The 70,666-nt window shown below is 44.6% G+C and overlaps 4 protein-coding genes across 6 annotated transcripts; 2 read left to right on the top strand and 2 right to left on the bottom strand.

The window, feature by feature from the left end:
- Window positions 1-737: 737 nt before the first annotated feature.
- LOC118783940 (skin secretory protein xP2-like) lies at window positions 738-15,059 on the top strand. 3 transcript variants are annotated; one of them, XM_036537873.1, is made up of 5 exons: window positions 738-836; window positions 1,098-1,205; window positions 7,354-8,688; window positions 12,832-12,938; window positions 13,271-15,059. In XM_036537873.1, the coding sequence occupies exons 2-4, from the start codon at window positions 1,112-1,114 to the stop codon at window positions 12,894-12,896; spliced, it is 1,494 nt and encodes a 497-aa protein (XP_036393766.1). In that variant the 5' UTR covers window positions 738-836; window positions 1,098-1,111; the 3' UTR covers window positions 12,897-12,938; window positions 13,271-15,059. The 3 variants fall into 3 exon arrangements, with proteins under 3 accessions (XP_036393766.1, XP_036393765.1, XP_036393767.1); XM_036537872.1 differs by lacking the exon at window positions 738-836 and having other exon boundaries at window positions 847-1,205; XM_036537874.1 differs by lacking the exon at window positions 738-836 and having other exon boundaries at window positions 847-1,205; window positions 12,832-12,924.
- Window positions 15,060-16,616: 1,557 nt separating this feature from the next.
- Window positions 16,617-24,128, bottom strand: LOC118784843 (2-iminobutanoate/2-iminopropanoate deaminase-like). The gene is made up of 6 exons (XM_036539289.1): window positions 23,893-24,128; window positions 21,098-21,203; window positions 20,268-20,322; window positions 19,488-19,556; window positions 17,890-17,945; window positions 16,617-17,446 (listed from the first exon to the last, which is right to left on the bottom strand). The coding sequence occupies exons 1-6, from the start codon at window positions 23,955-23,957 to the stop codon at window positions 17,384-17,386; spliced, it is 414 nt and encodes a 137-aa protein (XP_036395182.1). The 5' UTR covers window positions 23,958-24,128; the 3' UTR covers window positions 16,617-17,383.
- Window positions 24,129-24,620: 492 nt separating this feature from the next.
- Window positions 24,621-40,354, top strand: pop1 (POP1 homolog, ribonuclease P/MRP subunit). The gene is made up of 17 exons (XM_036539583.1): window positions 24,621-24,702; window positions 27,007-27,117; window positions 27,323-27,478; window positions 27,906-28,081; window positions 28,521-28,781; window positions 29,242-29,329; window positions 29,712-29,890; window positions 30,386-30,657; window positions 31,054-31,147; window positions 31,253-31,361; window positions 31,902-32,021; window positions 34,014-34,141; window positions 37,012-37,203; window positions 37,844-37,998; window positions 38,294-38,551; window positions 39,434-39,830; window positions 39,987-40,354. The coding sequence occupies exons 2-17, from the start codon at window positions 27,009-27,011 to the stop codon at window positions 40,251-40,253; spliced, it is 2,961 nt and encodes a 986-aa protein (XP_036395476.1). The 5' UTR covers window positions 24,621-24,702; window positions 27,007-27,008; the 3' UTR covers window positions 40,254-40,354.
- A 3,001-nt stretch (window positions 40,355-43,355) lies between these two features.
- Window positions 43,356-68,004, bottom strand: LOC118784759 (NIPA-like protein 2). The gene is made up of 11 exons (XM_036539165.1): window positions 67,541-68,004; window positions 56,079-56,147; window positions 55,398-55,566; window positions 51,697-51,756; window positions 51,085-51,206; window positions 49,292-49,388; window positions 48,448-48,583; window positions 48,133-48,221; window positions 45,853-45,916; window positions 45,580-45,674; window positions 43,356-43,901 (listed from the first exon to the last, which is right to left on the bottom strand). The coding sequence occupies exons 1-11, from the start codon at window positions 67,628-67,630 to the stop codon at window positions 43,786-43,788; spliced, it is 1,107 nt and encodes a 368-aa protein (XP_036395058.1). The 5' UTR covers window positions 67,631-68,004; the 3' UTR covers window positions 43,356-43,785.
- Window positions 68,005-70,666: the final 2,662 nt, after the last annotated feature.

Below are 70,666 nucleotides of genomic sequence, written 5' to 3' on the forward strand. Positions count from 1 at the left end.
GGCATCAGACAGCTCGGTCTAACTGCCGGGCTCCAGAGTCTCCTGTCTATGTCACCCTTGGCTCACTTCTGCTATTAAAAATGACAGGCTTTGTGCACAAACAATGAGAGGCATTTGCGCTCTGAGAAAACAAGCGACTGGCTTTTTCACACTCTAGTTACAGTCACGTCTGTTTAATGTCTGTCTGCCGCAAAATTCCTGTTACACATTCACAGAGCAGCGCTCAATAAAAAGACCGCACGTATCCTACGAGTGAAATAAATGGACTGACAGGACCTGGATCTCTTTCACGTTGAGGGTGGAACTACATATGCCTGAATCATGTCACTCATTGAAAAGAATTTATATATGAATCATAAATGATAAATATATAAGGCGTATTATTTGTCAATGCAATCAAGAGTGGGATGAAATGCGTTGTGAAATGAAGAAATGTTAAATTAAAACGATGGCCTCACAAGGCCTGTTCTCGCAGTGCTCATATTCAGTTGTATGACAGGGATACAGGACTTTGAATATCATCAAAACAGTCAAAATCATTCGTTTATCCATCTTGTCTCTCGAGTAAAACCACCATTTTTAACACGATTGATGTTGATTCAATCAGTTTTTGCAACACCAACAATTTACCGGAATGGATCAGGTTTCAAGTTGGATACATTTGCATTGGTTGTTCATTGCAGTACTGAATTTAAAACCCGCTATGTTTTTGCTCTCCTAATTGGGCTGTGCGCGTCTTTCCACCAGGCGGACTCTCCCGCAAGGTAGTCTACTACTAACTTGCAGGAATTGTCCACGCATGCTCTCAGCTGTCCTCCCAGAGGCGCCTGAATAATGTAAGTGCAAGTTCGGGAGAGAACCTCACTTTCCCTGTTCGTATGGTAACTGATCACAACAAATCGTGGTCCGGATGGTGAGGGCGCGGGGCATGCATAAATAAACAGTTGAAGGGGGATTATGATGTTCAGCTAGTCATAGAAACCGAGGAGAGTCGCGTGTTTTCATAAAGCTGAAGTTGTCAGTGTTTTGTTTTCAGAGCAACAGGCATTTGTTTTTGTGGGTTTTTGTAAAAATCTAGGTCCCAATCTTTGTTCTAGCTTTCAAAGTCAGGATGGGGTGTTCTTCATCTAGTACGCAGACAGTAGCGCAAGAAGGCAACAGACCAGGCACCAAACCCGAGGAAAGCAATGGAGAGGGCACATTTGGTAAGTCTGCCTATCACCCCTCTTGGGGGGCGAATGACACGTCCACAAAGTTTTGGCAAGTTTTCTTTGCTGGAAAGAATCCTTTCTTGACCGCGCACGAATTCTTAAAATCGTTCAGAATTCAGCATTTTTACGATAAAAGTGTATTTGATCATTTAGACTTGTATACGTTATGTTAAGTGTTTTTTTTGTCATGACTTTCCTTTGTGCCTGTCGCTTAATATATCTAAATGTCCCAGTGAAATTGTTCCGCTGAAACTTACCTGGAATTTCGCACATTTTTACGTTTTCTTCCTTCGCTAGATAATGATTCTGTTTTTTTTTTTTTTTTTTTTGTCAGATCAACGGTACGACATGCAGTGGTTAAATTCGCCCTGAATAGGTTCAATCAAAAGTTCGAATTGGTTAGCATCAGTGATTGCAGATAAAATCGTACCACAAAGGTTTGAACAGGGAAATATAACAAATTACATACTGTATTTATCGCTAATATGCATAGTCTTTTGTGTTCACGGAATCTTATGTAACTACCCAACTAATTGTGCAAATGGAATTGGGAAGTGTGTTGAATTTATGTATTGTGTTTTTTAGTGCTTTGGTGACTAGAAGGCATGTCTACTTTGCTGTGTGAAATACAGATTTAGAAACGCATGAATTTGGAATATTGATTTCAGAACACATGAAATTCATCTGTTGCCCAAATCTAAGGCATTTCGCCGTCTTCGTTATGGTAAATAGAGTCGACATTGATGGGGAGCCGAGAGTTACGTAACAGAGGGCAATGGACAGGAACAAACATTTCCTTCAGTGTTGGTTTGTAGACCATCATGGAATATGAATTTGATAAACATGAACGTTAGAATGGGTTTAATTTAGCTAGAAGGAATGCAACAAAATGAAAAAGGCATATCAAAAGATTTTCTTGCACCAAATCAAATGCATAAAATGCATATAAATTCTACTTAGGTTCTTAGTAAAGAATTAGAAATGATGCTTCAAAGGCTTCTACTATCACACGAGAATTTCCTGGCAAATAATCCATTTTTAATAGAGTCGTAGATCTGTGAAATTGCCATTCTTCCCACCCTCAAGTGGCTTTGGCTGTTTAAGGAGAACCTTGTGAGCAGTTATGCCTTAATTTGTTGAATCAGCATGTCTGCAAAGCGCAACAAATTGCCTCATCATGCTCATTATACCTTTGACTCATCTCAGAAATGGGGTTTGAAAATGTCAGAACAGTTGGTTGTTTTTCTTTCCTTTAACCCATTCGGTCAGTGTCCCCACCCACAGGAAATGCATTTACTGAGTTACGGGTGTCGTGTGTCATGAGGTGTCCAAAGTGAGACTTGCAGTTGGGGGATATGTCTCTCCATTTCCAACAAAGGCATTCTTGGCTGTCCCCTCCCCTTGCTCCCTGCTGCTTTGTGCTATTTTGAAAAATCTGTTTTTTTGAAAGAGATCATGGACTTAGGCCAATAAGTACATCTGTACCCCCGGGGCAGGGCCTCGACCAACCTGCTTGCCTTGGAGGAAGCTCACTCAGCACCTGTCTTTCTGGCTTCTCATGCTACACGCCTGATACACAAAAACAGTGTAAACCTTTTAGCTTAACCCATCGGTGGGTGAAAAATTAGCTTGTGCGTCTCTTCGTGCCCTGGGGAGGGGAAACTGCAGGAGAGGTAGAGTGTTTTCAGTTTCGTGGAGAAATGTTCAAAAACAGCCTGTTGGGCCTCTTGTTTTCCTTAATTTCGTGCGATGCAGAAACTGAGGAGTTTCACAAAGTGACATTTATTAAAAAAAGCTGTGGAGTGAACCAGACTTTTAGAACTGATGATGAGCTAGTATTTCAGTTAGAACTTTTAACAGTAAACGAGCATTGCTATACCAGGGTATCTGAAATATAAGGCCTCTCCCAGGTATTCAAACTGTTTATTGGGGTACTTCAACACACAAAGGGCTGAATTTTCATGCCACTGTCTAGCCTTTTTTGTGCTATAGATATGGTATATGGTAATGGTAAGGTTGAGTTACAATATGAAACGATACAGCATTCACATCTTTTCACAGAAGGCTCAGATAGGCTATGTCCTGGTAGCCATCTCACTCTGGAGGTGTTTTTGTATGAACAATGTATTGTTGGATATTAAAGAGACAGAAGAGCATTTATCTGGGAGAGGCTGCTCAGATCAGCCCCTTCTGTATTCTGCCATTCCATTGATATTCCAACAGAATGGAGCGCAGAATCGGGGTGTGCGTTTGACAGGGCCGTTTGTTTGGCCTTTGCATGTGGGTCTGTGTTCTAGGCCTGTACCCAGCATGAGGAATGACACAGGCGATATTGTCCATTCACTGGCCCCATCGCATGTCCCCATTGCACCATGCGCAGCTGAGGGCATTATGTAATTGCGTATGCGCAGAGCATGCATTGACTCTACTCTTTAGTTCAAAAAGCGCTACAGGTCTTCTGTAGGTTTGCACACCTTTGTTGGGATTTGGGATCAAGTAAACTGCAGTTAGGGTGTAGGGTGCCAGCTGACAGCATCTGTGCCTTTACTGCATGGGCTCTCCTATGTCTGCACCTGTTGCAGTCCCCAAAATGGCAGCAGTGTTTTCTCCTGTTGGGTCCTGACCTGGCTGCAGTGGAGGTCCAGAATTGCATGCGGTTGGGGTTTTCAGAGTGGCCGCACTGCCCTGTGCTGCCTGACCCTCTTCTAGTGAGCGCAGGAATGGCTCTCGGCCCGCACCCGGTCACCTGCGCCCCTCTTGCTGGTGCCAGCGCGTTACGTACCGTGTGCCACAGTGACAAGCTTGATTGTGTCCTGTCGCCAGCTGTTATTGTGGCGCGGAGAGATAGTGATGTACTGTCCCCTCGGCCCCCGCATTAGTCAGCGAGCTGTCACTACAGATTGTCAGGGATCCAGGGTGACAGCGACGCCCCTGCCCTCCCCCGTGCACCCCCCATTTCGGGACTGTTTTGACTGCCATCGCTGTGTTCTTTGGCTGCCGTCGGTGTTGACACACGAAGCACCCAGCCGAGCGTGGAGAGACAGGGCCCTGCTGGGGCTGGAGCCTGAGGCATTCCCTGTGAACAGCACCTCAGCCAGGGACGGCCGAGTCCACCCTGGGGAGACGTGGGGGATGGTGCGCACAGGGAGTGGAAGCACAACTTATGCAGTGTTACTGTGTGGCTGTGGATCAGCTGATTCCCCTAGACTCCAGAGTAGAGCTTTTGGTGGGGTGGCATCATTCAAGGAGCCGCCGTAGCCGTGGTGATGGGTGGGTTCTGGAGGAATTGTGGGGGAGGAGGCTTCATGTTAGGGGAGGGGTGAAATGAAAGACCAGGCCCATCTTGGGCTAATATTATGCACTGCCCCTACGCACTACCCCTACCTACGCACTACCCAGCTTCTGCAAGAAGCAGACAGTCTCATTATCCTGCTCTGACAAAGCCACGTGAGAGCATGTAATTTGACCCAGGTACGCCTCAGTGAAAACCCCCCAAGCCATACCATGGTTTGCACAGTGGCCCAGCCATTTCCTTCCTCTGTACAGTCTGTTACATAAGCACCACGGCATTGCTTGTACATCGCATTTAGAAAGGCCAGATTTGTTTTTCCATGGCTGTGATGCCTTCAGTATGCCATGGCCTGTTTTGAGATAAATCCAACCCCGGTTCCTACTTTCTTGCGGTTTTTGTGTGTCTGTGCTTGTCAGTTCTTTTCTCTTATTCCCCCCAGTCACCGCGCGGCTGAACGTGTTTTTGTGCTGGCCCATCACATTCCTTTCCAGTCTCTGCCCCTGGGGGCCTTGAAGTGGGCCTGCCGCTCAAATCGAACAAGGAAGCTGGCGCGTCGACTGGAGGCTGGCATTTAATTTGATCGTTTAGCATATGTCGTGCATGAAAATATCACTGCTGCATTGTCCATTTAGAAGAGGAGCCTCGTGGAAGTGAATGAAATGAGATTATCTTGGGAACATGGGGATCTCTGCCTAACTTGATGCCCTCTTTCTCAATTTCCATGGGGTTTTTTCCAGTGTGTTCTTTTAAATTTGTACTTCAGGTGTGTGTGCGTGAGACTCCCTCCATGCTTCATATTCATACCCGCGGCTCACCTTAAACGGTGCATTAATTCACAAAGAAGAAGGAACCTGATCTGAGAAAGTTGTCAAACTTGCAGGAATCCAGGCCGTGGGTTTCTTAGCCTCACGTGTACTGGGAGTGTGTGCATTCTCCCCCGGTCTAAGACAAACATGCAGTTTGCAATAAATCACATTTTCAGCCAGTAAAAGGGGCCTTTCAAGTCCTGTGCATTTCTCTGTGTTTTTGCTGAGTGCCCCCATCAGATCCACCCTCACAGCATTGCTGAAGCCAGCTTTTCAGGGCTCCACTCTGTTTACTTACACTTTTTTATCCATTCAGTACAAATAAATTTGCTCTGATATGCTCTCTCTCATTGAATGTTGGCACTGCTGCGTGCCTATTAATGATTTCAAACCACTGTCACGTCAGGCTGAAGTGCATCCTGTCACTTGACTTAACCTGAACAATGGATCCCTTATCAAAGTGGGTAACTGAACCTCCTTAATCTTAAATCTTAAATCCCCCTTGTTTTTTCCTCCTCTCCTTATTATCAATAGGAGTTATTTACAGTACCATTGTTCCGCTGCACGCTGGTGTTCTCCCAGACTGAAGCTCTGGGTGCATGCAGAGGAGGCTGCGTATGAAGCCCAGCTCGGTATTCCGTTTACGTCTCTGTTTCCGAAGAGAGCTGATAGGAACTCAGAGAATGTCCTCCCTGTCGGACTCATAAAAAAGAGGAAGCTCTCCGGCTATGAAATGTGAAATTGAGGAATACCGGTTATACATTTCAAAGAACTTTCACTCAAATCCCAGGAAACCGGTTGGTGGGGGAAAAAAAAACAATCTGGACCTGACTCTCTTTTTTCTTCTCGTTTTATTTTGCCCTGCAGAAAGGAACAGGGTAGAGCACAGAAGCTTCCGTGCATTTACATTTTCCCAACAGTATTTACATTTTAAATACAATTACATTTCTACTGTGTTAAAAAGATATACAAGATACACAGTAGAATCCTCACTGGAGAATAACAACATGACTTTGATTGCTGAAAAAAAAACAGGTAACACTGGTTATGCCAGGTGAGTGGCAGTCTTCTCCATTTGGAAAATTGAAAAATACTTTAAGATAATAACTTCATTTAAAAAGGCTTTTCAGCTTGGAAAATAAGAGTGTTACAAAGTCACAGCATGAAGCGTTTTAATTCTCCATTAACCATTGGATTAGAAGGGGGCCTGTTCCTCAGACCAAACTAACCCTCCAAAGCAAACCAGTCAACCAGAGTACCTTCCGTAACTATAATAGTGGAAATCTGTACTTATGTTTTTTTGTTTGATTAGCAGACTTTCTTATCAAAGGCTACACTTGCAGTTGTGGGCAATTATCACAGCTAAATATTAACTTCAAAAGGGTTCTCAATCTTGACAATTAGGCCCTCTTGTCTTCATCCATCACCCAGGCATGCCTTAGGTAATTCCAAGTTACCATTTGCTTGCAAAGGTGTCACTTTTGTTTTGTGTTGCTATGGCAAATAAATCCATTTACAACCTGGTCATATCACATTGAATGTTAACTTGTGCATTAAAAACAAAAGGCCGTGAACACTAAAATACATAGAAACCAGGTGAGTTGGTCAAGAAGCCAAACTTGAGATGAAGCTTTTCAGTTAGGACTGTTTGCTCAGTTTTGTAAGCTGGGGGCTGCAAGGCCATGAGATTCCACTTTCCACAGCACTGTGTTTGCCCTCACTTGCAGTGCAAGCAGGTGGGCTAGGTCCCCTTCACAGTCGCCCTCAGTCACCCTAGTTCACTCCAGTCTATGTCAGTTCAAGTATTAGGATGGAATATTGGAAATGAACTCCTGGACTGTAGTTGAATTGCTGTGAAACTGCCCCCCAACTTCACAAGTATTTTCCTCAATGTGATGCAGTGTTCCTATCACTTGTTTGGACAGTAAATGTTAAAGTGCAGCAGTAGGATTTCTGTTCAGCCTTCAGGACTGGGGGAGTGGGCTGTGTGCATGCATTACTGTAAGAGCCAGTGTAAACTCTTCTCTTCCTGTGATGTTGACAGTGGGACGTAATGAAAATGGCGTCATCGCCGAGGACTGTGAGACCATTGCGGACCAGATGCAGCTACCTGTTCAGAGTCCGCTACCTGATGATTTACCGCGAGCCGCCGTGGAGGTAGAGGAACCTGTGGCGGCTGCAGTCGTGGAGAGTTCTGCAGCTGCTGAGGAGGTCCAGGCTGTCAGCGATGCCCCAGCAGAGAGTGCCTTGCCTGAGGCTCCTGCAGAGACACAGGCACCTGAGCCAGCCCCTGAACCAGAATCAGCTCCTGAACCAGCCCCTGAACCAGTGTCAGCCTCTGAACCGACCCCTGAGCCAGCCCCTGAACCTGAGCCAGCCCCTGAACCAGTGTCAGCCCCCGAACCTGAGCCAGCCCCCAAACCAGTGCTAGCCCCTGAACCAGCCCCTGAACCTGAGCTAGCCCCTGAACCAGTGTCAGCCCCTGAACTAGCGCCTGAACCAGTGTCGGCCCCTGAACCAGCGCCTGAACCAGTTTCAGCCCCTGAACCTGAGCCAGCTCCTGCACCAGTGTCAGCTCCTGAACCTGAGCCTGCACTTGTAGCAGTGGAAGAGGCCTCTGTTTCTGTGGAACAGACCCCTACACCCGAGCCAGCCCCCACTGTAGTTGCAGAGGCGCCTGCACCTGAACCAGCCCCCACTGTAGTGGAGGCCCCCGCTGCAGCTGAGCCGGCCCCCGCTGCAGCTGAACCGGCCCCTGCTGCAGCTGAACCGGCCCCTGCTGCAACTGAACCGGCCCCTGCTGCAGCTGAACCAGCCCCCACTGTAGTGGAGGCAGCCCCTGCAGCAGCTGAGCCAGCCCCCATTGCAGCTGAACAAACCCCCTCTGCAGCTGAAAAAACCCCCGCTGCAGCTGAGCCGGCCCCCGCTGCAGCTGAACAAACCCCCGCTGCAGCTGAGCCGGCCCCCGCTGCAGCTGAACAAACCCCTGCTGCAGCTGAGCCGGCCCCCGTTGCAGCTGAGCCGGTCCCCGTTGCAGCTGAGCCAGCCCCCGCTGTAGCGGAGCCTGCCCCAGCCCTGAAAGAGGCGGTGCAGCCCCAGGTGGAGGAAACCAAAGACACACCTGCACCAGAGGTAGCGGCCCCAGCCGCTGAGGAAAAACCAGTGGAAGAGGCCAAGGCAGCTGAGCCCAGCACTCGGGAGCCCGTGAAAGAGGAAGTGGCGGCTCCCAGTGTGCCAGCAGAGAGCACAGCGGCCCCCGTGCCAGAGCCTGCCGTGGAGGGTGCAGCTGCAGCCCCCGCCCCAGCTGCTGCGGAGCCACCCACCTCCACCCCTGCTCCAGAGGTCACCCAGAGCCCCGCCCCTGAGGCCAAAGTGGAAGGTGCGTTTTTAAGTCTGTTGTTTCTCTCTCTGTAGCAGCCACACTGCCAAGTTCAATACAAATTAAGTGTGTTCCTGATGCCACGTCTCTGCCTACCAAATGCTCTGTTAAAACAGATGGCTCGATCCCACTTTTTGTCCAATACCGATCCCACAACCTTGAGTATCTGCCGATACTGATACCAATCTCATACTGTCTTTTTCCCTCTCTTAAACAGCTAAGCTGTTAATAATACATTTGTCTGGATGCACTTTGCTTAACCTAGCCATCTAAAAAGCATCATGCTCAAACTGTGAAACAAATATTCTACTCCCCTAAAGGAAGAAATACATAGTCCATAACATGACCCAGTTATGCAATACTGCTGCTTCTTTTTCTTTAAACCTTTTCACACACAGAACTTTTAGCAGCATTTTTGATTGGTCAGCACCATTCAAACATTCAAAATGAAATTTAAAGTGCAACTTTGTGCAAAAGTTTAAATGTGAGTGTTTAGAATAACAAAGGAAGTATAATTCGCTCAAAGTTGTTCAAAGTTTAGTTAGCCTAACCCTTTCGCACGTAACTTATTTTTATGCTATGTAGCGCACGTGTTACGTTACATGGTTCATTATGTTTTCATTAGCGTTATTAAGCTTCTCATAGTTTTCAGTTAGCATTTGCTATACTTTTAATGTTAAATCGCTGTTTCCTCAAAGCTAAAATTAACTAGAATTTTTCCAATCTAGTTTTATAATTGCACCAGTGTGACTGTATGCGCGAAAGGGTTTTAAGCATTTACGCGATAGTTTAGGCTAATGGATCATATCGGATTATACTTTTTTTTCCGATGTCCAATCCAGTGACTTTGGCCAGTATCGGACCAATACAAATACTGAGTATTGGTTTGGGGCATCCCTATCTGTTCACATTCATAAGCAAGATGAGGATCAGCTTGGCAGCACAAACTGATTGTTAACATGCCGACACATGCTTTCTTGTCCTTAATGGCATCTTAACCTGAGCTTCAGCTCTAGCTCATACTTGTGCTATGAGTGGTAAAGTTGAAGGGGAAAATGGTTAGCTTTGTGTGCTCCCAAAGAGAGTAGTGCATTATGGGTAAACAAGCACACAGCAGTTGCCACTCTTCCTACTGGACATCCACAGGGTTTTCTGCCAGTCATTCCACCTTAGCCGTTCTCTTAATTGGAGTCACTTAGCTGATGGTGACTCAGATGACCTGTTTTTCCAGTTACTACCAGAGGGTGGTTTAAAAATACCTCCGTAACCCTATGCTCCTTCAGGGTGCAGCATCATCTATCAGACTAAAATGCACACGAGAAACAGAAGCATTGTGACATATGCATGTATTATACATACACATGTGAAGCCCACAGAGGTACGAAATGCCTTGAAGTCATCAGATTGGCAGGTCACACCTGACTGGCATTTGTGTTAGTGAGCCTGAAACCAAACACATAACCTTATATATTCGACGGCAATGGAACTCCTTTAGTGTGTCTTCGAATCCAGAATAATTTCTTATACAAGTACAGTCTGACCTTTGTTACCATTCACTGTAGTTTTATTGCCTCTGATTTTGTTTCCACTGCCTCCAGTTTTGGTACCATTGCAGTTGGCAGCAGCTCGGGTGGACCCTTGCTACTTAACAGCTCTCCCGAGGTTGCAGCGGCCTCATTAAAGAGCTGGTTACCAAGGGGTACACAGTACATTTGTTTGTTCCCTTCCATAACGAACAAGTGGGAGGTAGATAATTAATTATACCGTATACAGTGGGAATGGGTGATTGTGTCAAGACGGATGTTTATGAGGCAGCCTGTCTTCAACTCGAAATATCAAAACTTGGTTGCACTATTAGGATTTAAACACTGAATCTCAGTGGAGCAGTACCTTGAAACTCTCTGTTAAAAACAATAAGCATCTGAGGATTAAACCCGGGGAATGTGTGTGGATGTATCAAAGCAGGTGTGACCTGTGTGGAGGTGTTTCATTTGGACAGTCATTTCAGGCACATTCCTTCAGTTTTTTTTTTTGTCTACATGCCCTTTAGATTAAAAAAAAAATACATTTCTGACATTTTTTCTCCATACAAAGCTGCCTTTTGATAGGCCCGGTTGTACCTATGAACAGAACGCATATTGTTTTGCGGGTTGAAAAGAACAATTAACGCAGCCGGGGACAAAGCAGTCACAGAGCGGCCACACCACACTGCGGTCTGAGAGCACACGTCTCCCCTCGGCGTGTCATGCTTTCCCTGCTGTCCTACTCTCCCCGAATTCTTCCGCACAACGGCGTCAGTCACGCATCCCCAGCTCGGGGCGCGCCGCGTCGCTGTGCCGACGGTCTTGCCCACCATTGCCGTGGATTACATAAGACATGTAAATCCACTCGGCAGGCACTTATGCAAATGCGCGTCCAGTGAACTGTACATTGTGGCTTTCAGCAGTGGCTAGCGGAGAGAGCGGGAGAGAATCGGGCCCTTTGTCCCCCCCCCCCCCCCTCCGTGATTCAAAAGATGTCAGCTTCTTCAAGAGTTCTTTCCCTCCTCGCGCCCGGGCTAAAGGGGGTGCTTATAATGATGGTCTTGTGCGACTGCAGCGCACCGCACCAGAGTACCAGATAAACAACATGGGCTCGTCTGACATCAGTGCCGCTGTGAAGCTTCTATTCTTAACGTGTTCTCAACATGTTTTCGGTGATGCAACTCAAAAACAGGAGCCTGCTTCGGGAACGCAACTGAGACAGCTGCAGCACCTGCTGATGTTGAGATACACTCGATATGGGATCTGTGGAAGGCATTTTCCTGTTTGCCCAGGGGGAATTATTCCGGCAAATTGTGGGTTGCCACATACCATGTGCCTTCCCAACTGATAAAGACCAAAACCTTTTCTTCAGAGTGCAGTGTCCTGGAATGTGTAAAAGGTGACACATTCCTGTACCCATCTAGAAAAGAGAGCAGTGTTAAAATGAGCCCATCTAGTACTTTAGGTATGTGGATTTCCATAGTGGCTTTTTCACCATCTAAATAAATTGTGTACCCCAACCCTCAGATTTAACAGAAAGTAGAAGCAGGCTTCCTATGGAAATGAAGGTGATGGTATCCGTTTGCAGCACCTGGTAGGAACAGGCAGGGTTTGAATAGATAGGGAAAAAAGGAATGTATGGATGGAAAAGTCAACAGTAGAGCCTAGCCCTCAGAAAGGGGAAGGGATAAACCCTGAAGGCTCAGCCCTGCCAAACTCCCCTTTATGTCCCTTAGTAGGTAGTGGTCATGTGACCAAATACACCACACTGCAGTGTGATATCAGGGTGAGATTCTCCCAGTCCTGTAGTCCCAGAATGGGAATCACTGAGAAAATGAATATGTGTGAAAAGGACGGGATTGAGAGTACATTCAGTAAATACTTTTTTTTTTCCAAATAAATAAGAATTGACACCTTCCCACATTTTTTGTAAATGTAAGGCTCCACACTTTCTTTACAGTTTTCTATACAATATTGTAAGTAGCCTTCTGAGGATACACTGTGCCCCATTGTAGTTTAAGTGCAATGCCATCAAATTCTCTTTGTACCTGGAATTACATTTAACATACTTTCCAAGAAGAAGAGAAACCTGGTGGAGCTTGAATGTTGTATGTGTTTCAAATGTAAGTAAATATGCCACGAGAGAAAGTCCAATATTTAACGCTTTAACAGCATGCCCTCTCTGAAACACTGAAAGAACATACTGTACTGTGTGGGGTGAGGGCCCCTCAGACTCGCACGTGCAGTGAAGTGTTACATAACTCCAGCCAAGCTCTTATGCGGGGCCTGCACCTCCCAGTCTATTTCAGCAACACTGCAGGGTCGGCCTCTTCACTCAACTGCTTCTGCCGAACAAGATGTTCTGCTAACCCTGGTATTCTGATTATTCAAGGAGGGGTGAGGTTTTTTGGTTGTTTTGTTTTTTTTCCCCTTTGGTTTTGTTTTTCTTCATGGAGACAAGTTTTTCAAGAGTCTGCACGTGGACACAGTCAGCATAGACCCCCAGTGCTGGAATGTCATGCATGTGCCTTCTCGGAGATACGCTATCAGCGCTAAGCCCCCTCTTGAACCTGGGAGAGCGGCACGGCTCTGATTTCCTCTGTGTGGATCCTGTTTCCAGGCACAGCAGCAGTGGGAGTGGCCTCACCAGTAACAGGAAGTGATGAGGCCAAAAAGAACGACTAGGCACCCCTCAAGAAGGAGGAAGCCCCTGGTGAGAGATATATTGTAAGTGTTTGGGTTTAAGTTCAAATGCCTAGAAAACATCAGGTAAACAAGTAAGCCTTTTTAACAATGGAATGCCTTTGGTCTCTCCTCTGTTCTTTACAGTCAGCAGTCTGATTGACCAGTTTACGGTCATGATCAGTTAATTACCGTAGTAGGTCATTAAATGATCATGACAGCAAACCATCCAATGAGCCCGCTGACCCACATAAATAATTTAATAAGTAAAACAAGAGCTCCTCTGCACAACCTGTAGGCTTCAATAATATTCTCAGCCTTCCTCCTCCAAGCCTTTTGTTCAGCTTTGACCCTGCTCCTTTTTCCTTGCCTTACAGGCACCAGTGAGAAACAGCAAACCAGGCTCTCCTTCACTCTCCAAACTCCATTGTTCTCCATCAAGACGACAGAAGAAAAACCCTTCATACTCCAAAGACATAATTTTTTGGTTGTTGTTTTTTTTTTGTTAATTTTCTTTTCTGAAGAACAGGGTCAAGGAAAAACACATGGGATAAACTTCCACTTGCCCATTGCCAAGACGCGGTCTGAGACTGACTGTCAACACCATCGTGCCTTTCTCCTGTGAATGTGGTGGCGGGTATTTTCTCTTTTTTTGTAAATATTTCCTGTCGCCCAGTCACATTAGCACTTAGCTAACCATGAACAACTTGGAAGTGCTTGAAAGCCAGGTCAGGCCTTGAATTGTGCTTTACATTTCAGACAGGAGACAAACAAGAGGAAAGTATATCCTACTGTAGCAGACAGTGAAAGCCCCATGTTTACGACAGAGGCTGCATTGCCACTTTCTACGTGCCAGTGTGGAATTAACACTGTAGTCTCAAGGCATGTACTATAGGTATGTTACATAAGTTCATTACTACTTAACTCATCCACTCACAAGGAATGAAAGCCAAAAATATAACTGTGAATAAAGAATGTGCGCAAGTGTTGAGACAGAGGGGTTAAGCCCGAAGAAGAAAACTTAACCTGCTTTACCACCGCATGTTATTTTAAATCCTGCTAATATGGAATTCAGCTTACTGATTTTACACAGAGGTTAGAGAAATCTTGAAGCGCTAGCTTGGTCCAAATGTACTGGATCACAGCAGAGTTTTGATAAGATTGCTACCTTGCATGCATGTTACTGCTATATAAATGTCTCTTTCTTCTTGACCGTGCAGGTCTATGAGTAACTTGATTTGACCCCGTTGCAAATATTATGTAATTCACTCGTTTTTTTGTAAGTGTGCCTAATTGTAGTTCTGTGCAGGAAAAAAAGAAGAAAAACAAGTATGTCTTATATTGAACGGTATGTTGAACCATTGCAAAGTTCCCGAGTTTTGCCCACTTTGCTTATAACCAGGTGAGTGAGATTTTGTTCTCGCAACCCGATGCTGCTGAAGGTGTGGCCAGAGGCTGCCACGCCCTGTCTGCACAGCATGCCCTCAAAGCGGCTCCAGGTGTTGCTGTGGAGCTCTCCGCTCCCAGCCCTCCCCGACCCAGGGCAGCGCTCGCGCGGGCTGACCCCATCCGGGGGTTGAGATGACCGTGCCTAGGAGATCCCCCCAGGAGGTCCCATCCCCGATTCCGAAATGCGCCCCTCTTTAGCGAAAACCAAACAGGGCCCAGGCGTAAACCCCAGCACTCCAACACAGGGGAGGGGGATGCACTAAACCATGCCCATTCCAAAACTGTCCCGCGGTCACAAACGGACATCCAAGAGCGGCACCAAACTAGCACTTCCACAGATGCCTTTACTCCCTTTAACAATTGCACAGCTTGTTAAAAAATGGGAAGTCCCTCTGGAAGGGTTTTTGACACCAACTCAGCTTTCCAATGGCTCCACATACCTCCTCTGAACTGTAAATGACAGGACTGTTTGCAATGTGTTTTCCCTTCTGAAATGCCTTCTGAAAAAGGGCTCAGCTATATCCTATAACAATGATGATAGTATGCAGTGTAGTAAGTAAATGACATGGGGGGTCAGGGGAAAAAGTGCCTTGTTATACTCTGTTGCTATGCAGGACTTTGTGAACGGTCCTTTACCTGTAATATACGCACCCAGACTTTGTCTTCAATGCACCAACTACTCTGTGTACAGTATAAATAAAGATGCTCTCACTAACGCACACAGCGCTGGTCTGGGTTCAGAGTTCAAAGAGAGACCTGTGAATGAGTGACTGAGGATAAAGGGTTGTTTACCCTGACCCAGGTTCAGCTTTATTAGATGCACAGTGTGACCATAGATATTGCCATGTTTTCACAGGTCGAGACTCGTCCCTGGGTTCATTTTCTGATATGATGGTGGATATGACAACAGAGAGCTGAGTGGAAATGGGTTTTATCATTACCTTTGAAATGGGAATCAGTATTTTTTGTTTGACTTTCATTTTATTGCAGTGCTGTGAGAAACAATACAAAAACAAGGAAATTACAGAAAATGTATTCAATAACTGTTCTTAATACAAATTTTTGGATTATTGTTATTACCAGAGTCGTGCTAATGCAGCTGAGTTAAATTTTAAACATTTGATTTCCTTGACAAGTAGATTTTAAACACATTTCAAACACACTCTCCACCCACAACGGAATGCTAATTACATGCCATTCCATTGCTGGCAGTTTAACCAGAATGATCTAGATTCTAGAATGAGTGCAGTGAGCTGAGAGACTGGGACAAAGACCAAACACCTGTCAGAAGTGTACAGAATGTGAAATGAAGTAGATGAACACAAGCCTATTAAATTCATCTCCCTCTGTTTCTATGTTTTGTTAGTTTTCAGCGTAGCATTCACATGCACAGCTGTAAATAGTATGAATGCTGTAATCTCACTCTATTAACAGCACACTGACTTCAGATATTGTTCAAATGGGTGCAGGATTGGTTATACCTGCAAAAATCTGACAAAAATGCTAAACATCAAAAACACTAAAGCCATTTTGAACAGCCCCTGGCCAACATTCCACCTATGCTTTTGTGCAGCCAATGAGGATGAGGTTGGCCAGCCGATTTGTCAGCAGTAGCACACTGACATTGCTGAACTTGACAGTAAATGACATCAGGCTAATGACTGAAAGAAAGATGAATGTATTTTGCTGAATGTAAAAGAAAAAGGGACTTTTGCCACTGCAGTGTTTTAACTTCATGTCATGAAGTTAACTTCACGTCATGTAGTGTTTTGTACGCTGTCAGGCCAGATGAACTTTTCCACACACCTGTATGACTATATTAGTTTTTTTGTTTTATTCCCCCTTTATGACCTGTGCGGGAGCGCTGAAGTAAGATGAATGTAGTCATCACAAGTACACAGACAGCTACTGTACACACTACTACTACGTCACACTGTTCACTACAATGGAGTAGGTGCTCACTGGAGGATCGGTGCTGATCCACTGATCCAAGCAACTCACAGTCGCCTCACAAATTGCTGTGTGCCTGAGAGTGGAGACAAGGAAGCCATGAACAACCAACCCACCACTATCCCCAGTGAAAGAAAGCCGATTTGTTCTGCCACTGTGGGCTCCTGGTGACGGTCAGGAAAAAAAACACAGCTGGGATCAGGCCTGGGCCATACAGCTCGGCTAACCAGCAAGGAGAGCACCTTAACCACTGAGCTACTTTAGAGCCACAGCTTTATTAGTATTTTAACACATTCAACAAAATAAATGAAACATAAGTGCGTGAGAAGTAGGTAATGATTTATTTGTTCTTACAATGCAGCAAGTGGAGGGGCGGAAAAGGCACTTCCTGGTTCTGTTGTGATTGGTCAGAACAGAGAGGTCATGGCAACGCAATGCAGACATTGCCTGCAGGACCTTTTCAAGCATAACAGGCCATGCAGCTGGCTGAAACATGAGTTGGGTGAACACACAGCACACAGTAATTGGCCTGAAGGCGGAAGCAAACATTACTCATTACGATTTAATGAGGGAAAACTGCAAACTGACAGGGTCTGGAGCTCAGATCATAGCCAAGATGGCCGCCTTCCGGCCTAGCAGAAACACACTTTGATCCCAAACAGATTCGCATGAAGGTTTTCTTTCTTCGTCCCCTCAGGAGCAGAAGAGTTTATATCTTAACCATATGTAAAGTGTTCCTGTTGGTCATCTCATGAATTGTTTTCACGGAATGCGATCTGTGAAGCGCTCAGTAACAAACCATTTCACTGAGGGCAGTACACAGAGCAAAATGCTATCACTTTGATCTAAACTGGATTAGAGAGCCTACAATTACGTTTGACGATAATTAAGCAAGTAAACAAGCGAAACTGAACATACTGACAGCCAGTCCCTACAGCATACCTGATCTCTATAGACGATACTGCACACACATTAAAGATTAAACACCTGTTCTGAGCTACATATAGTGTCTAATTCAAGGTCTGTCAACTAGGAGTTTCAGTGTATGTGTCAGATATTAGTTACAGTTTGTGCTGGCTTCGGGAAGTCAGTCAGGAGGAGGCGTCAGAGATGGGCCCCAGCACGGCGACTGCTTCGATCTCTACCAGCCCACCCTGTTAGAGAGAGAGAGACAAAGGCTGGGATTACAGACAGCTGGGAATCAGCATCACCACATCACACTGCATTATCTCATTTATTTGCACAGTGAGCACCTTCATCCAGCCCGCTTACAGGAACATTTAAAAAATTTTTGCACATTTCCTTCTTCCGCAACATGTGAACGTGACCAGATGTTCATGCGGAGCGACTGAGAGGAGGTTCCTTACTCCTGGGTAATACTGCAAGAGCTCCACTCAGCATTCAGTCTTATGCCCCTCTGGGGTCCTAAGCCTAACTCTGCCTCTGCCTCGTGCTTGTATTCACCCCCAGCCTAACCACTGTGCTTCATGATTACCTTGCTGCATAATCTTAAGGTAATGGTCTCCATTTAATCACCTGCAAACACAAGCAGGCCTGAGAGAAACAGAGATGGGGAAAAAATATGTCAGGAGCTTACTCTAGGCAGGGCTGCAACCTGGTAGGCTGCTCTCGCTGGGAATCTGCTGCTAAAAACTGCAAGAAAGAAGAGAAAGAGAGGCACAGATCAACCAGCCTACGGGTGCTGCAACCAGGAAAACCCCAGCCTTCAAACAGGAAACTTAGAATATGCTGCTAGTTAGCATGGAATGTTTGAAACCGTTTTTTTTCCTTCATCTCACTGATCTGCAGTTGGGTTGTTTCCCTTTTCCAGGACAACAAGCACCGCACCTGTTTTTTTTGAACGCTTCCATGAGGCTTTAATCACGCAGGCCCACACCTCAGGGATACAATAGGGGGTCCCGCCCTGCCTTAGAGGCTGTAACCGGTTCCTTCCGCGAGTGCCGCAGTGCCCGTGGACGACGGCTGCTGCCGTCACGTGCCGGGAAGAGCATGAGCCCAGCGTGTGCATTTACCATGTGGACTTAACTGTGCCCCGCCCACTCGCCAGCGCAGTGATTTCAGATACCCACTTTTTAAACACACTGTAATAAAATGCCTCACAATGGCAAGAAGACAGTTACCTTGGCTGAGAGCATACATATATGAGTGGGTAGTACAGAATGCATGACTGCCATAAAAACTTCTGTCCCTGGGTCTGCATGTTGCCTTTTTGTTTCCTGTGAACTCCAGTAAAAGTTGGACTTTGGAAGCCTTGTTTGCAGGGCACCAGGGGAACAGCTTACCCTGACCTCTGTGGCTTGAAGCAGCCTAATTTACCAGGACGACCCCCAGACGGCATTCTGAACCTTGTATTTTGCAGTCACAGCAATCTGAGGTATGCTCTGGCATGCAAATGCTAAATCTCAGACCTGAAACCTAGTCATCTGTGGGCGCTGTCTGATCGAACAATGGTCAAACACTGCAATACTGTGGTAACGGGGGGTTGTGTTCATGCCCCCACTGTTCAGTGTTCCTGATCACAGAATGCTCCCTCTAAACAGGAGGCGGGGTTTGAGCGGCCTTATGGGAGATCAGGTTACACTGTGCCTCGTGCTCTTTTGTTTCTCATAGATATAGGGATACCCTTGAACTGCACACAATGTTCCTGTGAAAATATCCAGCTGGGAAACAAACAGTGCATAAGGCAAAGACTTCAAATGTCAGAATTAAAGCATGCAAGCTAACTACCTGGTATAATAAAAAGTCATTTTTAAAAGAACTGGAATCAAATATTCAGTTAAAATGAGTATCTGAAAAATGATTGTTGAAAAATATAGAAAGTTAAGCGAGAAATAAGGAAAACTACATTCATACTGTATGCTTAATGTTTACCTATGGTGCACACTGTTTTGCATTGATCACCATTATACAGACAACTCAAGCATATCTAAGCAAATATTCAAATGTCATATGTGTACACCACAATAGCCCCCCCATCACCACCCCAATGGACTCCTGCTATACATAATGCAAACAGTGACCCCCTGTGGGCACTCCTTGAAGTACAAGACAAAACTTCAAGTTCTGAACAGTTTGTCCCCTCAATCACTCATTCCTTGTTATTCAAGCAGTTCAGGTTTCAGTACTTATTAAAAGTAACTCTAATTAAAAGTAAAATCTCACAAATCTACTTACATTGCTTGTAAACATCATTGACGTTGTTGAAGTCATTCATGTTGGCCAGAAGGACGGTGGTTTTGACAACTGGAGAAAACAAAAATAAAGTTCTGTTACCAGAACTCAATGTTAGAGGAAGCCACCTACGTCAATGTGTTGTTCAAACTAAAAGACATATCACATGCATAGGGTTCCCACTCAAATCTGATTAATATTTTCTACGAATTTCCAGTGGCATTTTCAGAATAAATAAAGGTTTGTTAAGGATCATTTTAATTCTGCCACAGTCAAACTCCCATGAAATTGGGCTACTTTGAGGTCAGAATTTCAGGGAAAGTACTTATGCATGGCTTTTAAAACATGTTGTGTCTGCTTGGACACACTTGGAGATACTCTTGGAAGAGAATTCCAGTTAATGTTGTGTAATTTGTGCTAGTGGGTGTAACATACAAGCCAGCAAGCCAGCTGATTTTATAGTATTGACATTGCTGGGCTTGTTGCCAAATGACATCAAGCCAATGACTAAAGGATGTATCCAAATGTAAACTCCATTTGGCAATCCCGACTTTCGGGATGCAGTCTGAATCACTAGTCAACAATGTATTATGTATGTACAGCACTGTGTTACATTAATGAATGATTATGGACGTTTTTACAGAAGGGTGGGGCACATTGTCTTCATAAGGTGTCACACACTCGCAGCATGGCAAACACTCTTACAAAGGTCCTGTGAGACTGAACTCTAAACATTGTGACTGCAAGTAACAGTGTGAGCAGTAGTTTGTTTAGCAGCCTCACCATTTTCATAGCCACAGCCTGCAGCCTTCAGGATTTCACCCATGTTAACAAGAGCCTGTGGGGATGGGACAGAGGATTCTTATTACTGTAGCTTTCACTGTGCATTTCACAGACATCAACGAGCTAAGACTAAATCGCACACAAGGTAAACACATGCCATATAGTGTCAACGTGCCTGTTGACATATACTGGATAGTGGAAAATAATAACAAAGGGAAATCCAATGCCAAAGTGAATATCTAAAACAGAAAAGAGCTGCCTAAAAAGTATGGTTTTGCAAAAATTCTACATATTCAACAAAAACTCAGAACACTCAGAAGATCGTGAGTCTGCTTATACCTGCACTCAGGTGCACTCAACACATCTAAACCTCTGTCTAAACTAAACATCTAAACTGTTGGGTGTACTGCTTTGCACTTACACATTGGACCAAGTAAACCCTTGTGATCTCAGCACTGTGTCTGGCACTGATGCATACTCCAGTACGGTTCATAGTGTCCCATTTGCGCAACTTTTCATGCCATTATTAGACGCACTTTGTACTTGCAATCTGTAAGACACTCTGGATAACAGCATTTGCTAAATAATACAAATGTTAATGTTAATGTCTTCTCTGTGTGGCCTGATGATAACCGAGGTGTGAGAGTACGTGTCACACATATGGACCCAGGCACAAACCAAGTCATTGTGTCCACACCTCCTGAGTTCTACACAAGCCATGATCAGCTTTTGTGTCAAGCTCAATATCAATGCATGTCCACCATCTGAAGTTCAGAAGTTGCTCCTTACTCATAGGTCTAGCTGCTGAGTCAGTCATTCAGACCTCTCACCTGCTTGGTTTGGGCCTGCACGCCTCCATCCACCAGCTGCCCAGAAGAAGGGTCCATTCCCAGCTGCCCTGATATGTACATAGTACGGTCCACCAGCACCGCCTGGCTGAACACAAGAGCATACACACTGAGAATGGATAGGGGCACGAGAGGGGGGTGCCGCCTGTCCCAGAAATGCCTCTCCCCTCTTCACGCCACATTCCTGTGAAGAGCCCCAAGCAGTGATGAATGGAGCTGTTTTCAGTGTCACAGTTAGCCATTTGATACAGCTCCGCATAACGTTACAGCCCTGAGGTGACATCCCGAGGTGACATCAGGGTAACAGGGGCAAATGTTTCTGAATAGTGAGGTTTGGAAAGTGTTGCAATGTAAAAGCCCCGTTCGTTTGAAACTGTTATTGATGGGAGACCACTGGTGTGATTTATATTGTCTTTTAGAAATGTTATGCCTGTTTATGTGTTCCATGGCAGCTATGATAAGGATGTCTTGTTTTTCAGCATGTGGCTGACACCTAGCCAATGCAATGTACTACTGCCATCTGCTGTTCAGAATGACCCACAACACTCAGGACACGTCACTAGAAAGCTCTAGGGAGAATAACTCGGGAGAAAACTGAGACAGCAACCCCAGTGTCCCCCCCCCCCCCCTTTCCCAGAGGCACACTGTATAATCTTGTTTTCTCTCTCTACTAAGCTGAATGAATTAGGTTCCATTGAGCTGTTAACTGAAAACTGATCTGGACCTCTTTTTAACTTGTATCTGCTGTATTCTGTTAGTTACAGATATTGGGTTTTGAAAGTTTTTGTTCTAACAGGGAGGGTGGTAAATGTGTTTCTGTTAATTATTTTTAGCCATTTGAGTCCCTTACATCAGTGTTTTCCAAACCTTTCCTGGAGGACCCCTTGTCCTGCATGTTTTAGATCTATCCCTGCTCCAACACAGCTGATTTAAATGATCAGTTTGTTATTAAGCAGCTTCAGGAGTTCATAAGGAGTTGATCATTTGAATGAACTGTGTTGGAGCAGGGGGATATCTAAAACATGCAGGACAAGGGGTCCTCCAGGAGAGGTTTGGGAAACACTGCCTTACAACAAGACAGGCAGGTATTCAGGGCTACTGATTTTGAGTATTTGGCTGCTGAGTGGGGACTTGAGCAATTCAGATAAGCTTATTTGTGGCAGCTGCCCCAAATTTGTTCCCAGCATTCCAAATACTTTATGAACAACTTAACTTTATATTTATTTATTAGCACAAGCTCACTTTCGGTAGCACATTCCTGTCATAAAAACAAAGAGCAAATTAAATGCTAAAGATGTCAGAAAAAGGTCAGTATTCAATTACCAGACCAATCTATCCTGATTAAATCTGAGTTAGAGCTGGAGCTCAGCTAGAGCTGAGTTGGAATGAAAACCAAGACATAAGGTGTCCCCGGGGACTGGGACTAGGAAACACTGCAACCAATAGGTGGCAGTCTAATCCATATCCACACATTTTTCAAGAATAGTCCATCAAACTAATTATACATGTCTGTATTTATTCATAAGGGCACGTCACACCTGCAGTTACTATAACATACCTAACATACTGCCAGCACCTGGCGTAGTAACAAGACTTCCGATTCATCCACACCAGTGTATCATGCATATTGCAGTATTTCGAAGTACAGTTTGTGTATTACACGTAGAACAACAAAACCATGTTCTAAAGCTGACATTTATACCGCCATCCGCCGAATTAGGGTTGGCGGGCCATATCCGATACCTATACAGCACCACCTCTGGGGGGTTTCGGCTGCATTGAACCAGAACAAACCAGATGGCCAGTGCATGACATCGTACCAAGCTCGTACTGCAGTTATCCCTAAATTCTGAACCACCTGCCATCCCCGCTCACGCTGCAGCTCCTCCCCCCGAAGCCTATTGGCTGAGATGGAAACACCCCTAATTGGAGTCGTAACAATTCCTGGATTCCGTCGGACCATGAAATGTGTGCCCACATTATTTCCATTTCTGAAAACATAATGTCCCATTAGCTATTTTATGCATCTATCGTAGGCTGCAATGCATCCTACAATGTCTGAATACGTGAGTTACGAATCTTATTTTGACTTGATTCATACCTTAATTATCTAATAAAGAAAAATTTGCTAAATTAATTCAGTTATTTTGATTTATTATCAGGTTGCTTACAGTTGTTCATGGCTGTAAATGTTACTGTTGGGGTTTAAGAAGTTTAATCCGAATTTGAAACCAAAACCAAAAGCCTGAAACCAAATTTAACAATGATCCGAGTTTAAGGAAAAAGAAAAAAAACAGTGTTTTGCGTTACGAGCACAGTCTGGGTGTGTTCGATAAATTGACACTCAAATGGGTTCCTTATTGGGAACATGGTCTTCTTAACACGTATTTGTGGCCGAACCACCACAGAACGCAACGCAAGTGAAAATCTTTTGATGATAATTGTGACTGTTGGTAACGTTGTAAGATTTACACGAAACATAACGTTTCTTAAATCTATAGTAGACTATGGTCTAATTGGGATTATGTCTCATTCACAGGAAATAGTTATTCCCATTCCCTGTTTTGGTAAAGGCCGTTGTAAACTTTGATTACTTGAATAAAAAAGAGTAGCCTGCTGAAGTGCACGATTTCAAAATTCGTGTTTCGAAAATGTGTGGCGAACTGTTTATTCCACGTGTACTTTAATCTTTACAACCAGCCAACCTGGCCATTGCATGCTCGCAAACTCACTACATATAACAGCAGTGAAAGAATCACTCGAGTTTTTTCTCTCACCTGTATGGGCCAATTGCTGCTGGGGCCTTTGCGGTGTTGATAATCTTCCTAACAATCGCAGACATGACTGGAGATTTCGCCTCTAGACGAACGATCAATACAAAAGAAATTTCAAGGTCCTCCTCAAATACCAGTGCTAAATATTACTGGCGCTGTCCAACCAATGCTCCCATGCCCACTCGAAACAGAGGTTAAGAAAATGTGCACGGAAGAGGTCAGCTGATGGCCAGTATGTCTTTACCGTATACTCTCAACGATAGACGCATAGTTAATTTGATGATGTACGATTTATCCATTTGTTTCAAATACATCCATCGGTATACGTATTAACATAATATTATTCCCGTTCTTGTACGTATGCGCATTATTGTTTACGTAAGGGTCAGCAAAAATCTGAGTAAATCTCAGCTGCATCATACCAGAATAGCCACAGAACACATCGATTTTTGGACAGTAATGTAAGACATTCATTTCAGTTTAGTTTAGCGCTATATATGATCATATTCCGCTTCGTGGTGCGCATTTTGTAGAAATCAAAACGCGACAGCACCTCTCTACGCAAGAATGCAAGAGCACCGTAAATCAAGTCAAGATCACCGTGTATTTCACTTTCAAATTCAACGTCATTACAGTGCCGCATTCATACGCATTGCACTACATATCCCATGCACAGCCATTCAACTCGGAAGACCCAAACCGGAAGAAAAGAGGAACACACGTGAGAGACATCAGAGTGTGAGTGAGAAGTTGAGGGGCGATCAGCGTGGTCTGTAGAGCGACTTTTGGGCGAATGTGAACACTCACAAACAGGTACAGTATGGTAACGTTAGTGAGCGAAGCTGCATTTTAATAAAGTATCTGTAGGCAATGAATTCTAATAACTAACCGTTATGTTGTTGCAGCCCGCGGGAGAAGTGCTTGCTTAGTCTAGCTAGCTAGATGGCTAAATGGTTAGCATAAAATTAAATACATTTCCATTTTCCATTGCTTCAGTCTGTCATAAAGTGTTTTTGGGAATAACACATAGCATTAGCAAGCTAAATTGTGTTAATATATCACCTTTTCCTTTGTGCTTTCGGTGTACGTAACTCGCGAGTAAGCTGTAGATAAAGCTGTAATTTAATCAGTTGATGTCTCCGTAGTCCTGTTGATGGTTAATGGCATTAAATTGATTGCTCAGCTTAGAATTTTTGCTACTCTGAATATGCTGTGAATTGTAGAAGAAAAACGCATAATTTAATACTGCTCAACATTGCAGTAGTAAGCCAGCCAGCCATACAGGTAGCTCGGTACCCGCCCTCCTAAAATTGCGTCGGGGAGTGCCAAGACAGTACAATCTTATGCACCTCACCTAACCTTGTTGTCTTGATTTTATAAAAACCAGCGATTGTGGGTTACACGCATTCCATACTTTTTTATCCTTCGTGAAACACTGGGCACATGAATTTAGCCTCCCCGACTGGGGAGTAACTTCGAGGCTTTTCTCCTTTACGCAACTGGATTTGTAGATGATCAGAAATTAACTAACATAACTAGATACATTCATAGATACACTCTTAATCAAACACTACCAAATTGTGGTAGCTAGCAGTTTTGGAATGCCTTTTGTCCACATCAGCAGTGGGTATAAAAATAGGTGTTATTTGTGTTACCAACCATTCAGAGAGAAAAGTGAATTAAGTTGAATTGCTAGTTTTAGTAGCCTGCTTGATTAATACACAGTGAACAACTCTCACTGGTTTCTTACCGCATAGTTATTTTATAAATAATAATAGTGTTGCTATCATTGTAAGCCATTTTGCTCAGAGAGTAAAAGAGCATTGAGAGGACCATTCAGATTCATCATCTGTGAGTTGTCCTGTATTGCATTTCAGTACACCTTAACCCCAAGGAAGCACACTATTTGCAATTTGTTTAATACTATTATTAGAACTATAGTACTATTTCATTAGTATTGTGCATTCCTGTTCTTCCATTACTGCAAATCACATTATACAGCCATCATTATATACATTACAAAATCAGGAAAGGAAGATGATGTTCATGTGGCCTGGGTCACCTACATCAGACTGTCTGCTCTTGAGGTGACGTACTTCCGAATACAATACATTTTAAGCATTTGATGCGAAACCAGCAGCAGTACTCAGAAAAGCTCTGGGAAAAATTTCCAGACAGACCTCGTTGATTGTCAAGGGGATGTGCATTTACTCTCAGGAGCTGAAAGATGGCCTTGCTGATGTCATAATTCCCATCCTCTAAATGGAATCAACTGCAGGGTGCACCAGCTATTACCTTATATTACATTACATTCATTTAGCAGACACCCTTATCCAGAGCAACTTCCACTACAAGAGAGCAGATGTGTATCCATCCAAGTTAAATTAGCAAAAGTGTCAGACAAGGCTAGCATAAAAAATAGACGACAGCCAAAATAGAAATTGGGGGAAAAAAACGTCCAGACTGTGGAGTGGCTTGGAGATGGGGATACTTTAAATGCTGTAAGTGACAGGGAAATTACTTTCATGGCTGGTATTGGCATTTTCTCCTCATATGATTTGATAACTACTATATTATCATTATTACATTTTGTTTATGTTTTTCCCATGGGAATATAATGGAGAACGGTTTCAGTGTTCTGACCAGGTAACACCTTTTCCAGTGTTCTGTCACACGCTGCCCCTGTTAACCACAAATAAGTGAAACTGTTGTTGGTGTGTATCTAATTATTATACTGCTTCTGTCAGTAAAGTTTTCATCATCTTTAGATTCTCATAGTGTAAATGTCATTTGTGTCCCCTCTGTAGTTGGTTGTTTGCGTGAAGGAACACTTAGTGTATATTGTTACATTAGCGTCAGACTCGCCCAGTAAGCTCACAGTGCCAGTGACTTGATGACTGTTACATTTTATTTGACAGCGTGTCACATATTTGGTAGATTTGATTACTAACTTAGGGAAGTGAAGTAATGTGACCTTAATCAGTCAGACAGGGGACGTTTTCCTTTAGTCAGTGGGCTGCTCCTTGGTGAGACTTGTTTGGATGTGCTGTAAATGTCAAGTGCTCTTGCTAATGCCACAGTGGGATGGTGCTGATGATGAGGTGTGTCATTTTGCAGAGATGTCAGGAGCCAAGCAAAGGATGCGCAGCAAGAAGATGCGAAATCAGCCCAGCAACGTCACGTTCTCGGCGGCAGGCTGGCAGGGCCGGGGAGAGGCGTCCTTCTCGGGTACTGACACATGCCCTTTATCAGCGTCTAGTAGCATATGCGGCTCACAGGCGGTGACATTAGCGCTCCTGGCACATAAGCTCATGAGTCCAGTCACCAGAAGGTCCTGGTGTTAGAGGGAAATCTGGCTAATGAACCTGTGTTGCTACTGGTGACCGCTCACGCTGTGTTTGAGAGATTTTTGCTCGGGTGTTTCTTTCTGCAGGGCGGAGGAGTGAACACACCCCGCCGATGAGAGGTCATGGCCCCCGGCCTTCGGGGTCCCACTACCAGTCCGGTGGTTGGGTCAGAGGGCACTATGGAGGGGGTGACGCGAAGGGCGGTCAGGGCTATGCCGAGGGGCTCCCCAAATACATCACCGGTAAGGCCACTCAGTCATCCCCAGTGTGAAGTCACAGTCAGCCATGACTGAGGCAAATACAGTCTCATAGACATCAGGATGAATGTAGGATGAATGTAATGTATGAATTAATAAATAGGTGAATGGAGTTAGTACTGTTATAATGAAAACAATGTATGTTGTGAGCCAAATTGTACCTTTGTTATCAACATACTTGCCTGTTGGCAAGGCGGTTTCCTTTTTGGATCAGTAAAGCATGATCTGTCTTATCCATCCATCTATATATCTATCTAAATGAAGTATAGGCATTGTCGGGTATCTGTTCGGTTAATGAATGCTTTGATTGAGATGTAGACAGCTGTGTTTTGGAACCAGCCGCGAGATGAAACGCCCTTGACACTCCGTGTCTGCGCCCCTGTGCCTCCCCCCCTGTCCTCCCTTTCCGCAGCCTCAACCTTCGCCAAGGCCAGAGCGGCGGAGGTGTGTGCCATGGTGAAGGCGGTCTCCAAGACGACGGGCAGCTCGCATGTGTTTGGCGCCCTGCCCAAGCACATGAGGCGGAGGGCGATGAGTCACGACACCAAGCGGCTGCCGGCCCGCCTGAGGGAGGGGGCGCAGAAGATGGTACGCTGCACCTGGAGGACCTCATCGTTCTCCCAGCTCGTCTAGCGTTCTTACGCATATTAAGCCAGCCGTTTGCATGGCTCCAGTCTTTATTGGAGAAATTAATTGCCGGTAAAGTACTGTTATCTGGGGCATAAAAGTGTTTTCTCAAAAGGTATCGGAAACGTCTGCTAATGAGTCCAGGGTTTGAACTGCTTCTCCGTACTGATAGCTGAACGAGTGCTCTTAAGACAGATGCTCCTATCACAAGCGCCGTGAGTCAGAGATGACTGCTTGTCTGAAGTACTGAAGGAGGACAAGTTTGGAATTGAGCTGTGCTTTGAGCTGAGGGCACATTTAAGATTAAGTAGGGATTAAATTATAAGGCAGAGAATGTGGGTACTTGTCCACATGCCCGTGTCTGTTGGGAACATTTGTGACGTTTGTGTTTACTGACCAGCTGGAGAAGAGCCAGAGGGCGAGTCAGAAGGAGAAGAAGGAGCAGTCGAAAACGAAGAGCCGGAAGGCACGCCGGCGCCACGGCAACCTGCTGCTGGAGTTCAACCGGCGGCAGAGGAAGAACGTGTGGCTGGAGACGCACATCTGGCACGCCAAGCGCTTCCACATGGTGAAGAGGTGGGGCTACTGTCTGGGACACCGGCCCACCTACAAGTGCTACAGGGCCTGTTACAGAGCCATGAGCAATTACTGTCTGCTGCAGGTCAGTCTGCTCCCATCTCTTTCTCTGTCTGGCTGTCTCTGTTTTTTTCCCTCTTTCTCTGCCCCATCTTTCTCTCTCACTTTCTCTACACCATCTCCATATCCTCCCACATCTTTCTCTCCCTCTCTCTGCTCTCTTTCTCCCTCCCTCCGGTTGTTGTTCTCTCTGTAATCCTCCCCTGTCTACCCTCTCCCCACACCTCTCTCTTTGAGCATGATGAACATTCCCAGTAGTCCATTGTACACAAGACCTTGGGTCTGTTAAACATCTTAAGTATGTTTTGAATATGTTATAAAAGCCTGAATGTACATTTGAATAGGCAGGTTCTGTCACAGTTACATAAGCTATAATAATGACTTGAATGTTGATGGCATAGAGCCCTAATCCATATTGTTAGTATGATAAGGCCTGGGTTATTCCTGGAAAGACATTTCAGATGGATCCTTTGTCCTTTCCACAGGACCTGTCCTACTACTGCTGTGTGGAGCTGCAGGGACCAGAGGAACAGCTGCTGCCAGCCCTCTCCCGGCTGACCAGTAAAGAAACAGGTACGTTCTCAGCCCCCCCTCACTCCTCTTCCCAGCCCACCCCCCGCCCTGCCCCCAAACCTGCCCCAGGCCCAGCAGCCATTGCAGCCTAATCACAGGCTTAGTTGTTTGCTTTCTGTAAAAATGCCATAGAACAAATTCCAATGCACTGTGTGGACAGTACTGGTTACAGTGAATGGCAGGAGTGATAGGCCTGTGATGATTGAGACCATTGATTGTTAGGCCAGCATAAACATCAGAGTGGCCATATCTGCGACAGCTGCCACAGAGTCCCTGAAGCATCTCTCTGGCAGCCTGCTGACCTGTGTGGTGTATGGGTTCACTGCTTCTGCATGGCACTGACCCTGTGTGCTTGTCTGCTTGCGTGTCTGTGTGTCTGTAGGACCCACATTCGCCACAGCACTGTGCCTCTCTGGGAGGAGGCAGGGCAGTGCGGTTCTGTACAGAGCGGACCGGTACCCCACCCAGCCGCTGGGCCCGGTTCTCTTCCTGTGGCGCCCCAGGTCTGAGCACTCCACCCACCGGCAGCTGTGGATCTGGGCTCATCCCACCATGAAGCAGGTGAGCTTGACAGAAACACCTCTGGGAGGTTCAAGAACACTGTGAAACTCTGGCCAATCAGCAGTCTGTGTTCCAGCAGGGTTGACTTACCTCAGCCACTGCTGATTCACCAAAGAAGATCCAAGTCTTGACTGGACTGGTAGATCTCCTGTTCCTTGTATTTAGACTGTTAATAATTTAGAGGTTGGGCTAGAAGTCGCTCTGGATAATATTGTATGCTAAAAATATGTAATGTAATGTAACGAAGAGTTAGGCTCCCGTATCTCAAGACATTTCTCCCTCAAAGCTACATTGGGATGTCTTGGCTCTCTTCTGTACATGAAGTACTCTTTTAAACATGGAGTGCATTAAGACAAGCAGTTATTTACATTATCATGTGTTGACACCCCAGCAGCGCAGTGACTCTGATGTCATATCCTTTTGTTGAAGGGAAGCCTGTCTCGATTGGACTAAACTATGTGATTCACTGGGCTGTCTGTGTTGTTTGTTCTTCAGGACCTCCTGCCTGAGCTTCAGGCTGTTTGCCAGTGCACTGTGGCAGTGGTTCCACCCGCCCCGGTTGCCCATCCCGCTGCAGAACCAGACCCGGCACCGGCACCAGGGCCGACTGAGACAGCAGGCAAGGAGCAGCCCGAAGGGAGGAAGAGGAAGAGAGCAGGCGAAGAGTCCGAGGTTGCCGTTCCTGTGAAGAAGATCCTTGGTGATGGCACTCGCTCTCCCACGACTCCCGTTTCCTGGAAGTCCAACTCAACAGAGATTGTCATACGGTCGACACATTCCATTGTTTGATGAAATTGCAGATGTAACCTTCTTTCAATTTTTGAACTATTAGAAGAGGAATGTCATTTATTTAAAATTGGTACATTATTTCTTTGAAGCGAAGTATTTTTTCAGTATTTATGTGCATTTTCTGTAGTTCCAAAAAACCTTTGCTTTGGTAGAAATGGGTACTGTCTTGTGTTCATCATTTTGCATATGTTAGAGAGTTTAGCAGGCTATGACACAGGAAGGGTTCATTTCAGAGCACAGGATTAAATCTTTGTCATTGAACAGCTTTGTTTGAAGGCTGGCATCTCATATTCACAACAATCTCATATTTGTCTTGGATAAACAGCATCTCTGGCTGTTGCTCATGTCACTGCATGCTTTCCCCTCCTTTACAGTGACCTCACAATGGAAATTGTGCGCTATCGTCTGATTGGACCACTCTCCCACTCTGTGCTGACGGATACTCTGGCACCTGCCTCAGAATGTGAAGTAAGTAACTAATGTTCCCATTGAAATTTTCAATAGTGTTGTCCATGTTACATATACAGGATGTTTTGGTAATATTTACAACAGAAATGTTTTGTTTTTTTAAAGGCTGCGAGCAAAACAGAAACTTCCTGCTTCTGGTGGCCAGAACATTGCAAAGAAGAAGGCAACATGTCACTTCACCGTGAACAAGCAAATGTCTTTCAGCTACTCAAAGGTCTCTCTTGCTGCTCAGTTGGGCCCATGTTCAGTTCAGGAGCCAATGGGCAATATTGACAGTTCTTTGAGCAGGGGGCAACTTTCGACTTTCTAATTGGTCAGACCTGTGTAGAAATACAGGTCAACTCTGTGTAAAGCTTGTTTGGGATATTACATTTAATGTGACCTTCTCTATTTTACATTCATATCAGAAGGAGCTTTACTTATTACTTTTCTTGAGGGCAATGGCTGGACATGCCAATACACAGAATTGATGGCCTTTCTCCAGCTTTGATATAAATGCTTGTTATATCCTGCCCAAGCCTCTCTCCGGAGTTTTTCATTGAAGAAATGTGGTATGTGACAGGGGTGGTTATTACCTGGAGCGCAGTGCGTGAGAGTGGTGATTTACCCAGAGTGCATTGTGTCAGAGTGGTGATTAACACCGCAAGTTCAGTATGTGGGAGTGGTTGTTATTACCCCAGAGTGCAGTGTGAGAGGTACATTGTTTAGAGCAGACAGTGGAAACGCTGACTCAGGCATGGGTATTTCTCCCCAGGAGTATTCTCCACAGCAGAAATCCCAGCAGGTTCTGTCCTCGGGCTCACCGTCGATGACCCCCGGCTGACCTTACCAGCAAAGAGGACCAAAGTGGGGCCTGACATCCAGCAACTGCAAGGTAACAGTAGACACCAGGACCCGCACGCTCTACAGCAGTATGGCATGGCGTGAGGCATTTGACACGCTCTCCGCAGCTTTCAGACCCAGCCGAAGCTGCGCCTAATGCTTCAGCTGCTTCCAGGCCCGTGGCAGGTTTCTGGCAGCAAGTCTCTGGTCTTGTGCTCCTGGGGAGCCTCTGCTTGTCCATGCAGATGACCCAGGTTCGAATCCTGGCAAGGCCCTGCTGTTTGCTGTGCTCAGACCGCCTCAGGGTTAGCTCCACCCCCTGTAATCACTCTTTCACTTCCTGTTCTCTGTTTCACAACTCGCACGTCTATGGGATCATTTTATGACCAACTTAACAGAGCAGAAAAGGCACTATGGTGCTATGAGAAGGCACAACACAGGGAAAGGGTTTGGCAAATTATATGGCAAAATATATAAGTGCTGTTGGCCTAGTTTGTCCTTGGTGCATCCAGTTAAACGCTTTCCTGGGGGTTTATTTTCATAAATAAGTGGGACTTTTCCAACAAACCTAAATTAAGTTATAATTTGATAAGACATGTTTAATGATGCGGTATGATTTTTTTCATAGAATGGGCGTAGGTGAACTTCAGTGCCAACAAAAGTGTTTAAGCTCTTGTACCTTCAGATCAGTCTCAATCCACAGCAAAGGATGTCTCACACAATCCCAGAATGCATTTCACCATGTCACGCACTCTCTTTGGATGGAAGCACCTCCCAGGAGGGTCCGTGGGCCATGAATTCAAAGCCTTGCTCATAAAGCCTCAGACAAACTTGCATACATCAATCAGAATCCAACTTTCGTATGAAAAACATACTATGGGTCCAATAATTGTACTCCATGTGCTTTTTGGGTATCCATAAGATTCAATGAATACGTAACAGACATGAGCTGAACTGGGGGCAACGCTTATTTTACAAAACTGTGTTTGTGTCTCTGTCACATGTATACAGGTCTTACCTTCAGTGTGATAAATCTACATTCACAGTTTTCTGTTCATTAATGGCCAGTTTAAAAGGTAACCATAAGCTACTGAAGCTCTTATCATCCAATAAGCACATGTGCACATCAGAGGGTTCTCTGAGAGGAAATGCTGCACTCATACCCATTCCATGAATCACAGGCGTTCTTTCCCTGTTGGCATTGCTCTACAGAGATTACACACACACACACACACACACACACACACACACACACACCAGCTGTCACTCGTTTGACGCTGCACGTCCACATTCTGTCTGTCACTAAGAAGGGAAACGGCCAACTCTAATTAATTCTGCCACACTCTTCACATCAGCTGTTCTACACACTGTTCTGATGCAGTTCCGTATGGTTGGATTTCATCCTCCAGTAAATTGTTTGGGCACGCCTGACTTACTGCACTTGAGCCACAGAACTAGAAGGCAGATTCTGTTGTTCAGGTTCAACAGAAATCAAGTATTTTTGCACCAAAATGAAAGAGCCCACCCCCTCCTATATTTTAGGTGGGTAATACGGAAAGGGTACACAGACTACATCACTGTACATTCTGGGGACCCAAAGCAGAGGGGAGTGAAGCTGAAGGGATCTCCCTTTTAACGTAATCTTTACACAATAATAGTATCCACAGGCGTGGATAGTCTAACTGTTGCAGGGAATCTGAGATCAAGTAGCAAGAAGCATTGACTTCTCGTTTCTCGAATAGGGGACGCGAAGTGTTCCGGAGACATTCCACAGCGATTGAGGGGAAAAAAAGGCAGAGCTCCCTGCCCCTGAGAGGGGTGTGGTGTGCCTCACTCGGACACCTGTTGAACTATAAGGCAAAGCACAGCTCAAAACTGCACTCGCGTAGTAGGATAGTGTTGCTTCAGTTAGCAGTTTGCCAAACCCTTCCCCTCACATAGGCAGTGCTGGTGGTGGGCGTGTCCCAGTTGAAGAGGGGGCGTGTTCCCGGCCCGTGTGGGCGTGGTCATGCAGATGTGTCCCCTCTATGGCGCTGTGTTGCAGGGGGGGACGAGGACGCTGACAGGAGGAGGGCGCTGACGCTGCAGGGCATCCCAGAGCACTGCTGTCAGAGCTCCCTGTGGGATGAGTCTGTGCGCGATAACGTCACCACCAATAAGATCCCAGAACAGGTAACACGTCACATTAGTACATTACATAGTAGTACATTACATTAGTACATTACATTAGTTTGGTGGATGCTTTTATCCAACATAACATGCACAGTTTTCAGTTTTGGTATGTTATCCGTTTATACACTCGGCTATTTAGGATTATATTTTGGATTATTCATAAACCTGGATGTGTGTCCCCAAGAGGGGACACTACAGCTGGATATACACTGATGAGCCAAAACATTATGACCACTCACAGGTGAACCGAATAACGTTGATAATTTCCAAACAAGGGCACATGTCAAGGTCTGGGTAGATTAGATCAGCGTTTCCCAACCCTGCTCCTGAAGGCACACCGTCCTGCATATCTTCTATCTATCCCTGCTCTACCTACCTGACTGAACTCATCAGTGGCACTTTTGATTAGCTGAGCACACCTGATTTAGTCAAGCAGGAAGGATACATAGAAGATATGCAGGACAGTGTGCCTCCAGGAGCAGGGTTGGGAAACACGGGATTAGATGGTGAGCGAACAATCAGTTCTCGTAGTCAACATGTTGGATGCAGGAGTAAAGACCTTGAGCGACTTTGACAAGGGCCAAATTGTTATGGCCAGACGACTGGGTTAGAGCATCTCTGAAACGGCAAGGCTTGGCGGATGCTCCCGGTCAGCAGTGGCGAGTACCTAACGACAGTGGTCCGAGGAGGGACAAACCACAAACCGGCAACAGGGTGTTGGGTACCCAAAGCTCATCGATGTGCAAGGGCAACAAAGGATATCCCGTCTGGTCCGAACCGACAGAAGGTCTACTGTGGCACAAGTCACAGAAAATTGTAATGACGTTTACGGGAGGAATGTGTCACAACACACAGTGCATCGCACCCTGCTGCGTAGCCACAGACTGGTCAGAGTGCCCATGATGAACCCTGTCCACTGTCGAAAGCTCCTACAATGGGCACGCGAGCGTCCGAACTTGACCTTGGAGCAGTGGAAGAAGGTCGCCTGGTCCGATGAGTTCCGTTTTCTTTTAGATCACGTGGACGGCTGGAAGTGTTCGAGGTGTTGCCCTGGCCTCCAAATTCTCCAGATCTCAATCCGATAGAGCATCTGTGGGATGTGCTGGACCGACAAGTCTGATCCAGAGCGGCTCCACCTCGCAACTTACAGGACTTGAAGGTTCTGCTGTTAATATTTTGGTGCCAGATACCACATGACACCTTCAGGGGTCTTGTAGAGTCCATGCCTCGGCGGGTCGGCGCTGTTTTGGCGGCACACGGAGAACCAACAGCATATTAGACAGGTGGTCATAATGTTTTGGCTCATCAGTGTATACATCAGTGTATACTCAACTTGAGTGCATTGCCTGAGGGCCCACCTGGAATTTGAAATGGCAACCTTTGGGTTGCGGGCCTGTTCTTAACCACCAGGCCACACTGCTGCCCTAATGCATCCATGGGCTCTGACCCTTTGGTCCAGCATACACCCAGCCCATGCTGTGATCAGCCACTAACACATGCACCAGTGATGGGAGTTTCAAACGCGGAAGTCAGCGCAAATTATGAGAAACTCGGCATGTGCGATATGACGATATATTTCGTGTGACGGTAGAAAAACGTCTGTCGTTTCATACTATGCTCTATCGTTTATTTCATTGTGTCGCAATTCACACACTTTACGGCAGTATTTTTCATCATTTGGACGACGCTTTGCGCTCGTCCACAGGGCACGGATGCAGGCAGGAAATTTGCATGAAGGCAACACAAACAAACATGGAGGAGAGTGAATGTGACACAGAACTATAGTTGAAAAGTGTTTCCTATTTACCTTTTCATATTTTATATATTATTTTATATTTTGTTACATACTTAACCCTTTCGCACGTAACTTATTTGATGCTATGTAGCGTGCATGTTACATTACATGGTTTATGTTTTCATTAGCGTTCATTAGTTTTATTAAGCTTCTCATAGTTTTCAGTTAGTATTTTCAATTTTTTTACGTTAAATCACTGTTTCCTCAAAGCTAAAATTAGCTAGAATTTTTCCAATCTAGTGTTTTAATTACACCAGTTTTAGCATACGCGCTAAACAGCTAATCACACCGGTGTGACCGTATGCGTGAAAGGGTTAATTGAAAATTTGAAAAGGTTCTAAATAAAAGGAGAAAAATAATCAAATATGAATAAGTACCTTTTATTTGTTGAGTATATAATTCAAAATGTTATAAGAAATAGGCAGCCTTTCCATGTGGTCATTTTATATGAACTATTTGTTCATTGAATTTACAGAAAATGTGCGGTATCGTGATATGTATCGTTATAGGGATATGAAATATCCTGTATCGGGACGTGAGATTTTGGTCGTATCGCACAGCCCTATGAGAAACCATTAAAATGTGCTAAAATAAGAAGCACATTCATAGTAGATTCATAATGTATAAAACATCTATAGTGTCAGCATTGAAAGCAATTAGATAAAGTGAGCTATGCTGGTACTATAAGTAAAGCCCTGTCCTGATATGATACCTCACTATTATCACTGGTCATTACAAAAAGAACAAACCCTCACATTATCATAAGTGAGCTAGTTACCAAGTCCCTCATGTTTGGTGAACTGGAAAACTGCACCAACATATGAATAAACTGTTACAGCAATCAATGAAAATGTTGGTTAAGATCCAGAAATACAATCACTTAACCTTAGCCTACTATATAAATTGTTACAGAGCGCTTAAAACAACAGAGGGAATTGGATATATGCATGAATTTTACTATGAAAGGACTTCCTGTTTTTCATATCACATCTAGTTACATGTTTCTGTTGCTGGTTGTAAAGTTGCTGAAAATTCATGTGTGTATATTTTTTGTGTCTGTGTGCACGTCCCTCAGGAGCTGAACCGGATGAAGAATGAGCTGCTGGTCCCGGGTTCGAGGCTGCACCCCACGCCCCCGCAGGGCCGCGTACCCATGCTGCTGGTCCAGCAGGCGGGTAAGCAGGTGGGCAGCGAGATGGCCTCCTGGGGTGCGGGCTGGGACCTGCTGCTGCCCAAGGGCTGGGGCATGGCCTTCTGGGTACCCCTGGTACGTACTGAGGGTCAGGAGGCTGCTCTCTTACCGACAGAGGAGAAGTACAGAGCAGGACGGACAGTCGCATATTATATACTGACCCCAGCAGTTCGAGTTATTCTCATGGCCTGTGGGCTGCTTGCTGTGGTCAGGTTGTCAGGCTCAAGATACAACCTGCGTAATATGCAGTCAGTGAAAAGAATATCTCCTCTTGGGTAATGGAAAATGTATACGTATTTATAGAGCTCTATATTTATTCATATTAACTGATTAAAACATGAACGAAAAACATGATACAATAGAGAAATGTACCTATCGGATTTTTTCAGTTTAAAACAAAATGTTGCCCCCTTTTAAGCAGAAAAAAGATCCATGAAATACATTTCTTTCTGATTATTGATTTTCATCTACCTTGACATTTCAGCCATATCAGTTATATGTTGGTGTTTGTCTTATAATTGTTTTCCACTCATTTTTCCTTATACTGGTAATAGCAATTTCTGGCAGTCACTGGTTCAGTATAGAGAGGTCACAGGAGGGATTGTGCTGTGCTCTGCTGTGCTCTGCTGTGCTGTGCTGGATGTGTCCTCCTTTTTGCAGCCTGGGGTTTGGTTGTAAAATTGTCTCACTGATGCTGTACCCCCGATCCGCCCAGGTGTACCGTGGTGTGCGCATCGGCGGCCTCCAGGAGGCACTGAAGCACTCCCAGAACAAAGGGGCGTCGCACTTCCCCCACGACTTCCCAGACTGCCCGGCGGGCGCCCGGTTCCAGCAGGAGCAGGAGACTGAACTGTGTGCCGCCTACAAAAGGTAGGCAGCAGTGTGGCGTGGCGTGGCATTGTGCAGTATAGTGGGGAGGAGCACTCATAACCCAAATTTTGCCGGGGCGATTCCCAGGCAGGCCACTGCTGTTGTACCATCTGGGCAGGGTGCTTAACCTGAAATCCCTCAGTAAATATACAGCTATGTAAATGAATGACATTAAAATTGTAAGCGTTGCAAGTTGTGTTTCCGCGTCCACTAATCTTTCATTGGTGGCGTGTTATGTAATACAAAGTCAGCCCAAACCGCTTGACGAGAGTTTGACGCTTTGACCCCTGCGTAGGCGTCCGCCTGCCAAGAGGACCAATTACATAAAACATGGCTGCCTCGCACCGTTCCGTTGCCCATGGCAACAACTGGCTGAGGAGTGGGAGATGATCGTGAGGGAGGGCGGAGATGTAGACCGGCCTGTGCCTGCACCCCACCCCCACCCTGACCCCCAGCCTCGGAGCAGAGAGGAAGCCTCCATCCCACAGCCAGAGGAAGGGACATCACATTCAGACAGTGGCGTATCTCCACAGAGCGGATTCACTGTCCTGAGGTGGGTCACAAACTCGCTTTAAAATCTCACCTGAAATTGTTATGTAATATTATGATTAATCACCACATTATAATTGTGTTCCTATTAACTGGAAAGAAGGCTTGTGATCCTTGTGGCCTAGTGATATTGGGTTTGGTTTTGATAGTTTCGGTATGTTGAAAGTCTGTTGTTTCTACAGCTCTTAAATACAGTTCCTTTTGCATACTATGACAGAGGTCGTCCAATTCTTTTCACTGATAAACGTAGTGTCACATGCAAAGAAACGAGTCTCTTTCACTGCCCTGTGAGTGGATCCCATTCATCACATCTTTAAGAACAAAGTGTGTGCCAGTATTCACCGTAACGTACCTAAATATGTCAAAATCCTGAGACATATGACAAACGGCCCCGAGCAGCTGTTCAGACATCGATTAGAATGAGTTAGCTTTTCCAGCTTTAAGTTTTTTTTAATAAGAAATTGAGCGAAGCTGTCAGGGTAATTGCTCAAAAGCTGTGATGCATTGTACTACCACAGATTAGTCAGCATTTCTTATGTTTTAATGGGCACGTCCGGGTCCAGACTGCAGTGATTTATCATACAGATGAGCTTAGTGAAAATGTTGAATAGCTACTCTTGTAAAATCAGCAAAATCACTTTGAGTAATAATAGGCTCTCTGATGGATCGTTTGGCACAATTGAAGGTATTTAGGTCTCCTGATGTGCCCACTGAGGATATTTTTTAGAAGCTGGAATTGCTGACCAGTTGGAGCACTTCATAAGTAAAGTAATTTTATACAAGGAATCCTATACGCAGGAGATACAAAGAGCTGTCCCAGAATGACCATTGAGAATGTTAATGTATAATCTTAACTGAGAGTGACAGGAGGTGTCTGCTACCCCAGGAACCGGAAAGTTCTGAGGAGGCTGTCTGCCTGGTGTACACCCACCACCTCCAGAGGTCAGAGGTCATGGCGGTCTGCGCAGTCAACGCAGGTTGAGCAGCTGAGCCCTGCATCCACGGCACCTCTTTGCGCAGTCTACAGCAGGAGTTTAGTGTGGGCACGCCTGTCTCTGCTGCGCAAAGGCCGTCCCACACTCCACGCCACGGTTTGCGTCCCGACCCTAGACGACATCGAGCTGCTGCGCCGAGACCCTGCCTTCTGTGGCCCACAGGAGCCCCGCCATATGGATCACTTCAAGAGCCGACTGAAGAAGCGCAAGAAGGGCCAGAAAGCAGCCACCTCTTCTGCCAAGCCAGAAAGCCTTCCAGCAGAGCCTGGCTCCGCCCCTAGCCTCACTGTGGACCCTGAGCCTGGCTCCGCCCCCAGCCTCACTGTGGACCCTGAGCCTGGCTCTGCCCCCAGCCTCACTGTGGACCCTGAGCCTGGCTCCGCCCCCAGCCTCACTGTGGACCCTGAGCCTGGCTCTGCCCCCAGCCTCACTGTGGACCCTGAGCCTGGCTCCGCCCCCAGCCTCACTCTGGGGCTGTGGCCAGACCCGCTGCCCAGCGTGACCTCACACTGCTCGCGGGTTACTCTGGGCTGGGTGACACAGGGGGACTTCACCCTGTCTGCGGGCTGCGGGGAAGCCCTGGGGTTCGTCAGCCTGACAGGGCTCCTCCACATGCTGCCTGAACAGCCTCCAGACCTCAGGGGTCTGGTGCTACTGCGCAACCCCTCCTCCCTGCAGTACCGCTTTGCCAAAATCAACATAGAGGTGTGACCTTACACCAACGCCAGTGCCACTGCCCAATCCCACTGGGGTCACTTTCACTTACAGATACTTAGTATAAATGTAGACTATAAAGTTTAGAAGATACAGCATGCAAGCATACATATAGATGGGTGCAGTGTTGAGGTGTTGCTGTGATCATCATTGGTGCAGTATGTTTACCTGCAACCAGCCTGGAAGTGGAAAATTTGTTGTGTGACTTTAGGTTAATTTATCTGTAAATTTCTGTTTGTATATAAGGAAAAGTTAAAGCGATTGGTTCTCACAATTAAACTTCAAATGTGATGAAGTCACAGCAGACAAATGGTTCACAGATATTGAACTGTGCCATGTAGAGGCATGCAAAGGTGGACTGCCTGCTGAAGAGGACATGCTTAGCAAATGGCATTTACTGAAGTGAGGAGAAGAGTTCCATTTCAGCTCATCCTGGACAACAAGACCTCTCAAAGGACAGAGGATTAAATTGATCTAATATTTCCTGTGTGGATAAAAGTGAAATCCAAGGCATGAAGAATGCCTGCTTAAGGAATGCTTACCTCCTGTAAGAATGTTATTTTGAAAAATTTACCTCAGAGGATTGAAAGGCTTTATGATAATTTACTTTTTTCTTCCTTATTACTCGATTGCCTTCATTACTTTTGGAAAAAGGGGATTCAGCGTATATCCACACATTTTTGCCAACACAAACTTTTTTTATTGTAATCATAGAGTTGAACAGATTTTCAGCATGAGCCTTAAATGTTCTTTGGAACAGGTTCTTTTCTTTGTTTTGTGTGTAGTGACCTGTAAGCAGGCTTATACTCCAAATAAATATTTTTCTCCACTATCATGCCAATGCAACCTCATTGCTGATTGGTTCAAGACATTTTGGCTCTGTAATGGTAGCGAATGCCCTTTTCCACTCAAAACATTCAACCATACTCATGTGTGCAGCAATTGATAGTTCCACGGATTTGTGACTGATTTTTATTGCATCTGACTGAGGGCAAATTGCACATTGTTTTATCTGACACATTGTGGTCATCTCTGTAAGCCTTTAATCGAATTGGTCTTCCCTTTAACGGGATTTCATGGTGGAAGAGTGTGAGGAGGTGTTTGACAGGAGAATCCTGTTGCTTGGCAACCATGGAAATGAAGGCACCTTCCTCTGCATAACGAGTATCCATACATTGTCAGCAGCTCCCGATATGTGGGCTATTTAAGGTAAACTCTTAATGCTCGGAGTGACACGCCAACCCACGACTCGTGATGGCCAATACTGACAGGGCTCTTAAATGAAAAAGCTATGTTCTGGGAGGATAGGCTGCAGTATCTCCAAGAACACTACCCATTTCTGTTAATTTGGTGAAACTGTCATGACAATGGCAATGCAGGTAAGTAGATTGAGTGCAAGCATTTTTGTTTCCTGTCATTTGCATTTTGCTTTCACTGAATTAGTCAGACGCCAGAGAGTGCGAGCAATTCTGAATAGACACAGTAACGTGACAGTTCTCCAGAACAGAGTAGTCCTTCAGTGTCCTCTCCTCCAGCTCAAGGATCCACCCACAGCTTACATCAGCACTGGAAACCTTGAGGTTTGTCTGTGTTCTTGGTAGTTTGTAAAAATTGACACTTTGGGTTTACCTTGGCTAGTGAAAGAAGCAGACTCCTTTGTGCAAGGTTTAGTGACCTCTCTGTGAGTGCTGTTCAGTTCTTGGAATGGCTTTTTTCCCCGTTTTCTATAGGTCATGTTCAATAATTCAGTCACTTTGGGGAAAAAAAATACTTGGTTTGTTGAAATGTTTGATTGCTTTCCATTGGCAAGGTTGTATGATGTTGAGATATTTTATTTAGTCTATTTCTGTGACTTATGGTCTGTAGCCTAAAAAGCAATGGTTCAATTAGACCAATGGTCCCTCACCCACTGTAATTTGTCAGCAGTTGTACTGAAATGTGTTGGCTGACAATCAATCAGTGGCCACTCTGATTGAACCACGATTCTAACTGCAATTTTTGTTTAATTTGACCACCAGATGGCGGTCTTGTTTCTTTTTTAGACAGCAGTTTTCGTTGGCTCGCTTGGGTAAGATGACATTAGGCAGATGCACCGATGTGACAGTCAGCTACTTGATTTTTGTTTACAGGATTTTAAGGAGCTGAGCATGGCAAGGATTCAACACCATCCCTCAGCTGGACCTCAAAGACTGCACACAAGTCACTCTGATTTTCTTTCTTTCCTAAAAAAAGGCTCATTTTCCACCCCTGCGCATGTGAAAAATTGAATTTCCTCACAGATATGGAAAAATGAGAAGGGTAAAACTAACATTAGCCTAATTGTGTCACCTGGCTTCCCTCAGTACCTAGCTGTTAACATCTGCGCCGTAGTCCCCGGAAGAATGAGGGAGAGTCCCTTTTTCATCGAGGCAGACAGGAGAGGCCTCCGTGGGTGGGTGCCATGGCAACCTTCCAGGTTCCCCGGTGCTGATAATGGAATTATGCAGAACAATCTGAAACGCGTTCACGGTGACGCTGGATTGGACCACCTGGAGATGCTGTCTTGAGCAGACAAGAGGCTTGCATCGCAAACCCCCGTGCCAAACAGCTGGAGGGCAGTAACTGGATATGACACAACCCGCGCGAAGACGAGTTTCAGGCTTAAGTGCAAAAGCCTTGATTTAATTCCAGGTTTGCTTGGATCATATGATTTGTAACTCTTAAAGGTCATAGTGTCTAGGGAAGTATCTATTGGTTTATTCTAATGCTTACCTCCGTGAGTAACATTGTCATCAGTACAAATGTTCTGTCTTGGGCTGAATGAAATTGCCAATAGAGGGCGCTGTGGTGCTGCTTGAGCACAGCAGTTGAGCTTGTGGCTAGCCCAGTGTATGTAGAAAAGATGTCTCCAGAAATTTTGCATTTCATGCCATACTCTACGTGAATAGTTGTGGCCCTTATAGATTAAATGCTTCAGGGGTTATTTCACAACACAGACAAAAAATACTGCCCCAGAGATTAAAATTCATTTTTGTAAATGCCATTTGTAATTGTCTTTCAAACATCTGAAGTACAATTTAAACTTGCATATTTGAATGTACAATAATGTGTTTATTTGTAATGTCTCTTGTTAACAGCATAACATTTGCATAGTTTTTGATACTTTGCATTTAGTATAGCATATACAGCACGTCAACATAAGCACTGCGCCACTTCCACTTGAAACCACTGTTCACACAAATCACTCCAAGTGCCAAGTTACATGTTAATAAAGGACAAAATTGGGCCTCACAGTCCTTTAAATAAATAAATACAACAAAGTCCTTGCTTTGGTTGGATTCTCTCTTTTGGCTGGTTACACACTTGTAAACATGCTGCAAGTCTACTTGTCACTGGGGTAAGGCATTTCCATTGGACAGACTCCCCCCGAGATGAGTCTCACAGAGGAAGAATCCTCTTTCCTGTGGATGTGTATGAGGCAGAGGTCTGTCCATATGTGCAGCTCCGCAGACAGGACGTCTGCCCAGCAGGTGGCCTTGCAGACTGGGACTCACGTTGAATCCTCCTCTTGGCTGCCCTTCTTGTCAAGGTGCAGTATTTTGGCTGCCAGAGACCCGTATGTTATGCGCTTGGCCTCCGGCTGGACCTTATCTGTGCACCTCTTCCCTGTAGAGGAGAGAACAGCACACGTCACTGATGCTCTGTATGCCGTGGCCAAAGGGCAGGGAATGAGAATGAGACCAGCTGTGTAATGCACTGTTCATTTAACTCAGCCTTTAACGCAGCAGCCCTCAAAAAGTATCGAAAAGATCTCACATGCTGCTCACAAAGACACAGTGCACAAGAACCATCCCACAATGTCAGTCAATAAGCCTTTACCAGGCAGCAATGATATGTCAACGGCATCCTTTTAATGGCAATATGGATGACTGGCATGCTTTTCGATCTTTGGGTACACTATCAGACTTTATATTTGTCAGAGTAAATTAGAACCAACTGCGTCTGATTTTCAATAGGCAAGACATGCTGTCATTTATATGAACAATTTCAAAGGATTAACATTCTTTGAATGTTTATTTTATAGTTAACTATGACAATGTTTATCAGTTTCCAAACAGAGCTACTTCATGAATATTACAGTAACACAGCACAACTCAATACAACTCTTCACTGCAGCCAGTGGGCACAGCTGTATCAAGATGCCCGTGTGGCCTCCTCCTGCAGAATGCCGACTGGCTCGTTGCACATTTCTTTTTGCTTTGTCAGTCGCATTGACTGTGTGCTGCCTGTCAGTGATGTCGACGGCTCCTGGGCATGGAAATGTATTCCCTCCTGATTTTGTTGTTTTGTTCGTTAGCCTGTGCGTGCAGTTTTGACCATATAGTGCAGCAAGGGCGTTCAAAAACATTAATTACTCCTTCAGAGGCACATGTGCCATGAGTAACTTAGTTTATGAAGAAATTAGATTTAGACTGTACACAGCATGCATGGCCTACACAAGGGGAACGGCCAGCTGGCAGAAGCTGTGTGCCTTCAACAGAGTCTAATGTAGTAGTTTGTGCTTTCTCAAGCATATGTGCTTCAGAAGGAGTAATTAATGCTTTGGAATTGCCTTGCTGCATTATATGGGCAAAACTGCATGCGCAGATTAAACACGACAGCACAATCAACATTATTAACGGCGCAGCCTTGCAGACTATTTTTGTGGTAATGGAAAACTCTTTTAAATGGACGCTAATGTGCTTGCTCTCCTTGACTTTTTTGTGGCATGTTGGCTTCATTGAGCACCCTGAGTCACTGCCACTTTACCTGTGCAGTAGGGCTATTCATCCTTAACTTTTTATTTTGACATAAATATAGCTCAGACAGAGGAACCATATACACTATTTAAGTGAAGAACCTGACCAAAAAGTGTTTTAATCTTTGTAAATGGAAGACAAGGTCAACATATCTCTGTTGACATGACACACATGCTCAGTGAAAGCCTTATCATTTTATTCCTGTTACATTTGAGGTTTTCTTCATGACAACCTGTAACAGATTTGCAGGTTTTAACATTTGAAATATGTATCTAATGGTAACTTAAACCAGATTTTGAAGGCAATATTTAAATTTATACCCAGAGTAATTGTTTGGATTTAAGCAGCACATGCTCAGTAAGTTGAAATCCCCCACAAAGCTTATCCCTTGGTTAAATATTTAGATGTTTTCCAGCTAAATTTCAGTGGATTTCAAGCATCAGTGGAGCATATGTGTAGTTAATTTGTTTGGCATTCTCCCAAACTGTCCGGGGTAGGCTTTGAAACAGAAAATGTCAGGAGCTCTTTGTTGGGTAAATACCCACCAGGTACTTGTCCCATGTCGATGAAAGGTCGCTCCGTCTTGATTTTCGGCCTGTTCCTGGCGATGAGAAACACTCCGAGGAAAGACAGCAGACATCTGAGGTAGTTCAAACAGAGAGTGACTTTTAAGAGATCTGCAAGGGCGAAGTTAAAGGGCACCATGTGGTGTGCAGTACAGAATGCGGCCGATTAACACTGTATATATTAGCGCCGATTAGCACTGTATATATTAGTGTCCTCCAATAGTGCAGCGGTTTTACGAATGGAATACTTACCCAAAGAGGAACATGAAGATGTTCAGCAATGCTAAACCATAAAACTCCTGATAAAATACTATGCCTGCAAAAACAAATGAATATGTTAATAAAATACAGCACTGATTATCAGGATGGAAAAAACTGCATTTGCATTAGATCTGAGGGTTCAAGGACAGTTTTGCCAGAGGGGAGAAACAACAATCCACTTCACCACTCTAAACAATGAATTTTTTTCTACGAATAGCAGCAGGTTATTACATTTTCCGTTGTGCCTCCTTAAGGACAGTGATGGAATGAAAACACCCCCATTTAAATGTTCCCCTCTTGTTCCCTTAAAACTGTTCACAAAGATAAATTGGCCAATTAGGATTATCCAGACTCACGGCGTTGGCACAAAGCCCACCAAAAAAAAAAAAAATAGAAAGCCTATCTGAACACGTTCGGCACCGCTGCCTTCCAATCCCGCATTAAAATGTGGCTGGGGACACATCGCCGTGGGGACGGAGCGCGGAGAGGCTGTTATGGGGCTGTTTGAAAGGGACCGCAGAGCCTCTTTTCTACAGGGTGAAAAACGAGCATTTCGCGCCTCAGATGAAAGTGCCCTGGTTTACACCAGATCATCAGAGGATGAGTCATGTCTGCTGATTGCAGGTTAGCCGCTCCCACGAGTACGGCTTTAGATATTAAAAAGGAGGAAGGGGAAAAGAAGAACAAAATTGCTACTGCGGCTAATGTTAATAATAATGCGGCAGCAGGAATAAATTGGGTGTGAGTCCAACAGCGGTATAAAAATAATGCTGGAGACTCCTCTATGCTGAAGCACCTGTCGCCCACAGCCCTGACGCTACGGTTGTTGTGGGGTCATCTTTGAGGCTTTGTGATGTTTTTACTGAAAACAAACTGCAGGGTGGGGAAAGGGGGGGGGGGGCTGCACTTCCCTGTCACACAACCCTCCACGCCCCCATACCCCACACCCCTGTCCACTGGCTCCATGCCCGTGTTTACAAGGAGTTATGGAATGTTATTTTAAAACTAAGTGCTTTGCAGCTAGCTGCACACCTGGGAACAGGGTACAGACTGGGTACATCATAGTTACCCTTCAACTGAATTGTAGACACTTGATTTATGCAAGTCTGGACCAAGATCCATTAGAGGAAAATTTAATGTGCCTGAGCTCACAGGGATATCGTTACATGATGAAATACCTGCGCCATCCAGGTTTTTGGACCTGGCTGTGCTGCTGTTTCTTTCTCTTAAAGCTCAATTTGCAGTCATATTGGTTTTACAGTTTGTTTCTTTCCCACACAGTCTAATGGCACCAAGAGTTATCTGACCTCTCAGTACTGACCAGAGTAGCTCCAGGCACAGTTGCTCACATACAAACTACTAGCACATATTTCTTTACAAATACATGCATAGCCAAGATAGTAATCTACATTCAGTTGTGAGAAAACACTGCATTCACAAGGCATAGCCTGTACTATGCAATTTAAACAGAGGAATGTGTTGCAAGCTGCTTTGACACAGCATAGCATTGTCAACAAACGAGCTATTCTCCAGTCGAAAACAGTCACTGTTCATTTCCACAGAAGGAGAATTGTATGACCTGGCCTTCGGAGTATCAGCCTTCCCAAATCTGTCTGTGTGAATCCTGTCTCCATCAGGCCCCTACTGAGGCCCAGGAGAGTCTGCAGTGACTCACCGTTCCTTAGTAACGGCGTCCCCCCTGGTTCCCTCTGCAGCCCCTCTCATTTCTCCTCTTGCCTTTCCTCTGGGCCTTGGACCCCTTGGGGTAAGACACTTTTTGGCTAATGACCCCTTTTGGGCCCCGGGGAGGCAGTGCACGCTCTGGAGCTATACAATCTCACAGCTCAGTATTTAGTCTTCCTTTTATCATGTGAAGAAAACCAGCCAAATTGTTTCTGATGAGGCCGACACCAGTCTCATCCTGAACATTATGCAGACATTAAAAGCAGGCAGGCTAGTGGCTTTTTTCATCACTGTAATTTTTTCCAAGCCTGCCTCCTACAAGACGTTTAATGTTCTCAGGAGGATGTAACAGAAGTTGTAAAGCATCGTTTTTATTCCTTCTCTTATTTTGATTCTCTGTCTGCATTTATAGAATCAGATTAATATTATGATCTTTCAACACATGCTTGGAGGTTTCTGAGAGAGTACAAAACCCTCGCAGTTTCATAGAAGGATCCTATGCATTGAATGTATATTGATAATATCCAGAGCACTGTTACAACTTAATTATATTGCTCATAAGCTTTCAAAACTGTGCGGGGAATTTACCTGCAACAATGGCACTGGCAGTGAAAAACACAAAGTTTATGGGCACAACTTCTGTTGCATCAAACATTTTCATGGCTTGATTCAGGAACCTGAGAGAAGAAAGGGGATCAATAGCTTTCATTTATGTTACTTCGAAGTCCTTGAATGGGGTTATTTTTGCATAACTTATACCAAAGACAATATATATAAGACAATACTGAAGAGCAGAACAGTATCATACAGCAGACAAGGCTTAACCCAAATATGGAATGGGTGGCATAATATAGGTGAATAGCCCCATTCTTGATCAAGAAAGCACAGCAAATGGGGACTCACTTGATTTGAAAGCCGCAGGAGGCCACCATCACCACGACCATGACATAGAAAATGGGGTAAGTGAGCTGGAGGCTCCCCTTCAGTGACTCTGTAATCATCCCAGATACGGCCTTGACCGAGATCACCGTCAGCGAGGCTGCGAATGACACACAGCAAAGAGCCATGAGGTGACACCACCCACCCTCCACTGGTCACCAAGAAACCCAGTCCTTAAACTTGGTCCCAAACACAGTTCTCTGAATGGGTATAGGCGTATTTCCCTCTTGTCATCTGAGCAACTCATAGGCTAGTTACAGGGTGCAGAGAGTGATGCAACACTCCTGGCAGACGGAACAAACTCACAACAGAGCAGGAGAACAAAGCCTGTTCTGCAAAATTATGCAGCTATGGACTACCAGGCATTGTCAGCAAATGGCACTTCTGACACCCATACCGGGGTCTGAAATGTATGACACCTTAACCACTGAGCCACTTGGAAGCCTCATGTAAGTGATGTTAAAGAGTGAATTCTGTAATGTCTATTTGCTTAGCAGAGGGCCTTATTCAAGTTGACTTGCACTATTTACATTCTACGCCTCCATTTCTGCAGCAATGCCTCACCCGGGATGTACCCTGCAAACACCTGGATACCAGTCCATTTCCCACCATGCAGCACAACTGAATCATGGAGGAATTAGATGGAATTTGGCTGTAAGCAACCCTCCCAGACTGCCCCTAGACCTGAAAAAGCACGGGCCTAAACTGCATACTCAGTTCCCACCCCTTACTCATCTGTCCTGGAGAGCAGTGAGGGCAGAGGGGAGTGGTATTCTGGGATGGTTCCCTCCATCACTCCAAGCCTTACCCAGCAGAGCCACCAGCAGCAGCACCACAACAATGTGCTTCAGGTTCCTCCTCTTATAGAGGTAGAGCAGGACACAGAACACTATCATCTCCAAAACCTGCAAGACAGAAAGGAGGAAAAGTACAAAAAAAAATCATTAGGATGTAAAAGCATAATCCATAAACACTCCATCCGTTGTGGTAATGGTGGTCATATCTCCCTCACAGCTAATTCATTTTACACCCTCCCGTATATTGCTTTCATGCCTCTGAGCCTGAACATGCAATAAAAAAAACAAAGTAAAAAAGAAAAAGCAAATTAAAAGCCTATTCTATATTCATATGAAAAGACACGACTGTCTTATCAGAATAACGGAGCAAATGGCAGACATCGTCCTGTAATTGAAACAAATTACCCAGGCAGGGTGAGCAGAGGGGAGATAAAGTGAGGTGGAGCTCACTACGTTAATGAAAACGGCTCAAAGCCTCCCTCATGTGCTCATCTGTAATCAAGCCCAGGCCTCCTGGCGAGATCCCCGCTTCCATTTAACGCAGAGCCCTGGCTCCAGACTGCAGTTACCATGAGCCATTTCTGCTGCTTATCCGAGTACAGCGGGTCCACTTCTCCCTCGTTCCAAAACAACTCACATTCGTTTTTTGTTTGATGGCTCAAATCTAATGGCTGAAGAGATGTTGTAGGTGTGAATTACTTAGTCAGCCAGTACTAGACAATGGTAAACAATGAAATTCATGCAGGATCTACTCTACCATCACCTGAGCTGCCTGATAGTAGTCAATGATAATAAGAATTAGATCAATGAAAAATGATAAATGGTGGCAGTGGTTGAACAGGTCCTGGCATGCCCCGGGGATTATCCTGTGGGCAGCGCCTGAATCAACATTCACTCCTCATGTAGAGGCAGTCCCTCATAACCATCAGAGACAGGGACAGATGAAAGACCCAGCGCAGTTCAAACAGGCAGGATGTAGCTGTCGTTTTAACAGCCCATCCATCTCTCTCACTCACTCTTTGAGTGTATTCATGGATTCATGGCCATGGGGAAATAAGCCAGAGCTGAGAGAGAGTGGATTGGGAAAAATGCCTTTGCTCTTGAGCTCTCCATCTGCAAAGGCCGCTGAGACACAGCTGCGTAAGGGAGTGTCATTTTTGCTTCCAAGGCGACGGGCGCATCACTCGGAGACATAAATGTGATGGAGGTGTAAATCAGGAAGCCTTTCAGTTCGGTGTAAAATGAGAAGCTTGCGGAATTGGGCCTTACCCTGCTGTTCACTACAACATCTGTCACAGAGAGGGAGACGTACAAAAAGATGCTTCAGTCTGAATGTGGAGGCATACCCTTTGAACCCAGACCCCAAATTTACTACTATAATCCTACTAACTACAAACGAGGCCACCAAAACACACCCACCTGCTCTGCTATCACTAAACAACACACCAGATACCAATAACTGCTGCTTATCTTGTGGGAATGGTGTAAATTTCCTCCCTGAACGAAACCTCTCAGATTTAAGGAGGTTTCTCAAGCAGGTCAATGGAATCAGAATGAAACTGCTCCAGGGGGGAGGGCTACAAACTTTTTCATGTGGTGTTGAGTTCCCACAATGCCCTGCACCCCTGCAAAGACAGCGGTCACCACAAGCATCCTCACTCAAACTAACTGATTCGGTGCAACTCTCGTCACTGGACTGAACTGAATACGTTGACCATTGTGCTGGAGATGTTGGTGTACTTTGTGACGGAGGTGTGGGGGGGGGGGGAGGCCATTGTGGAGCCCCACTTTGTCGCACACGTACAAGGTACGTGAGGAACTGCCAGCTGACGGCGTATCTCTGGACCACATGCGCTGTGATGTGCTGGGTGTTGTGGGGGGCAAAGGTCACCAGGAGGTAGGTCCCCGTCACTGCAAGAGCTCCGCCTAGACACACGAGCACAAGGGACAAGAAAAGGACGGATACACTGATACACTGTCCGCACAAGAGTACACCGTGTACAGCACAAAGCACTGCACACAATGATACACTGCCCCGCTGCAAACAAGAGTCCCTTTCACACCAACAGAGGCTGATTGTGACAGCTGGGTGTATTCAAATATGTAATACCAAATCAAACTCCAGCCTCAGATTAAATATTTGATTTTGCTTTTCATTCAGCCTTGCTGTCATTCACCCTGACTAATGCTCAGCAAGACCCTTCACTGCAACTCCATCTAAAAGAATGTATATAGCTCCCCATGATGTTCCACTCAGATTGTGTGACTCTATAATGTATGTAAATACATTAATGAGTAGCACTAGGTTCTACCCCTATGACTGCTTCCACCAGAGTATTCCTCTTATAGTATGTCCACTGACAAATGTGGTGTATTGTCGATAGAAAGTTTGTAGGACCCAAAACCTACAACTTACCCAGGATGTCGGAGGCCCGTAACGTCTCCTTTAGGAAAACCACAGAGATGACGGCACTGGCTGAGAAAGGTTTGACACACAGAGACACAAGCTTCAGTAACAGCCATGATCCCACTCATACTTATATCTCAGTGGATCATATACATCCACATATGCCCAAACACACATACACACAAATACATCCACACACACACACACATCCACACACACACTGAACTACACGTGAACATACAAATGAATATACCGATGAACAGACACACACACACACACACACACACACACACACACACACAGACAGACAGACAGACAGACACGCACAGGTTAATCTGCTAATGGTGTAGCCTACTTCAACACTTTCAGCCATAGCAGACCAACTCTTCCATCGAACATAATGCAACACATTTAACTGAGCTTTAAACAGGAAATTATTTGCGAGAAAAGATCAAATCCTATTTGAGCAATCAGAAGTGAGAGTGCATAATTATATCAGTCCCATTCTGGTACACTTCAATTACTTATCTATTCAATTCACAAACAGTGAGTGAATTTGGGTTTCAAGGAATTTATTACATGGCCACAAAGATTAATGTCACCATCCTTTTCCAGTCATTAAATGGATTTAGAGTTCATATGACATCGTTAGATTTAAGGTGGTGGGAAGACTTGAAAATAAATTGGAAACATGAAGAGCTTATTCTGAAACATAAAACATCAAATACAGCGGCATCGTTTGTTTTTTTTCAGTCACAGAATTCAGCTAGTTAAGACATCAAAGAGGAAGTTCAAAATATTGTCCCGAAATGTATGAACATACAGTCTGAAAGACCTTCAGATGAACCCGCACCTCAAATACTAAGACGACTGAAGTTTGCCGCGTGTTGCAACACGAAAACAGAACGTCCCCTCCCATTCCGGCTGCGTTCTCAGAACTGTCAGCTTCCTTGCAGGGATTAATTTCCATGCGTTTAGTTTCCACGCATTTCGAGAGTAATTTTGGATTAATACGGTATCGGGAGTCGAATGGATTAACATGGAAGCGCAACGCGTGCAGAAAGAGACCCCCCCACACACACACTCCCGCCCCACTGACAGCCCTCACAAGCCACGGATGCTTAGGATCAGGGGATTTCAAGCACAGCCAGGCGTGACGGAGCAGAAACAAGGTTCCGCGGCGGCTAAGCACAGAAAGGAGATGACGTGTCTGCAGAGGAGCTGCACGGCCGATCCAGCTTGCTGCACGCACGTGCGATAGCGTGAGCGTGTTTCGCTGTGGTGTCACCTGACTGAGCGTCGGCGAGGAGGAAAAATAACGGCAAAAATAATGACTAGCAACACAGAAAAGCACACGTTTGTGTTCTCATTGTACAGAACAGAGTGCAACTATAGCGCATAATTATTATTATTTATTCGTGTGAAGTAATGGTACACAAGTACAGGGTAATGTCGCATTAGTCCTATAACACCTCAGAGACACACATGAAACCGCAAATGCTCCACGTACAGAGCCAGACCCCGGTCATTCCAGTTGTGACACGGTCATAGCCACATTTACACCTGAATACAATTTTGTTTTGTACGTTCCTCATTTATTTTCTTCTTTTTATTTTCCTCTGTCACACTGATTCATAATTTCAACACTTCAGTGCTTTTCTTTTGTCTTACTTCGTAGACCTCTCAAATTTACGCACAACTGGAGCTGTCTAAACTTTTGTCATTAAAACTGAGCTGCTACCCAGTCGGTAAGGTGTGACTGTTGTGAGATAGACTGTTAATGAAACCTCTGTTCAAACTATTTAAGGAGACATTTCAACACCTGGGCACCAGTGTTACTAGAGAATGCAACAAAATGCATTCTGAGGGTACAGCAGAGATGGCAACGAGCGCATTTAATTGGGGCTGTCAGTCTATTGAATGTTTGAATATTTTGGCATTGGTTTTACATTTTATAAATATGCAACGACTTCATACTGGCAACTCTGCACAGTAAATGTGATATTTTAATGCTGTGCAGTGTACTTGTGTATCATACTCCAGGCCATAATTATGGATGCATTTTAAATGCCACGCAAGACAGGAAAGTTCTTGTATTGACAGCATTATTGGACTATGGGGTCTGGAATATCATGCACAAATTTTAAAAGCAGCACTAATGCTTATGTTGTTTCTTACTTTTAAAAAGCTGATGTACCTCATTTCATGACAAATTAGAGCTATATCTTCATGACAGTCTCAAACATTTACTTAAAATCTCTAAAATGTATCATGCCTCCTGTTTCCATTAACAGTGTAGTTGTCTTTGGGAGACTAAACACTTTGTTGATTGTCCTCGTGCTTTTTGATTATTTTACATGATATGAGAAATAGAATTATGTGTACAAACTGCTAACAGCCCAATAAGGAATAACATTACAAAGATGTAATGTGTTCAGTTCTTCTGTCATGGGTAAGTTCAAACCACGTCAACTTGACCATGTACAGAGATCCAGGAAGGGGGCTTGTGTGGGCGATAACACAGTGGTTGTCATGGGAGACCTATGACCATATGACCTCTCCAACAATACTATATATGGCCCAGACTTTAAATAAAACATGCTACTCTCATTAAAGAGGAACTCCAGAGGGCTTTGCGGCTAAGAGCTGGCCCTCTCTTAGAGGAGTGAAAAGGACGGATGTCCAGCTGTCAGGTTTAACAGTATTCAGAGGACCCTCTTGATGGGTCAGCGAATAATTGCTCTCTCAAGAGCTCAGAGGTGTCAGTCAGCCCAAGCGCACAGACAGGAGAGTGACAGAAACATCATCAGCACGCTGCTGCCTTGCTGAGGTGTCCGGCTGTCTGTGACGTCTCTGACTCTCAGAGGTCCTCGCCCTGGGGCACAGCAGGAAGACAGTGAGGCTCCGCCTCTTGGGAGCCCCATTTCAGTGAAAGTGGACATTGCCTCTCCTGTGGGAGCTGCCCGTGAAGGTAATACCGCCATCTTCCATAGCCCTCTCTATCGAATGCATTGCCTAACAACCACTGTGGAGTTGTCGTACCCGGTTTTCAGGTGTGCATCTTTGCTACTGTGACATCACATAATTACAGTGAACAGGATCATCATTTCAAAATCCACCAACTGCACTTAGACACCTCCACTGGTATTGTCCAGAAACCCATGTTAAAATGAGCTGGTGTTCTTTGAAATATGAAAATAGGTCAACTGCACTGAGTGCACGTGACATAGAACATTCTGCACATCCAAAGGAACATCAGTCCGTTACAGACATGCCCACATGCTACCGAGAAACCTCACACAGCTGAGTTGTTCACTACACACGCTGCACCACAAGATCAGCGGAAACAATTCCATGTCGTGGGTGAAATCCATTTGCCAAACTGGGCTCTCCACTCTGAATGCACGCTCTGACTACATCAAGGCCTCACTCAAAAAACGCATCCACATGCAACTCACATGAACAGGGCTTAATAACGGTCATAAATATACATGAGTCATAGCCGAGTCAGAGAACGAACAATCAGCAGGGGAGAGGGAGGGAAAGGGGGAGCGAGGGGGAGAAGGAGGGAGCGGAACCTGTTAAATATTTAATCTGCTGTCTGAGTATTTGCTCAGACCAGGCAGCATTGTTATATTGGCGCAAAACCCATTTCACGACAACTAGGACAGCATCTCTGAGGGCTGGGCGTTAGGGGGCGTCTGCCTTACCGATGACGGACACACAGCCCAGTGGGGCGATGAGGGAAGCTGGGGCAAAGCCGTATGCCGCAAAGTTGCCTAGCTCGCCCACACCCATGAGGATGATGCCACACCACCAGAGGGCACAAGTGTAGTAGGGCTTGGATCCAGGCTGAGACTGCCGCACGTGGGTGTATTTCTGTATGACGGACACAACAACAGGCAAAAAATTATTTCTCTTAAAGCTGGCCAACAGATGGTACATACTGTAAAGATCCTTCAGTTAATCCACATCACTAGTGCAGTCCCTACCTTAGAGATTTAATCTAACAAATAATTCAGTCAGGTTCCCACAGTATGCCTGTCCTAGTAATTCAGATTTAATCATTTAAATCTGCATTTATGATGAACAAAATCATTGCATTACTTATTGGCTGAGGCAACACCCTCATGAAAGTTTAACAGCTTTTACATTTTACATATTTGTATAGCTGGAAGTTTGCTGAAGTATTTCAGATTAAGTCTGTTTCTAAAGGGCCAAACAGCACTGCCCCACTCTGGACTCAAACTGGCAACCCTCTAGGTTAGGGACCGGGGAAGTTTCTGTCCCATAAGTGGAACTATGTAAATACAGGGTATAAATAATGGATTTCAAACATTTTGAAGATAGTCTGCAGCGCATCACATGTTCTGCAGACATTTTTAACTCACCTGAATGTTTAATGAGATGCTGATCAGAAAGTTCCCACATATGGCAATGATAATCCCCAGGAGATATGCCTGCAACGCAAAACTACAGTGAGAGCAACTCCACGGGCTGCAGAGACGTGTTATTTTCTTTGAGACACTTTGAATCTTCTCTTGCGGCTGCTGCTATTTTTATCCTCGCAGATAGAAGGAGAACGTGAGGCATCACCATTTCAAGCTGTCTACATCCCCCCCTCCACAGGAACTAACCACAACTGAGAGAGTCACAGGAGCCGTGCATCGCTTCTGAATTGACCTTCAGATGTCCTTGATCCTGAGAGGTGAAAACGCGTGTGACAAGGTGAACACGAAGTGGGTGTCCTCCGCGGCGCCCCTCTGAGGTCACAGGGGAGAACGCGCAGCCGACACGGTGTCCCTCATGTTAAAGTCTCTCAGCATCTCCTTCACAATGATGTCCCGGGGAACACGCTCCATGACACACAGCGGTCACTCTCCAAGGATGCACGACACCGACCCTGACTACAGCTCACTGTCATGTCCCAGGCTGTCAAATACACACACATCTAGCCTACAGCCAACCCCAGCTATATTACTAGCTAATTAAACTGTGGATAGCAATTCATATATTCTTATAGGCTGACAATCTTCTAAGCTTGCTTTCCAGATAATTGCTAGTAGTTTTTAATATTATTTTTATCTGCCGGTTTAGAGACCTTCTTACACGTGTTTAGAACACTGTATTTTTTTCTGTTTTAGCACAACAAATGCTTTTATGTTGTTATGCTCCAGATCTGTAGAGAAAGGTGCTATAAATAAATAAAATCTATTATTATTACATAAATATCATCAGTGTCTCAGTCTGAAGGGAGCAGAGATTATAAGGGAGCCAGCAATAAAGTGCCAAGGTAACTGCTAATAAATTGACTGTCAGTATTGTTTTTTAAAAGCCTGAATCTCTGGTTTAAGCCTACGAGAAACAAATTATGGTGAGAGCAGCAAGAAATATGGCTGTCTTTAATATCATCTTCAGGAAAAATGCTCTACATCTGAGTTTAAGAGAGGCCAGAGTTCAGAGGTCATGAAGGAATGTCATTATTCAAAGATGAGGATGGCTAACCAAAACACCCTCTGTACTTGTAGCAAGAGGTTGACAGTGCCAACTCAAGCTCAAATGCATCACCTGTTGCTTTATTAGGTCAACATGACTCCTACTGTTTATCACTTTTACCTATAACCATGGGAATTACAATGATGGACCTTTACCTCCCAGCCCAGCTTTGTACTGTTTTTTTTCCACTGTTTAAATATGGGAGTGTTCTTTATGGCTCTTTCCGTGAGCTCACCCCTCACTGAAGAGCAGACTGCAATGAGCAAACATGAGCGGGACTGACACCACAGGGTGTGACGAGGACACGGCACAGTCACTCCTGCCAGCACGACCGTCTGGGGCAGGGAGGTAAATGAAACATGACCTTGCGCACTTACCCAGGAGCTCTCTCTTTCCAGGCTGTGTTTGTCAAATTTTAGACGGCCTTCACGGGAGGAAGATTTTGGTTAACGAAAAACAAGGAGGATGCCCCTTGACTGCTTGCGTTGACATCCTTATCCAGGGAAACATTTCATCATGGGAGGTTCACAATATGACTCTGATTAAACACGGCAAGGTACAGACTATTTAAAAACAGCTACTTTACGATTGCGGTTTTAGTATAACTGTATAGACTAGTGTTGCCAAGAAACTGTTTAACTATAGCACATGTATATAGATATTGACTCATTTTTTCAATTTTGTTTTCAGGTGTGCCTCAGCTGTAAGCTGCTATGGATACGGGCGTCTGCTAGACAGTATTTATTAAGTGGGTCATTCCTTCACTCCAATGGCGAGGGGTGCCAAACAGCAGACAGGCTGCTTCAATGTTTCCTTGATGTTTAATGTGGCGCACTGGGGAATATACACAAAGACGATAAACGTAAAGAATCGGTGATGGTGCCGGAAAAGGATTTAGAGTGACGCGCCTGTAGGGCCTGCAACGGAAACCCCAGGACGGCGATATTAAAAGCCGACGCTGATATGACTATCGATAAAAGGCACGGTTTGATGGATGGCATACAACACTTTCTCGCATTTTCAGGAGGCAGCGCAGACTGTCTGCTTCTGGCACTTTAATTCATGGCCATGGAAGAATGGCCGGCACCCAAACCAAAATCAATAGCCTTGTTCAGGTTTACAGTACCACGGTTGAGCACAGGGAAGCAGGTTTATATCAGGGAAAAGATATGTGCTGAGCCATGTGGTTCACATCAAGAGGGAGAAATCTGGACCAGGCTCTAAAGCTGGGGATGCACGCAACCAAGAGTCGGTCAAAAATGGTTGGCGGGCGACCACCACCTGCAGTCACTGCTGTCTGCTCCCTACATGGTCTGTATTCATCAACCATTGATGGCCATCATTCTCAATTTAAAATGTAGAATCTGTGCCATTTGTGAGGGTGTTTCAACCTGAAGCCAATCAGAATGCAGGGAGCATTCCCATGAGGGAACGGAAATTATCAACATTGAGAGCAAGGAAGAGGGCTCATGTTCGCGTTCATCCAAGAAGAAAGAAGACATTTTAACTGCATTATCAGTACAGATAAGAATGAGGACAAATTCATTAGCTTGGGTGAAGAGAGGCCAGTACTGTACAACCAGAGAAATTGTACAGCAAAATCTCATGAAACCTAATCTCTGGCAGGACATCGAAGACCACCTAGCCAGCACTGGTTAGTTAACCATTAGCTAGCCAGTTACATTATATAATGAAACAATAAATGGAGAGATAATGTTACTGTTTCTGATGGAAAAGGTAGTTAGCATGGGCTGTTTGCTAGCTGGAGGTTAAACACTGCAGACGAGATTAAGCACTGCAGCTCTCCTGGTCCAAAGAGCTTGTTCTTCACGAACAGAATCAGAACTTATTTGCATATGAGCTGCTATCCATACCCCTGATAGCACCTCTGAGCCCCTGACTGTGTTCCTGTGCTTCTTTATCAAGGATTGTCAGCAGACCCTGAGCAGCTGTACCATCAGAGCACCTCGACCAGCTGTGGGCTGTGTATATCCAGTTTAAAGACTTAAGAGTACTCCCTTAAGGTTCTACAGTGTCATGCACTTGGAGAATGACTGATTCTGAAATCAGTGTCCAGCTGCTCTGAAAAACAGCATACCCAAAGACTGGTGATGGAGAGAGTGCTAGGCTGCCCGCACCAGGAAGTGTAAACACAGCACAGTCAAACAGTGCAGTACAAACACACAGCAGGGGCTAGCGCAGAAAAGCAAAGTCGTGGCGGACACCGCGCTGGCAGTGGCCTCACCTGCCCGCTGGCAAAGCTTTAAGCCTTCAGCCGTCATCTGTTTGCCAAGCAGACGCCTTTCAGTCACAGTGTGTACATTTTACACATACTGTAAGGAAGCTGGCACATGCCTCTCTCACAGAGCACAGGAGGGATAAAATTTTTAGTTTATTAAAAAAAAAAACTATATAAATAATAGAAATACAATAAGATAAAATGGAACCAACCCTGAGCACACAAACTGTTCAAACACAAATCATCTGTTCTGCAGCCACACACCTCTTTTACAATGACCCAGATTAAGGTGGGTGTGGCTCATTAACCAATATCTGATTCATGTACCAATCACAGACAGCGGCAATAACAGAGTGACAATGCAATTGGAGGATCCTCAGTAACAAATACAAAATACACAGTCAATCAGCAGTTCTGGGTACAGGTGAAGGCCCCTCCTTTACAATTACAAAGACATCTGGAGCAGGGGATGCAGTGTCTTATTTTAAAGATATGAAACATCAAAATATTCCCAAAAAAAAATATATATATATATAGAGAGCATATTACAGAGAATATTTATTAGAGATATTATTATATTATATTATAATATATATGAGATATTATATAGAGATAATATTTTAGCTCAATCATTATATTGCAAATACGTATATTATTGCCATCTTATTGCAAATATTTTCACTGCAAACTAATGTTTATATAGTTCTGGTAGAGCAGCTCATTTCATGTGTAGTGTGTCATCTGTAATTCTGTCAAGCATATGGTGTTTGTATTGTCTACAGTTAAATTTAGGACTTATCCCTTAGCTCAATCCCTCATCCCTCAACACAACATTATATTGCACTTCAGTACAGTACTTATATCATATTCTGCAATATCAACACAACCTACATAATTATACACTTCCTGTACATGGTTCCAAATTAATTGTCATGTCAAAAGGGAAGCAATTTCTCGTTGTAGTAGCAAGCAATTCACTGATGACGCATAATTTAACATTTTAATTCAAATTTAGCAATGGGCTGCAGATCCCTTGGTTTGCCAAGATGAAAGGCCTCATTCAATTTTCTGCCGGAACGGACTGCTAATTGGAAATTGAAATCAAAACTGCCGGGTGTGCATGGGTTTAATTAGGGACAAAAGGGCCCCTCCATCAGGGCTTGCTGTGGTGTTGGGGAAACGGCCTCTCTGCTCTGCTGCCCAGAGAGAAATGCAGCTGTTTGGAAATGTTCATGTTTCAACAGTACAGAACCATAGTTTATATACTGTAGCAGAACGAGTAGGACTAGATTAATTAACACTGTACAGTGTGCTAAAATATACCAGTTATTGGCAGCAACTGTATATATGATGTTCCACACATGTACAACACACTGTAAAATGGCAGATTCCAAAATGATCTTAACAACAGGTGCATAAGAACTACATATATGAAACAAATTGTCTATTGAATCATAAAGGCTGTATATTCTGGACTTCGTCTTTAGTGCAGACCATGCTGTATATGAATTCACTGTACCTAGCTAGTACCAGCTACACTGGACACAGCCTTACAGCAACTCACTACTATCCCCATCAAGCACTGTTGCTTCCTGTGATTACATTTACATTTACATTTATTCATTTAGCAGACGCTTTTATCCAAAGCGACTTACATAGGTTACAGTTCTTTAAAATGTTATCCCTTTATACAGCTGGATATTTACTGAGGCAACTGTGGGTTAAGTACCTTGCCCAAGGGTACAGCGTCCCCGATTGCCCAAGGGTACAGTGTCCCCGATTGAACCGGCAACCTTTCGGTTACAAGTCCTGCTCCTTAACCACTATGCTACACTGCCGCCCACCGATTACAGGAGTTGTACTTACAGATCTATGTGTCTGTTCATGTAGGCAAATTGGGTACTGTTCCAACAATACTGCACAATCACTATGTATTATAAAACAACTTTACGTCTGAAAAATGTTGTTTATACCAATATTGTGGAACAAAGTTAAGATGAGTTACGTTCTACAGGGAAATCAGCTCTGTTATGTAACCAATGAGGTAACTCACAGCCTGGCACTGGTGTGTGAGGTCAGTGGTGTGTCACCCCACTCCTTACCCTCTGAGCCATCCAGAATATGCCTCGCATTTTTTCTTGATCCACGCTTTACTTTCTTCCACTAGTGCTAGAGGGAATACTTGTCACACATGGTGACAAAAAGAGAACGTGAACCAAAGCAACAAGTATCACAATCGTCCAGAGTTACATTAGGCATCTCAGACATGTCTGGCTCATGCTGGGTCACTCTGGTATTTGGGTCGGCTGGCACCAGTTCGTAGCCTCGGGTCTTAGCTGTGGTAGGCCGTGAGTGGAGCAGATGAGAGGCGCACAGCCGAATCCTGAGACAGACACCTGCCCCACCTCAGGATACCCTGCACCACCCATCTGTTCATGGTGACTCAGCTCCCAGCGCACGATCGCTAACAGGAGATTAGCACACGCTATTCTGGACGCGGGTGATCTGGTCCTTCCACTCACTCAGAGTCTGGGCGAAATCTCATTTTCTCTCCACTTTCACTCAGGCCCAGGAGGAAATGAAGTTTGCCAGTGATCTGTTAAGTTTAAAAGCCTTTTAAAGGTGGCACGGTATCCGAATGAGAAACGCAGCCATTGAGAAGAATGTAATGGGGGTTCTCAAAACAGAGTCCAAGGATGGAGCCTTGTGAAAATGTGTGGCTGACTGAGTTCTCAAAGTCGCAACCGATTCTGTCACACAAGATCGATTTCATTTCACCTCAAATAAGTATCATTTCAAACCCAATGATCACTCAGAAAATACATCTGCCTGAAAGATGTTTATGAAAGTCTGTCTAGAGGTCTGAACCTGGCTGATGGCCAGGGAAGGCTGTTCCTGATAAATATTTGAGGATTTTCTCCTATATACTGAGAAAAATAAAAATAATAGAGGATTCTTCGTTTACAATAGCACACCACAATTACACATAATATTTTTAATAGCTGGGCAGTTTTAAAACAATATTTTTGGGCAGATTTTATCAGTAGTAGGTGACAAGAAATCCTAATATTTGAGAAAAAGAGCTTATGAGCAAAACAGCACAGTAAAAAAAAAATCTCTGCGGGAATCTCTGTTTCAGTTTGCTGCATTGTCTGTCTTTAACTTTGTTGTTTTCATGCAGTGATCTCGCCGTAGGGAGGGGGGCTTAAGAAGTCTTGTTTCATCCCTTGAGTGTGTGTGCTGCCTCGCTTGCCCTGAGGCCTACAGAAAGCCTGCCCAAAGGCTGCAATTCTGCATCTTGCTGCTCTGCACATCCTCCCATTCCCAAATATGTCAGTTCATGTCACAATGCCGAAAGTTTATATTTCACCTCATCTATAAATATATATACACATATGCAGTACATATAGTTGTACATTATTAATATCTTATGAATATCTGACGTAATCCCATATTTGTCTTGTGGAAAATTTTTTTTGAGAAAAATTGGATTTCTGGCCCGTGTTCGGGACATAATCCCACACGCATACCACTGCACTGGTCTAACAACCGGGTTTCCAGGAACGCACTGCATTGTCAGAGCTGGGGACCGCCTGTACGGATTGGACACGCTACATATTTTGCATTCAGTCACCTCCAGCTCGCAGCTTTTTACCTTCCTCCTCAGATTCTGGGGGCGCCAGGCTCCGCCGAGGGGGGGCCGAGACGGCAGCCAATGACGAGGCAGGAGCGCTCCCTCCGGCATTCTCGGAGGGACAGGGCGCCCCATTGTGCAGGGTCACAATGGCGATCTGTGCCTGCAATGGGGCGATCTCGGGACGCACAGCTCCACAGGGGCAGGCTGGCCGGGGCGTTTCGCTGAATCAGAGCGCCCAGCTGTGCTGTCACCACAGAGCTCCCATTCTCCCAGCTCCCCGGCTCCGGCTTCACCCTGCATCCCAGCCCTTTTGTCTTGCGGACCGGGGTAATGTTCCCTACCCGTCCCCAAAGCACTGATCAGAAACCGGGCCCGGGGAAAGGAGGAGGAGGATGAGGGCAGAAACAGAGGGGGTTCACCGAGAAACGAATGATTTCTCAAGAAGCAAAAAATTAATGTTAAAACACTACAATACAAATTTTAACTAAATGAATATGTTCAGTGTTTGAACAATGTTTAAATAGGAGGGGGGGACAGCTGGTAAGTGTCTTGGTTCAGGGAACCACAACTGTGTTCAGTGGCCTTGTGGTTACAATTTCCACCCTGACACTGAAAAGGATGTTGGTTTAATCTCTGCCCGCGTTGTAGCAATGACTTTGGTGCCCAAAGTCTCTCTGCTTGACGCTCAGAATTAGAGACTGATTCTGGCTCTGAGATGGGCTGTCATCCTGCCCAGGATACAAGCCAGCTGCTTCACATCACCGTTATGACTCATCCAGGTATAGGGTTTGGCACTGCGTCAATCATTCATTAACCTTTATTTAACCAGAAAGGTCAACTGAGAACCCATTTCTCTTTTGCAGCAATGACACTGGGGAAAAAGCCAGGTAGAGAATGTAAAGAACAGTATTGCCAATCAACCGTAAGGAAGTTGACCGGTGACCAGACTGAGAGAGCCAGTCTTGGGAGTATCACCAGGACACTGGAGTCAGCGACCTCACTCTTTCAGCAAGCACCATGGTTTGTTCATCCAAAAGACAACATTTTCTGCAGTTCAGAGTTCCTGTCAAGGCAATTTATTCTTGGACCAAAAGGAAGACAGCAGTCTGCTGGCCCACAAATATCACTTCCTGTTGCGGCCTGACCTTGTAGTGTACCTGCTACCTCACAAACTGCAACATGCAATTGCCTTATGCCTCTCTTTAATGCATTTCACTGTCACTTATAGTGCAACATCTGCCTGCATATGCATCCTCCCAATGCATATGCAGGCAATTTGTGACTGAAACTGATCACTCTAATTATTTGTATGACCCTGACACTGGCTGTTACTACAGTAGATAACTGGAAAGTGAATGCGCTCATGATACATTAAAAATCACAAGGAGAAACTGTTTCTCATTGTTATATGTATTAAATGAGACACCTCCATTGACTAGTATCTAATCTGAATGCAAAAGATGCACAAAGATAGCTCAGATTGAATATTATGTAGCCATTGGTACTACTGTGCACCACACTGTACACTGTACTTGGAAACAAATCAGCATACTGTCATTTACATATATATTCAATACTATATAATATTTACTCACACTTGCGATGTATTGGTATAAACAGCTGCCAAGTGTTAAACCTGTCAATACTCCTACCTAATAGACCTCACCATTAAGCACACATGGGTACCTACCTGCCACAAGTAGTTCTATGTAGTACTAATATGCAGACAGGCATTCTTTTGAATCCAAATCAACGACTCTCACCTCCAGTGAGTGTAGTTATTTTGGCAGGCAGTCCGCATTTTAAGATGTTTGGTTCTTTTTACTATGGCTCTATTCCATGTGGGTTTCAGTGCATTACACTATTGTTGCTTAAAAAAACAGCATTTTTTATTACTACGCTTTTTTAATTATTAGATTATCAGCAGTGAAGGAGCTATATATGTATGCCACGTATATGCTATATATATATGCTACGTAAATTCTGACATCAACACGTCAGTCCCTCTCCAAACAACATCTAGCACCTTTGCATAGTGTTGGATAGTCATTCCCCATTCTCATTTTGCTTTCATCTCTCCTCCTCCAAACAGGCAACCCAAGCGTCATATTTTTGAGCAAAGGCAAACCCGTGATAACTCAGAGTGACGACAATTGCTCTTAAGAGTGCATTACAAGCTCTGTATGGATATCGAATACTTTCAACAGCTTTGTCAATTCTTATTCAATGCTAGTTTTAACAAGCAGTTAGGGATTACCCACAGCCAATGGAAAAAAAATATTTGATAAACTAACATGCCAACAAAAGCAACCATTGTCTATAGGCTGACAGTGTTTCCTCCAGTTGCACAACATTAAAGCAGGAAGAGAGAAACAAAATATGAAAGACTTACTGCAAAGACTTATTTCAAAGCATACAAGGGCTAAACCAAAATGCCATACTGCAGAAAGAGCATGAGATCTTATCTAATCCATCCATAAACAAGTACTCCTGCAGACAACAGCTGCACACCAAGCAGAAAAAAATAGCAGGGTAGTCTGATAGAAACAGCTGGTGACTTTGTCTGTCCTATAGTTATGGTATAAGTGCTTTATAACATTACAGGCCAGCATCTGTTAGCAATGGGGTGGTGTCAAATAACTCCAAAGGCATATAGTATGATCCCACAATTTCAAAACATGTGTGCTGTTGGCCCTGGCCACTCTGATTTTGCAATAGCCACTTATGATGACTTGTTCACCTACTGGAGATTTTCAAGAATCATAGCATGTGTTGCCATCAGGCAGAAGGCTAAATGAAAGTATGACTTTCTGAGGTTTTGTATGTACACCGCTTGGGACAAAAACACTCCTGGGTAAGGTGTTACAAAATGCAAATTAACCTGCAAATAATTAAGTTAACCTGCAAACAGTCCACAACAAATCAGCTATTACGTCACATAAAAAACTGCTGTCAAAGTTAAATTTCCTGCTCCTAAAAGCTGATGTCTAACCCGTTCATACTGCAGGGCCTCTGTTCACAATCCCTGCCTCACACAGACAGAAATGCTGGAGCATCAACACATCGCAGGGAAATAGTGATTCACATGATTGATCTGCTTTGACATGTTCATGGAGCAAATGGCTGAAACTGTTAAGAAGCCTTTGGCTGGGATAAAAACTGGTCAACATACCCACTCCAGTCACTTGTTTTTATAAGCAATTAAATGACGACCCCGAGAGAAAAATTCGAAGACAGCTACAGCAAGAGATGCAGTTAGTGACAAGAGTTCCACTCAGTGCAGGTTTTAGCGGTAGCAGCTATCTGACTGGTGCGATCAGAGGTTCCGAGTGACTCGTGGACTGTGTTGAGTGCACTGGCCTGTTTTCAGCGGGCACAAGACGCCAGCATACAGATGCCAATTATGCCCAACATTTCATTCTAATCCCTCTGGAATCAATACATGACTGCAAAGGACACAAGTCGCGTGACAACCTACGAATGATGTTTCGGCTAATAGCACACCAACGCGTCTAGTGGATATGCTGCTCAGTACCTAGCTAACAGTTAAAATGTCTCCAGTGGTGAGAAAATTGCAATGCCTCTTAATAACACAGAACTGTGGCTACTTTATTTCAAAACTTGTTGTTTCTAGTCCTTTTTGTTTTAGACCAACCTGCTTGGGAAAGAATTATGCAAGCACGGTTCAAGTAAGGAACGCTTTTCCCGAAACTTTCTTCACAGGAAAACTGTAGTCTGGAGAGGAAGTAGCATGAACTTCCCGTGAGAATGTGCAATACTTCCTCACAAAATCCCTGTTTTTTGTACGCAGATGAGTCGGTAATAGATTATGAACACATAATTTAAGGTACATCTTGTGACTAACTCTCATAATTCCTTATTATATATAATAAGGTTCTTTTGTCTATCGTCCACAGTAATTTTTTTTGCTTACTAATTTGAGTAAGTATTAAAATTAAATATCCACTGTCAGCACAGACTAGCGATAATCGTGTAAATATGTAATAGTTAAATCACGAACAGTGTTCCTTTGATTGGTATGCCAAACATGTTTGTGTAAGCGCTTAAAAATGACTGTCCATGCACAAAGTCTTAATGATAAAACCACAGCACGAGTACCTGTCCTTTCAAATTATTACCAGCTGAGAAACTTTGGTTCAATAGACTTAAACACTTGTTGAGTAAATACTGAGTGGTTTATTTAGGATGGCGGCGCAATGAACTGTGAGCACTACGGAGGGAACTTTCTGCAGCTGCCACGAGTAACCACAGAAAGTGCGCTTCGAAATTAATTAACCCGCTAAACATTAACGTGACATACCCTGTATGTAGGTAATTCAGTTTAGCAAGCCATCTCATGAAGATGCAAACACACCAGATGTGAGAACTATGTGTTGGTGTGCTATATTTTAGTAATGCATACAAGGAAGTAAACCAACTCATGAAAACTGAAAGAAGTCTCAATTGTTGTCGTTGTTTACCTTGTACGGACGGTCAGCGAGATCGGGTGGCTGTGTTGTGTTCTTTCCCTGTTTTTGAGCAAACAAGCTTTCCGCCGTCGAGTTCGCCATCTTTTCCTGACGACTGCGTAGAAAAAGCCGTCGCCCCGCAAAGTCGGACAAAACTCTCGTTTCTTCATAAACTGAGCATCTTCACTTGTGAATGTGTTTGCCGTTTGTTAGATTGGGGGAAACGTCCGCACAGGAGGCTGAGCAGTCTGGCTCATGTATTCCTTCCTCCGACTTCCTGTGACCGTAGCCCTGATCTAGAGCGAGTGAACAGGTGGAAAGCCTGTCCCGTCTCACTGAGGTGTGGCGCAACTAACTGGCGAGCAAAGTTTTTTGACACTTTTTGAACTACGGTAAACTACCATAACTCCGTTAAATTATAAATAAAACAACTCTAGATCATAGAATAGTGCATTCTGCCAAACCTGCCGTTTGGATCCCCACAGCGTGAACACTGTGATTGTAGATTTACAGCTCATAGTACGTCACTATATATGTCCTTGTAAGTGACAGCCTCCTTATGCATCGTACAATGGAATTTATGGTCTCGGATTTAAGGAAAATACTACTACTATAATTAATAATGACAATCAATACTGTAACAGGGTTTCCTTGTCCCAAAAGTCTGTCTTTATAAGCTTAGTAAAGTAACATGAATTCATCAGATTAGAAAGACATATATTCATGATTACAAAAATGCTCGGAAGAGAAGTATTTGAAAATATATTAGGGTTTTAAATTATTCTGAAGAATGCTGGATTAAGATTAAAATTAGGAAAAAAATTACGTTGCATTTTCGTTGTCATCAGATCAGCTGCTGATCCTTAGAGCGATAAGGACGCCACGCTTCTAATCACAGTCCAGATCACTGCAACCATGCTGAACTGTAGGTTTCCATGGAAAAACTTCCCCTCTTCCAGACATGTGTACGCAATCAGTATGAAATCGCAGAGTTTATGCTGATCAGTGGAATAACATGATGATCTAAGTGTTTTAGCCACAACGCAGAATATGGTGTAATTGTTTTATTAGAATTACAGTTAGCCAAGCCCATCATGTTCCAATGTAATGCATAAGGCGTAATATGTTGGCCACATAAACCCCGACCCACGTGTGATTGTTTGGCCTGTAAATCGTGTTTGACAAGGCAGTTAAAACACTGTACACAGTACATAACACAGCAGGCCCACCCTGATTTGCAGAGGTAAAACAAATATAAGTAGCCTAAACCAAAAGTCTGGATTCCTTGAAAACAGGTCGAAACAAATGGGGAAAATTGCTCTGTCAGATAGCTTAGCTGCGCTTTACAACTGTACTACTTAAACCGGAGTATCACGAGTTTAACGCGCAGCTGCGTGTTAAGATAAACTGATTGCTGTGTAACAGCACGCACGGGTTCAGCTGATTCGCAGCTAACCTGTCTGGAAACCGGAAGTTGGAGATCTACCCAGAACCAGAGCCCGTCTATAACGATATTCTCTGCCAGAACATAGAGTTAACAAGAATGCCACTTGATATGACATAATTTAGGATAATTTGGGAGTTGGATCCTCGATGTAATATAAATATTATAGGCTATTGTAATTGTTATTAGGCTTATATATTTATTATAGGTCTACAATTGACTTCACATCCGCCAAAAATAATGTTTATTTCCCTGCAATAAATAAATAATAAGACCCTTCCTGAATCCTGTCGTCATCTAAGTGTCTGAAAGGGAACTAAAGTTACGACTTAATTGTAACCCTCGATTTATAAGCATTTTGGTCTGGATCGTGTTTGAGTTATTGTCATTACTCAGGGACGTGCATAGACATTTGTTTTGGATAAGAGTGGCTGTGAAATAAATGTGTTCTAAATTGTTTGTTGTGTGTGTATATATATTTCTTTTTGTTGAAAATTGACGATGCCGCACGGCGCAAAAATCCTATATAGCTTTTATTTCACACAGTCAAAGTAAGTGACGACATAGGCCTATATGGGGGCAGAAATTAACAAAACATTACTACTAGTTTGTGTGTAGGATGTGATGTAGGTCTCATTCTGCAAATGAGATGGTTTAGTTGCTCCTTAAACCACCTCAGTGTCAGGTTTAAGCAAATACGCACAAAAAGTGACCTCTAGTGGCTGATACGACATTTCTTGAAGACACAGCAACTGAAAGCTAAACCTCAGCAGTAGGTTAAACCACAGGTACCGATGACACCGCAATGGGGCTTAAGAAACCACGTGACTCCTTCCGCAACATGCGCGTTTAAAACCGTGTTAAACTCTAAACCGCAGCTAAACTAATGACAGAGCAACTGCCCCATGATGTTTAGCTAACATTTCTCTGTTTGCCATCCCTCTCTTTCCAAATACAGGACAGTTTACAATTCATTATTGTCAGTACTTCGGCCCCCTAGCTGTTGTTTTGGTGTTTCCCCGTCTGTCAGTGTCGTCCATTTTGTTTACAGTTCCCATGTGTTCCAGCACTGCCCTGCTCTCCGCCCTGTCCCCGCCCACCTGATTTCCCGATCGCCTCCACCTGCTTGCCTGCACACCTGCATCCCATCTCCTCGCCAGCCCAGCCCTTTGTATTCCCTGCTTGTCTCTGTCTTGTTGCCAGTTCGCCTCGGTTTTGTCTGTTTCGTACCCGCCTGATTATTCATTGTTTATTATTGTTGTTGATCCCGTACTGACTTCTGCCTGAGTTCTGACCTCATCCTTGCCCGCCTACCCGGTTTGACCCAACCTGTTCCTGTTTTTGATCTCTGCTCCTTGTTGATTCTGCGTCGGACTGCCTTCCCGGTTTTTGACCCTGCCTGTTCTTGCCCTACGATTCCAATAAACCACTTGGAACCTGAGTACACGCTTGGTCTGCGTTTGAGTCCGTGCCTGTGCTCTGACAATTATTCTTATTTTGATAGACCTATTGTCTTTTCACAATACAGCGCATTCGATAATAGAGACTCTAGCGATGATTAAGAGTAGGCAGCAGAAAGCCAAGGCCTTCTGGCATAGTACGTTGGCTAGGAATTGCCATGACTCCTTAAAAATGACGCCATGGCTGATCAAGGCACTTACAGCTAGGGTGGCTCAGCTCCGCATTGAGGGTGG

The sequence above is a fragment of the Megalops cyprinoides genome, chromosome 10, assembly GCF_013368585.1.
Source record: "Megalops cyprinoides isolate fMegCyp1 chromosome 10, fMegCyp1.pri, whole genome shotgun sequence".
Lineage (NCBI taxonomy): Eukaryota > Metazoa > Chordata > Actinopteri > Elopiformes > Megalopidae > Megalops > Megalops cyprinoides.

Bases quoted from the DNA above. Each gene is read 5' to 3' on its own strand.
- LOC118783940 (XM_036537873.1), top strand. From the start codon at position 1,112: ATGGGGTGTTCTTCATCTAGTACGCAGACAGTAGCGCAAGAAGGCAAC. The intron at 1,206-7,353 runs GTAAGTCTGCCT...TGATGTTGACAG, and splicing joins CAATGGAGAGGGCACATTTG to TGGGACGTAATGAAAATGGC. The intron at 8,689-12,831 runs GTGCGTTTTTAA...TCCTGTTTCCAG, and splicing joins CCCTGAGGCCAAAGTGGAAG to GCACAGCAGCAGTGGGAGTG.
- LOC118784843 (XM_036539289.1), bottom strand. From the start codon at position 23,957: ATGTCTGCGATTGTTAGGAAGATTATCAACACCGCAAAGGCCCCAGCA. The intron at 21,204-23,892 runs GTGAGAGAAAAA...TCTTGTGTTCAG, and splicing joins GCAGCAATTGGCCCATACAG to CCAGGCGGTGCTGGTGGACC. The intron at 20,323-21,097 runs GTGAGAGGTCTG...CCATCCCCACAG, and splicing joins TGCAGGCCCAAACCAAGCAG to GCTCTTGTTAACATGGGTGA.
- pop1 (XM_036539583.1), top strand. From the start codon at position 27,009: ATGTCAGGAGCCAAGCAAAGGATGCGCAGCAAGAAGATGCGAAATCAG. The intron at 29,891-30,385 runs GTGAGCTTGACA...TTTGTTCTTCAG, and splicing joins CTCATCCCACCATGAAGCAG to GACCTCCTGCCTGAGCTTCA. The intron at 37,999-38,293 runs GTAGGCAGCAGT...ACCCCTGCGTAG, and splicing joins CTGTGTGCCGCCTACAAAAG to GCGTCCGCCTGCCAAGAGGA.
- LOC118784759 (XM_036539165.1), bottom strand. From the start codon at position 67,630: ATGGCGAACTCGACGGCGGAAAGCTTGTTTGCTCAAAAACAGGGAAAG. The intron at 55,567-56,078 runs GTGAGTTAAAAA...TCCGTCATACAG, and splicing joins GCATCTCATTAAACATTCAG to AAATACACCCACGTGCGGCA. The intron at 43,902-45,579 runs GTGGGTATTTAC...TCTCCTCTACAG, and splicing joins CGACATGGGACAAGTACCTG to GGAAGAGGTGCACAGATAAG.